This window comes from Prionailurus bengalensis, chromosome D1 (assembly GCF_016509475.1).
Source record: "Prionailurus bengalensis isolate Pbe53 chromosome D1, Fcat_Pben_1.1_paternal_pri, whole genome shotgun sequence".
Classification (NCBI taxonomy): Eukaryota; Metazoa; Chordata; class Mammalia; order Carnivora; family Felidae; genus Prionailurus; species Prionailurus bengalensis.
In genome coordinates this window covers 62433481-62505569 of record NC_057346.1, presented here as the reverse complement: position 1 = coordinate 62505569, position 72089 = coordinate 62433481, and the positions used below count along the sequence as shown (strand labels likewise).

The following is a 72089-nucleotide window of genomic DNA, read 5'->3' as shown; positions in this document are numbered from 1 at the left end:
GAAACCAATGTTTATTTCATTGTATTATTGATGTATGTCTTCCAGGAAGTTAGGGTTTGGGAAAAGGAAAAGGACAAATTAAATATGTGATTAAAAAGAACATCACACCATGATCTTGGATGAAAGACTTGATACCCTAAAGATGTTTAATCTCTTCAAATGAATCTATAAATTAGATGCAAGCCCAGTTAAAATTCCAAAAGAAATTCTGTAGAAATTGTCAAACGTTGACATTTATATTGAAAAATAAAAATGTAATAGCCAAGTTTACAGTAGCAAGCTGAGGACACTTGTCCTGCTAGATATTAAGAATTATTAAATAACAATTATAAAATAATGAAAAGCCCAGAAACAGACCCACACATTTGTTTAACATTTATTCCATTAATAATCAGAAAGGATAAGATGTACTAATCAGTAGTTAGAGTTGGCTATTAATATATTTTAAAACATAATGAATATGACCATTTCATGACCCATAGACAACAAAAATTCTAGATGGATTAAATTCTTAAAATATTGCAGGCTTATATTTTGATGACCCTGGCTATCAAGAACAATAAGACAAAAATGTATATATCATAAATGACACTGCAGGAGAGGAAGAAATTCCTTTGTCTTTCAAGATTGTGCTAGCTGAACTAAGAATCAAATCAACATGAGACAGGTTGATAGGAGAAATCAAATTTCATTTTGGGTGTATGGGAAATAGACATGAAATACCAAAGACAGTCAGGCAAAATGAGGTATATGTGTCATCCTGAACTAGAAGAGGATAGTGGTCTGGGACTTAAAAAGCAAAAGAATGCAACAGGAAGATGTTAAGAGTAAATATTTGATAAACAAATGTTTGCTAGACCATTCAGAAACAGCAGGACATAGAGAAGACTTTGATCAAACAGGCCTGGCTAGATTCCTCCCCATCTACTACACCTAGTTCATATTATTATTTAATTATAATCTACGATGATAACTCTCCCTGGAGCAGGTCCTCTACCTAAATTCTTTTAAGCAGTTGTGGGGGGAGGTCAAAGTTTCTTCTTGAGTTTTCCAGGCTTTTATCATTTTCAGTTCAACATAATCTGCATGCTGAAGTGATACATCTTGGGGGCAGACAGCCTTGGCTCCTACTAAGCAATTGAGACCCTTCTTTTCATAATTTATGTTAACACAATATGGAATAATAGAATTCAATAGGTTAGGAGAAAACTACTGAAACAGATAAAAGTGACAATATATTTATAAACTTAAAATAAAAATAACTCTAGGGAAGCCTGAGTGTCTCAGTTGATTGAGCACCTGACTCTTGATTTCAGCTCAGGTTGTGGTCTCATGGTTGTGAGATTGGGCCCTGCGTCAGGCTCTATGCTAACAGCAAGGAGCCTGCTTGAGATTCTCTTTCTCCCTCTCTTCCTGGCCCTCCCCGGCTCACTCTTTTAAAAATTTTGTTTATGTTTATTCATTTTTGAAAGACAGAGAGAGATACAGCACAAGCAGGGGTGGGGTGGAGAGAGAGGGGGACACAGAATCTGAGGCAAACTCCAGGCTCTGAGCTGTCAGCACAGAGCCCCATGCAGGGCTCGAACTCACGAAGAGCGAGATCATGACCTGAGAGGAAGTCAGATGCTTAACCGACTGAGCCACCCAGGCACCCCACCCCTGCTCATTCTTGCTTTCTCTCTCTCTCTCTCTCTCTCTTTCAAAATAAATAAATAAACTTAAAAAATAAGTATAACTCTACATCAACTTTTAGAGACTAGTAACCATTTAAGAAAATAGGAAAAATACACAAAAAGAAAGTTCATATAGTTAATAAGTTTAGAAGGAAAATGCAACTGTAAATAATAAATAGACATTATTTCATATGCATCAGATTAGCAAAAATAAGCCACACCAAGTGCTAGTAAGAATACAGGGAAATGAACACTCTCAAATGTTGTGTGTGGATGTGTAAAATAACAGAAATATTTTGGAGAAAAATTTAACAATATGTAGTAAAGGTGAAAGTATGCATACGATTGAGTAAAGCAACTCTGTTTCTTTGTACATATTATATTGTAAAATATTTCAACATTGTAATACCATAGAACTTCAAAGAAATGTTACAGCACTTTGGTTTAAACGAATGAGGCCCCTCATAATTGGAAGCAGCCCAGCCTCCATAATAGTGTTCCATTCCTACCTCTGCCCCATGCCTAACCTCCTCACTCCTACCCCCACTCTCACCCCACTCTCATTACCACCCTACTCCCACCTCTACCCAATTCCCAGCTTCCATTACGACTGAGGAGATCAATAGCTTGGGATACCTGTAACTCATTTATTATCACAAAAGGCATATTATGGCAGATCAATTAGGACACTAATGGAGAAAATCTCTTGTAAAAGGAGACATAAAATGTATGTTTTTTTTATCTGTGATAGCAAGAGTTAAAACATTCACATGAAAATGTAAGACAATTGCATTACTTTAAAAGGATGGCATACTATTTTTCAATTTTTTTTTTAATTTTTTTTTTATTCTCAAGTTAGTTAACATACAGTGTAGTATTGGCTTCAGGAGTAGAACCCAGTGATTCATCTCTTACATATGTCACCCAGTGTTCATCCTGAAAAGTGCCCTCCTTAATGCCCATCACCCATTTAACCCACCCTCCATTCCCCAACCCCCATAAACTCTGTTTGTTCTCTTTATTTAAGAGCCTTTTATGGTTTGCCTCCTTCTCTGTTTTTATCTTATTTTTCCTTCCTTTTCCCTATGTTCATCTGTTAAGTTTTTCAAATTCCATATATGAGTGAAATCATATGATACCTATCTTTTCCTGACTTATTTCAAGTAGCATAATATGCTTCAGTTCCATCCACACTGTTGCAAATGGCAAGATTTCATTCTTTTTCATCCCAGAGTAGTATTGGATGGAATGGTATGTTACAGATAGAATACAGAGCTACATTATGCAAAATACTGCATGAAAAAGGTTATACAGTAAGCCTTCTATGTTTAAACACACTTACAAAGCCAGACAATACATTGTAACAGCTCAGTTCATAATTATTAAAGAAACAAAGTGTGTGAGGAGAAAATATGCTAAAATTACATCATTAATTGAGTATCAGTTGAGAAAGAGGACTGAAAGCAGAGATGATGAAGTTCTAACAGTGAGAAACTATAAAAATCCCTTGATTATTATCTAGAACAAAATTTAAATACTAAACAAACTATATTAGCTTTAGATGTCTTTTGTCATGATAATGCCGCATAACAAAGCAACGCAAAACTCAATGGTTTATGTAGTAGGCAGAATAATGCCCCCACACCCCTAAAAATGTCCAAGTCCTAATCCCTGGAATCAGTTAGACTACATGTTAAAGGACAATTAAGGTTGTAGGTGGAGTTAAGTTTGGTCAATAGCTGACCTGGAGATGAGGAGATTATCCTGGATTATCCAGATGAGCCCAGTGTAATCAAAAGGGTCTTTGTAAATTAGAGAGAAGCCAGAGAGAGAGAGAGAGAGAGAGAGAGAGAGAACCAGAGAAATTACATGGTGAGAAGGATCTACTCTTGCTGGCTTTGAAAATGGAGGAATCAAACCTTAAAGGCAACCAACGGAATCGGAAAAGATATTTGCAAATGACGTATCGGACAAAGGGCTAGTATCCAAAATCTATAAAGAACTCACCAAACTCCACACCTGAAAAACAATCCAGTGAAGAAATGGGCAGAAGACATGAATAAACACTTCTCTAAAAAGACATCCAGATGGCCAACAGGCACATGAAAAGATGCTCAACATCACTCCTCATCAGGGAAATACAAATCAAAACCACACTTAGATACCACCTCACACCAGATAGAGTGGCTAAAATGAACAAATCAGGAGACTACAGATGCTGGAGAGGATGTGGAGAAATGGGAACCCTCTTGCACTGTTGGTGGGAATGCAAACTGTTGCAGCCATTCTGGAAAACAGTGTGGAGGTTCCTCAAAAAATTAAAAATAGATCTACCCTATGACCTACCAATAACACTGCTAGGAATTTACCCAAGGGATACAAGAGTGCTGATGCATAGGGGCACTTGTACCCCAATGTTTATAGCAGCACTTTCAACAATAGCCAAATTATGGAAGGAGACTAAATGTCCATCAACTGATGAATGGATACAGAAATTGTGGTTTATATACACAATGGAATACTACGTGGCAATGAGAAAGAATGAAATATGGCCTTTTGTAGCAACATGGATGGAACTGGGGAGTGTTATGCTAAGGGAAGTAAGTTATACAGAGAAAGACAGATACCATATGTTTTCACTCTTATGTGGATCCTGAGAAACTTAACAAAAGACTATGGGAGAGAGGAAGGAAAAAAAAAAGTTAGGGAGGGAGCCAAACCATAAGAGACTCTTAAAAACAGAATAAACTGAGAGTTGATAGCGGCGGGGGGGTGGGGGGGGAGGGGAAAGTGGGTGATGGGCATTGAGGAGCACACCTGTTGGGATGAGCACTGGCTGTTGTATGGAAACCAATTTGACAATAAATTTCATATTTAAAAAAAAGAAAGAAAATGGAGGAAGAAGACTAAAAATGAAGAAATGAGAATGCTATCTAGGACCTGGAGAAATCAAGGAAACAAACTCTTTCTTAGATCCTCCAGAACAAATATAGACCTGCTGACATCTTGAATTTCATCCAGTGAGATCCTTTCAATTCTTGACTGCTAGAATTGTAAAGTAACAGATTTGTCTTGTCCTGACTCTACATGTGTGTGATAATTTGTTACAGTAGCCACAGGAAACTAATACAGTTTATAACAACATGAATTTTATCTCAGTCTACTTCAGTTAGGCAAATTCTTAACTGGGCAGAGTTGGATGGCTCGGTACATGAGGCAGACTGTGTTAGCTTAGTTCCAGGATTTGAACTGAATCATGTCAAGTCATGACAACTCCAAGTGTTTTCATCCTAGAGCCCAGGCTAAGGAGAGAGAGGCCAACTGGGTCATGTTCTTCTCAGCATATATCGGTAGCACACAAAGAGCCAAGCCCAACAGCACAAACACATTTAGGGTCTCTGTTCATATCACATCTTCCAATATTTCAATGTTCAAAGCAAGTCACTGTCAAGTCTCATGTCAATGGCTTGGGAAAGTAAATTGCATCCAGATGGGTAAAGGAGACTTAACTGCTGGCTCATAACCCACACTGTCATGCATGTTTTAAATATTCACCAAATTAGGGATGCCTGGGTGGCTCAGTGGGTTGATCATCTGACTTCAGCTCAGGCCATGGTCTCGTGGTCGGTAAGTTCGAACCCGGCATCGGGGTCTGTGCTGACAGCTCAGAGCCTGAAGCCTGCTTCAGATTCTGTGTCTCCCTCTCTCTCTGCTCGTCCCCCACTCACGTTTGGTCTCTCCCTGTCTCTCAAAAATGAATAAACTGAAAAAAAATGTAAATATTCACCAAATTTTTCTAAGAAGTAATTAAAAATTGGTTCTACCTTAATTTATTTAGGACTTTGCCAAGAACCATAGTCACTGATGGTAATAAAGTATATTGTATTTGGGTTCATTACACTACTGACCTCTATCCATCTGTGTTTGCAACTAAAGGGGAACAGAATTTGTCATTCCAAAATATCTTTGTCTTAAGAATTATTTTAGCTAAGTACTTTTAAGAAACAGCAGACAGAAGGAAAGCTCTGAAAATTGAATAAAAATTACCCTTTTGTAAGAGACATTTACACTTGTAAGGCAAATCTCCATTTGTTCTGGTATCTCCCTCTCCCTTCTTGGAAGAGAAGGAGGAGCCTCAATCACTAGAAATTCTTATCATTGGAGAAGACAATGATTTAAATCTTCATTAAAAACTGTACCCTCCTTGTGGCACCTGGCTGGCTCAGTCAGTAGAGCATGTGACTCTTGATCTTGGGGTTGTGAGTTAGAGCACCATGTTGGGTGTAGAGTTTACTTAAAAAACAAAAATATCTTGGGGTGCCCGGGTGTCTCAGTCAGTTAAGCATCTGACTCTTAGTTTCTGCTCAGGTCACGATCTCACATTTTGTGAGTTCGAGCCCTGCATAGGGCTCTATGCTGACACCACAGAGGCTGCTTGGGATTCTCTATCTCCCTCTCTCTCTGCCCCTCCCTCTGCTTGTGCTGTCTCTCTCTCTCTCTCTCTCTCTCTCTCTCTCTCTTTACATTTATAATGTAAAAATAAACATTTTTAAACAGACAACAAACAAACAAATCTTACCTGTGTTACTGTGCTTTTCCTAATAACCTCCCATTGTGGCTTCTCCTCTTCCTCCCAACATCTTTTGTCTTTAGTTGGAGCTGTTATTTTAAGACAGTGGGTTGTTTGGGCCATTTCAGGGAGTTACTCAGTTTCCTCTGTCTTTCCCATGTAAACAGGAGATACGTATGTTATCAAACTTCTGTTTTTCTTGTGTTAGTCTTTTTATTTCAGAGGTGGCTCAACCAAGAACCAAGTAGAGTGAAGGGAAAATTATTTTTCTCTCTCACACAACTGTCCTATTTACAGAGACTAACTTCTAACTTCACAAGATTTCTATTTCTTGTTATGCTTGAATATTGCATATTAAAAGACATATTATTTATCTCCATTACATATAATGGATTATACACACATGTATGTATTATACATATACCTATCACATATATGTATGTATCACATAATATGTATACAATTGTTATACCTATTGAAAATTATTTTTAACTATTGTATTACAGTTGGGATATTATATAGATTTTAGTGCTTTTCAGTGTATTATGCAGGTAATTTAATAATTAAGAATTGCTTAAAGTAATGTTGGGTTTGAGAGGGATAGAACCACTACCTTAGAGCAAAGTACACATTAATACAAAAAGAGCAACATTTTCTCCTTACCATCTAGATTTCCCAAAGAATTAAAACCATGCCATCAACATCTCAGAATGAAAACCAATATTACTTAGCATCTTTATCTAAGAGGAAGATAGTTTAATTGAAAAAATCTAATTTTTCTAAGGGATCTAGGTTTTTAGGGTAAAAGCATCTCCAAAAGCTTTTCCTATTTTGACAGAAGTGGGAAGAAACACAACTAAACAAATGTGAAGACTTACATTTTTGAAACGTGAAATCTTGAGTTTGCAAGAGAATCTATGATTAGCTGCAACTAACCATGAACGTGTTATCAGATAAAATTCATAAATATTCCCCATGTGCAATTCCTGGAACACAACTGACCATACATTAACCCAGTGCTTCTCAAGGTGAGGTTTTCAGGACAGTAGTATCAATATTACCTGGGGACTTGCTAGACAGGCAAATTATTGGGTACCACCCTGGACCTACTAAATCAGAAATATGAGTGATGAAACTCAGCTATCTATATTTTTTAAAGCCCTTTGAAAGCTTGAGAACAATTGCTGTATTCTTTTCGATGGTAGTTATACAGAGAAATTTATTATAGAGGCATTTGAATACAAAATGACTCTCTTTGTGTCTTCCAAAGTTAGTGTCCATTTAGAGAATTCTGTTCTCTCTTTTTTAAAATTTTTTTTAAAGTTTATTTATTTTTGAGAGAGAGAGAGAGCACGTGTAAGCAGGGGAGATGAAGACAGAGAGGGAAACACAGAATCCCAAGCAGTCTCCAGGCTCTGAGCAGTCAGCACAGAGCCTGATACAGGGCTTGAACTCATGAACAGTGAGATCATGACCTGAGCTAAAGTTGGATCCTTAATCGACTGAGCCACCCAGGCACCCCTATTCTCTTTTGATAGGAAATTATCATTGGCTAAATCAGTACTTTGTGCTCCTCTTATAATGGCACAGGAGTACCTGAGTATTAATTGTTTTGCATGAGGAGTATAGACTATTATCTATTTGAAGCATGACTTTATTCAAAAGTCCCCATGACAGGATTAAAGCTATATCTATAGGCATCCACCAAACAGAGGGAAATCACATAATACCATTATTACATGAAAACTGGGAGTGATCAAAATTGTCCCTTTTCCTCTGAGAACCACTCTTTAGGTCCTGTTGTTCTTCAAGTACCAGGCCCAATGGGATCCCCTAATGAGTTACTTCTTTTTCCTTTTCCTTTTTCCTTGACTTCTGGAGAGTCATATTTGTGCCCTGAGTTTTTGGGTGATGAAATCACACAGTTGAAAACTTCCCTTATATAGTGTAAGAGTGTTGGTCCACTGCAACAAGAAAGCTTATATGTGTTTCCTGGGAATAATTTCAAGGAGAGCCAGTGGGGGCAGGGAGACCCTTCCTAGTAGCTCAGCAAAAAAGCAAAAGTAGTGTGCCATAAAACATGAAATAGGCAGATTTAATTTGTGACTTCAAATAATAAGGCTCTGGTTATCAGAAGAGAAGAGGGGTAAGAAGAATGTAGTAGAGCATTTCTAAGTAGGTTCTGATTTTAATCCTTTAAAGGTATCCCACCTCTTCTTTCAGTTGGATTCTTTTCCCTAAATGCTTTCTATCTGTAGCCCCCACTAATTCTATTTAACTGGCATTAATTTGTTAGCCACACAGCAACTTCTACCTCAGATATCTGAAAATACTGCCTCTTTTCTGCAAATTGAGCAAGTTTACAGAGGATGTAGAAGATGAGGGACTAAAGATTCAAGAATTAGATGGTTTTGAAATAATGCAGAAACATTGTCAGATATGACAAAATAGAGCTGATATACAAATCCTGGTTCATAGTGAGTACTTAATAAATGCACGTTAAATGAGAGGAATTGCTTAAGGAAAGGAAACTTAGCTGAAGTGCTATGCAATAGAACACAGACATAGGCAGATTCATGCCGTGGGCAAGAGCAGAGAAGTGAAGATAGAAGTTTTGTCAAGAAAAGAAGAAAGCAATGTGGAAAACACTTTAAGCAAAAGGAACTGTTACTCATGGGCCTGCTTCTGACATTGTCTCCAGAATTCCAAACACTTGACATAAAGGTCACACTGAATTTCCTGCTATCACTTAAATATACCTAAGCTGTCTAACTATTGGAAAATTTTAAACTCCTCAGATGTTTCTAATATGCAGCCAGGACTGTGAACTACTCTGTTGACTATGGAGTATGAAGGTATCAGGGGGAGAAAGAAAAACTGGCTGTTTCAGGTGGTGGTATGTGGTTTTGTATGATCAAAAACAGAAGCTTAAGAAGCAATTATATTTTCACAGACACACATAAAGTTAGGAAGTGGGTCATTTGAAGGTCCATGGGGAGATGGAACAGCAAGGGGAAACGCTCTAAGGCAGAAGCAAACTCAGCATGCTTAAAGAAGAGCAAAATGTCAAGAGTGATGTGAGCGAAGGGAGAGAGTGGTAGAAGCTTAAAGGTAAAGAAATGATATGAGGCTGAAGGACACTTTGTATATCATGAGTGTCATGAATAAGGCACAAGGCATGATGGGAGTACTTCGGAGTGCCTTGTACATCATGGCAAAGACTTTTGATTTTATTCTTTATATAGTAGGATGCTCTTCAGAATTGTAATATCATGTTTATATATTTTTAAAGATAATAGGTCCACTCTCTTAGGCAATTTATTAGACAATAAACAATATATAGGTGAAAGGGAAGCAGAAAGACCCTGAGTAGGTTATTTAAGTGGTCCAAAGGAAAACAGAATGTGTATTGGCTACAATGGTGGTGATGAAAATGACAATAGTCAGAAGTCTCACTAGAAAAAGGGAAAGTCCATTGCCCAAAAGAGGAGTACAATTGCAGGAACAAGTTTTTGTATGAGGGAAAGGAAGTATGATTGATTCAGTTCAGAAGCAGATGAGTAAACTCTAAATACGAATGAGGCAGACATCCGCTGTAATAGGAAGGCACAACCTACAGGTACCAATGCAGTCTATTTTGTGGTGGGAAGATGAGTAAAGTATCATTGGGTTTCTTGTTTTTCTTACAAAAAAGAAAGATCATCTTCTGAATTTTGAGGAAGGAGGTATGCATATTAGGAGATTAATAATAAAAGCAATAAAATGTCTAACGGGATGAAGTATGACTAGAAATACATTATGGCTGCCTGGCTATACTGAGAACTCATCTAAGGACTGTGTAAACCAGAATCAATGATCATGCTGTGTGTTTTTTGGAAGTCATGTTCAGCTGCTCAGGTATAGATATAAAACCAAGTTGGATTTTTTTTAAAAATTTTTTTAATGTCTATTCATTTTTGACAGAGAGAGAGAGACAGAGCATGAGTGGGGGAGGGGCAGAGAGAGAGGGAGACACAGAATCTGAAGCTCCAGGCTCCTGGCTGTCAGCACAGAACCCGATGTGGGGCTTGAACTCACAGACGGCGAGATCATGACCTGAGCCAAAGTTGGACGCTCAACCGACTGAGCCACCCAGATGCCCCCAAACCAAGTTGGATTTAACAAGGATTAGTCTTTTATTATATTAGTACAATTAGGGGAATAAGAGCAAAGATGTGGAATATAAGCACAAGGAAGTGATTATAGTGATAGAAAGTGTTTTCTAACCTGTGAGGAGGTAAGATGGCGATAAGAAAACATGGTAGCTTTGATGGATTAGAAAGCCTACTCTCAGAGGATTATAGAAGTGGAAGGCACTAGGAAGAGTCAACAGGAAAAATGTAAGCTTAGGTATAAGAGAATGGATCCTTAGAACAAGATTTTAAAGATGGGTATTCTTGGGGCAGCTGGGTGGTCAGTTGGTTAACTATCTGACTCTTGATTTTAGCTAAGGTCATGATCTCAGGGTCATGGGATCAAACCCTGTGTCAGGCTCTATTTTGAGCATGGGGCCTGCTTAGGATTCTCTCCCTCTCTCTCTCTGCCCCTCCCTGCTTGCTCTCTCTCTCTCTCTCCCTCTCAAAAAAATTAAAATATTAAAGATGGCTATTCTAGTGCTCTATTTATGATATTGTGAATGGCTGAAGTAGTGTAGACAAAACAACCATTGAGAATTGAGATCAAGAAATAAAAGACTAAGCTTTTTATCAGCTTGTCTATATGAACCAATTATAGGCAATCATTATGGCAGAAGTAGTAACAGAGGGAAAGGCAGTAAGAAAGGTACAAAACATAACTTGATAGAGGAGGCTGAAGGTAAAATAGGTAAATGCTAAGAGAGTAGGGAAAGGTAGTATGATCTGACAGCCTGAATTTCAAAGGGGCCTGTATTTTTCAAGTGGAAGGACAAAGATCTAGAAAGTACAATGAGAAATAATAGGGCTCTAACACATTCCTCATTTTCAGACTCTATAGTCTGTGAACAACACAACTTATAAAAACAGCTTCCATTTGATGTGGCTGCACAGAATGTAATGTGCTCAGAACATAGTCTGGTTTCTGTTAGAAGAAGAAACTAAAGTGAATTTTCAAAAAAAAAGGGAAGTTTTTGACAATAATCTATAAATTCCAAAAAGTACAGTGTAAAGATTTGGGAAGTGATGAGTAGGTAGGGAGCTGAATATAATTAGGAGATGTCATAACTATTTGGTAATTGAAATTCTGATCATAAAGACTGACTATGAAGGCTAAGTTGTCTTAAGATGACAATAGAAAACAGGAATGGGAACTATGATGAGATTTGTTCTGATGGTATCTGAGGGGAAAATGGATGTTCAGATAGAATTTAATTATTTTGTTCAGATCTAATTTATTGTTTTAATGTTCATTTTGAGAGAGAAAGAAAGAGAGAGTAGAAGAAGGGCAGAGAGAGAGGGAAAGAGAGAATCCCAAGCAGACTTTGTGCTGTCAGTACAGAACCTTGCACAGGGTTTGATCCCACAAACTGTGAGATCATGACCTGAGCTGAAATCAAGAGTTAGACGCTGAACCAACTGAGCCACTCAGGTGCCTCAGATTCTTCTGTCTCTTTAATGGTACCTCCCACCTCTCTCTTCATATTTCCATTCTCATTCTGCCTCTGGGTCTTATTAGCTCTGGAATACATAGACACTAGTTAATGCCCTGTTATTCTCTCTTTTGAATACTTAGAAAACCAAACCTAGTCAAGTTTCAAGAATGTGGAAGAATCTAGCAACATAAATTTTGTGGAGTCTTTTTGTAGCAAATTTAACAAATTGATTTTGAGTGTCACATTTTAATTGAACTAAGTATGACTAAGAATAATTTGTAAAGGGTGTTGTTCTCTGAGTTTTAACTGTCGGATCATAAACATTTTAACTGTAGTAGTCAGTTAGGGTCAGATACCTATATGAAAATCAAAGGAAATTTTTAATCTTTTGTATTTGTTTGTATGAACCAGTTTATAAAATTGTATAAATGTATGCAACTTGTATAAATTTGATTGTATAAAAACAATAGTGATAATATGAATGAACCAAATCCTAGGAGGAGAATTAGAATGAGGCATGCCTATAGTTTTTGAAATCATGCACAAAATTCTTAGTATAAGCAAATTTAATTGTGTTCCTACTACATTTAGGAAAGTCCTGACGGTCCTGGTGTGTGGTACAGAGCTTAAGTGCAGAGTGCATTTCAATAACACTGCAGATAACCTGAGACGTGTATTTCTGGAATCATATGTTCTAAAGGAGTACCTTAAGTATCCAGGCATTTCCCTGAATTGTGTAATAAAAATAATAACCTGTGATAGTATTAGTGACACAAATAATTCTCAGGATTTATCCTGTACAATTGACTTCTAACTAAGAAGCTCCTAGCCTTATGACTAGATAATTGTCTCTGTTTTCATCTTAATCTCTTCTCCTTGAATTGTACAGGATCTACAGACTCTCTTCAGCAAACCCCATGTGGGATGTTGCTTGATTGTATCAGAACTATCTGTTGTCAGGGTCTGCATGGGCAAGAGTGCAAAGTCCTTTTAAGTTACACCCTCTATCACTACTTTCCAAGAAGGACTATTCCATCTAGTACATTCTACAAAATGCTAGTGACAGTGTTAACTTTATTCGGGCAAAGATTCTTCACTTTGTGTTATTGGTCCTGGTTGTCTTCCCCTCCCCCCACCACACACACACCTCTATTATAAAAATTAGCTTCTGGAGAGCCTAAATGGTTCAGTCAGTTGAGCATTCAACTCTTGATTTGGGCTCAGGTCATGATCCCAGGGTCATGGGATAGAGCCCCACATCTGTGCTGAGCATGGAGGCTGCTTAATAGTGTCTTTCTCTCCCTCTGCCCCTCTCCCCAGCCTGTGCTCTCTCTATATATATCTCTCTCTCAAAATAAAATAAAATAAAACATTTTTTAAAAGTTAGCTTCCTTTTAGAAGGCTAAGTTTAAGACAAATTTCCACCATAATGCAAACATATGCATACCTACTTCTTATAGGAATCATAAATCATCTCCATGAGTGAAACTGCTATGAGGACTTTCTAAATATAGTTTACATGATAATATTAAGTTCCCTAAAATGTGGGACTATGAGTCGTGGCTATAGGCACAAATTGGATTTGCATGACCTGAAAAATACATGAAATGGAAAACATGTGGAAGATGAAAAAAAATAGGTACAGTACAGGCAGGTATTTGTGAAAGGGGTTCTTGCTTTATTGCTTAGAGTGTCTATGGAAGGTCTTTGGAAGGAAAGAGAAATTCAGCTAATTCATGATAGGAACTGAAGAATGAAAGAGGACAGTGGGCTGATTTGAAGTAAATCCCTCATGGTTAAAGGCAATTCAATCTATACATGAATGAGGGCTAGTTGAAAAGAAATAAATATGCACTATTCATACAAAAAAACTGCAAAGGACTGTCCATCAAGTGCATTGATGGGAGCTAGTGGGAAGCAACCATCTGATGGTGTTCTTATTTGAACAATCTATCTTTCACATGTCTGAAAAGCAAAGAGAACCAGAAGGAGAAACAGGATCATAACCAGAGAGTGGATTCCTGGAAGATGGACAACATATGAAAGCAAAGAAACTCAAAGGAAATTTCCCCCAACAGCTAAGCCCTCTTACAACAAGGGGTGAGTAAGTATATTTCTTCTCTAACTGGGAAGCTTCCCAATGATATGATCATGGGTCTTGTATCAAAAATGTTCATCCTTTAATCAAGAATAAAAATATTTTCTCCTTTTCTAACTCAGAAGTCCAGAAAAATTGTTTGAAGTGTAGAGTTGCTGAACTGGGACAGGTGAGAGGAAAGGTCCACTACAACATCCTCTATCCAGAAAAGAAGCCTGAGGCTCACCTCACAAAGAAATGAGTGTGAAAACAATATAGATGTTTAGAGATAGATCTGAAGCCAGAATGAAGACTCCATTTCCCCAGAGAGGTATTTTTCCATCTTTCCCATCTCAGCAAGTCATTAAAAGCCAAACTTGTAAAAACAAAACAAAACAAAACAAAACAAAACAAAACAAAACAAAAAAACAAAACAACAACCACCATGCACGTCTCATTGACAGATGTCTAAATTTCACTTAACAACCACCAACAGTATCTATGATGCTAATCTTCAACCATTCCAGCATCCTGAACTTCACTTTGATGGGCATACCAGGCTTAGAGTCACAGCACTTGTGGTTATTTATTCCTTTCTCCTCCATGTTCTTGGCTGTCCTCATTGTCAATGGTGCTATTCTCTTTCTGGTGGCCACAGAGCCCACATTTCACATCCCAATGTACCTGCTCCTGGCCTTGCTGATGGTAGCTGACCTCATATCTACTCTGGCTCTATTGCCCAAGTTCCTTTGCCTCTTCTGGTTCAATGATGGGGATATAGCTGCCAATGCCTGTTTCACCCAGATGTTTTTCATCCCTGGAACATCTGTGGTATGATCAGCCTTACTTGTCGCAATGGCCTTTGACCACTTTGTGGCTGTATGTGAGCCGTTATGCTACAACACAATTCTGAGCCATTCCTTAGTTGGATGCCTGGGACTGATGGCTCTGGCAAGGGTGTGATTCTTATCCTACCCATGCCACTTCTACTTCAAAGGTTGACATTCTGCCACATGGTCATTCCTCATACCTACTGTGACCACATGGCTTTGGTGAAAATGGCCTGTGACCATACCAGACCTAACCATATCTATGGGCTCTTTGTGATTCTGCTAGTGGTGGGACTTGATCTGCTGCTCATTGGCTTCTCTTATGGCTTCATTCTTCAGGCTCTGGTATGTCTCAACTCTCAAGATGCTACCTATAAAGCTCTCAACACCTATTCAGCTCACCTCTTTGTCATTCTTGTCACTTATGTTCCTGCACTCTTTTCGTCTCTCATGCACCGCATTGGTCACAATATCCCACCTCATGCTCGTGTTCTCCTTGCCAATCTCTACCTTCTTCTACCCTCAGTGCTCAACCCCATCATCTATGGTAGAAAAATGAAGGAAATATGGCACAAGGTGACCAAATGCCTTTGCAGAGGGCCTGCATAGACTATGAGTGCTGACAATATACCTGTGAGTAAATAAACAGTGAGAACTACTGACAGTGCTTTGCCCAACCATCCAAGACCCAGTTATATCTTTAAATGGGCTGTGGAACAAATAGATCAGAAGGAACGTTTATGTGTGGTGGTTTCCCACATTTTGGCTTGTTTGTTTATTTGTTTGCTTTGTTTTGTTTTGGCTTGCATGAAGAACCGATGTTTATCCTTTCATTGAGCTATGAACTAAAAAAGGAAGAGGCCAAGATTGCTCTTTCTATGTCTGTTTAGACAGAAGCACTCTTATGGCACAGGTCTCCTGATGACTTTCACATCTGTGTTCACGTTCATCAGCTACACACAAGATTTTTCTGTAAATGAGCCAAGATCATCTTTCCTTGTCTTGCTGGAAAGTTTATACTTACTTTGGCTTTCTATTTTCTAATTTTTAAATCTGTGTCTGTTTCCAAAGAATGTCTTACTACTGAAAGCACCTAACATACTCACTATCTTTGGATACCACTTTAACACGGAAGTTGTCTTTTCACCAGGATTATTTCTAATGCAACAGCAGTGCAACATGTTCACGATATTAATTAGATGATTGTGATGATTATAACAAAAATGGATGAATTTGAAGATGACATATAGACACAGGTTGTGGTATTATTGAAATACATATCACAGGTTTCATTGCAAGGGAAAACATGTGTCTAGATGCCTAATTGGAAAGACTTCTGTGACCAGGAAATTTACCTTAAAAAAAAAAAAAAAGATATATGTTAACAGGAAGCTACCTGTTCCTTAAGTGATATTCCAGGGTAACTCCGATCATGAACAAAGACCAACTTATGTGATGAAGCTTTGCCACTTTGAAATATTTGAGTCATTGTAGTGCTTTCTATCTAATCATTTTAAGTACATAGTCATCATAGGGTCAGTTGCATAATGTAATAAGGCAAACACAAGATTGGATATTTAAGCAGAAATGACTCCATTTCCAAAAAAAAAATTTAATGAATCCATGAAATATAAGAACTAGTAAAAAATAGGATAGTTACAGTTTTAAAGTTAAATAATTGTTATTATCGTAAACTCAGGAAAAATAATCCTAAATTTTTAAATCCTTTTTAAATTTCTATCCTGTGCTTGATATTCTTAAAAAGATAATGACACTGTGAGAAGGAGTTGTGCATGTACTTTTTATCCCTAGCCAGGACTTCTGACCAATCCTGACCTCCTCTCTACTCTGTTCAGCTAACCAGTCTATAAACCTTAAGAACATCCTCAATTCATGTGACTTTGACAGTACTAAATACTCCTTTGATTGTACTAAATACTCCTTTTCCTTCAGTTTCCACTGGTCTTGCCTAGCTTTCAGTGTAGGGGGATGCCTACAAAACGGGAGTGAATCATATTATCCACACAAGAAAAGAAAGAAACCATTATCTTTAGCCTGTTCTGTTATTTGTCTCTCTTAGTAAAGAAATACCCTAATTCATTCTTAACTATGAAAGTATTTTTTTGTAGAGAGTGTGTTGGGTAAGTTTGGACTGAGGGGAAGGAAAAAGGGGAGAGTCAGGTAACTAATCTATGAAGGCTTCCCTGGCCTTTTTGTACTTCATAACCCAGATTTCCCATCGAAGGTTGGAGCATAGAGAGAGGATTTATGCCTGATACTGACTTTCAGCCACCATCATGGTCAACATGTCAGAGTTTTAAAAAAGCAAGACAATAAAGGACTGAGTAATCTACTGTCACCAATATAATATGAGTGATGGAGAAGAATGATAACATTCAAACCTTGGATAAACATGTGAGGATACTGGGTAATAAGAAACCATAAAGTTCAGGGCAATAGCTAAGGTTGAGGTAGTTCTATCCTAGAATAAGAGTGAATGGAAGAGGCCTATCTTATGTTTCTCACATTCTATCAATTTCAGCAGAAATACCATCTGTTTAAGTGGCTCTGTGCCACTAGGCTAGTTATGCTGGGTTTTTTTTAATATATAATAGCTTAGGGAACCATTTCAACTTTAACTGGTTATGTAATAATATCCACTTTGCAGGTAAATTTACAGAAGTTCAATTTCTTTGTAATTTTCCCATAATTAAACAGGTAGTAAGTGATTGATCCTAAATTCTCTTTTTGATGATAAAATGTCTTCCCATGCTATTATGCCCATGTTGTCTCTTTAAAGATAACCAAGAAGTTGTGCAGCAAGACTAAGTGTAACATTGATCAAGAATGGTGTTAATCATAAAAACATGGCAACTATTATGTGCCTACCTCATTCCTAACACTCATAATTAAGTAAGAGTATGTACGTTGTAGAATAAACAGTTGTCACTATTTGGAAAACTGAAAATATCTTCCTTTTCTAGTTACACTGTTTTTAATGCCCCACCTCACCTCCATCCAATCTCCACTGTTATGATACACGTTGTACCCCTAGAAGTTGGCTGTGATGGGATGCATCAGCCAGTCACCATGACACCTGCCTTCTTTTTGGGTTTGCCCAAGAGAACTATGTTAGTCTGGGTCCTCAGAGAAGGAGACTCTATGACAAAATTAAACATGGAAGAATTTTATTAGTGTAAATACCTGTGTGGATGAAGCTAGGGAGACAGGGGAGACTGGGAAAATCATCAGACTACAATCCAAGTTTGACCATGAGTGAAGGAGGGAGAAAATATTGAGTGAAAGCAATCTGGATTTCTGTGCAGCAAAATCACTGGGAAGTCTTGAAGCTAAAGTCAGAAGACTTTTTTTTTCTTAACCTTCCAGGTGTGGCTCTGCCCTTAGTATCTCCAGGGTCAGTCCTAATCATTGCCTGGAAGCAATCTTTGGTAGGCATGACTTTGGCAAGCAGAGGGACCCTCATCTGGTTACTTTTTCTGTAGGATGAAGTCTGCAATCTACCTTCTCCTGGCTGCCATAATTTACCCTTTATACAGCTCAGCTCTACTCCCCATGGGTTCAAGAAGTTCCCTTCTCCCCGGAGGGGAAACTCAGAAGACAATAGTGGGATGAATTCTGCAGTTGATCTCAGGGCTGCAACTAATGCTCATCATTGCCTTCCTCCACTCTCCAATCTGGATTTCCCTCACCATTGGCTATCTCCAAGGCAGGTGTTGTGACTTACCTGTGTGGCCCCAAACTTCATTCTGAAAGTGTCTAAACACTTGAGGGTCATATCTCCTTTTTAGTTCAGGATGTTTTCACATGTTCATTTAGTCTTATGATAGGGCAAGGGAGTACCAGTATGTACCCAAGTAAATCACCTGGTTTCACATGATTCCTTCGTGCTGACTTGAGAAAGAAGCCTTACCTCTTTCTGCTAATTAGGTTCAAAGTGGAAGGAAGCCCTGAACCTTCAAAATTCTACTGGCAAGAAACAGGCTAAAAATTACTCAGCTGCAAACATATGTAATCATTCATGAAAAAGTAAGGATCACTAAGGGTGAAACCATGAACCGAGAAGATAGAACTAAGTTCCCCACAGGGTGGAGCCAAGAGTCCTAGAGAATTAGCTGTAAAACATAAAACCTAGTCAAGGAACTCCAGCTAGAGTTTGCTTGCTCAGCTTCTTCTGCCCCAATACCTGAGACTCCATTCAGATGTGTTGCCTCCCTCATAGTTTATGAGAAAATTGTTTATTTATAAGACCATTATTTATACGAACATTTGCATAGTTATCTATAATTTGTTTTGAGAGACTTAGGACATCTCAAGACAAAAATTCCTCAGTGGAGATAATGAAAATGAAGAGGACTTGGCATTAAATTAGCCTCCAAAGACTTGAAAGCCAAGCAGAGAGTGATTTAAGCTTGACCAGGATATCAATCATATGAACATTGTTCTAATTTTTGCATGGCTAGGAACAATTCTATAGGCATGAAGGGTAAACTAGTCAGTTAACATATTTGTCATTAACAGCACTGCAACCGGTTTCAAGGGTTAATTGCTGCAAGCTAATGCACACCTTGTGTGCTGACTGACATAAGTCCTTTGGTTGCAGCAGAACTCATTTGCTTTCCTTGACAATTGTAGACCACTAGCCTTGAGGAGTAAAGGGCCAGAAATTTCCCACATGATAAGGCCTAACTATACCCAAAACAGCCACCAGGGATGCCAGCAGGTCTGTTCAGGGTCATGTCTACATACAAAAAAATGCCTGGGCACCTGTTTCTCCTGCACATAGCCCCCCTACCTGCACTATGCCTTCCTGTAAATCCCTCTAGTTATACCTGGACAGGAAAGACAGTCTCTGAGACATTAGTCCACCATCTTCCAGGGTTGCTTGCTTCTGGAATAAAGCAATCTTTCCTCACCCACCATCATTTATCTCTCCAGTGTTGATTTTTCAAGCAGCATGCAGCTGAACCGGAGTTCGGAACCAGTTCGTTGTCCAGTAATATCAACTGTCACATTTTCAGCATGGCCACAGGAGAGAAGTCAAGGCCACAGGAGAGAAGTCATACTGCAGTAAACACAATCAACCATAGATTAATAACACTTGTGAAGAAGAAAAATACCAGTGAGAAAAGAAACACAGTCAGGCTTCCTTTCCATGCCTTCTCTGATTTTCAGTTTCCCAAGTTTTCACAGAACCAGGTGCTGCTGCCAATTTCCTAGTACATTTTCCCAAGGTGTGCTGTGTTCAGACCTTAATAAATCTTTAGCCCATAATTTCAGCAAAAAAAACAACAAACCCAAAAACAAAACAAAATAAGGCTACTCATGTTTATAGAATATCTCACCAAAACAAAACAAAAAAATATTTACAGCATGTGGATTCCCTTCTGTATCTCAAATCCTTTCAAAAAAGATTAAAGAAAATCACTCTCGATCTCAGCAAAAACTAAGCCTCCTGTTATCACAGCTCTTCAGGCTCAGTCCCCTTCACTACTGACATATAGGTCATTTACATCATAAGCCATTGAGCTGAATAGTTTGGCTTTGGTTTGAATTTGGTCTGTTTTGTAGAGAATTAACTATCTGACCTTGGTCCTCTAACCAGACAAGCTGGACTCTTCCTCAAACCTACTGCTCCTATTTCTTCCATTCATAGAAAAGGCACTTCCTGTTCAACCTCATTTTTTTTCCGCCTCAAGCCTGTGCCCTTTATTTCAAGTTCTGAAATGTCCTAGCCCTTGGTATTCAACGGTTCAGCATACTGGAAACATTTGTTATTATTTCTTACTGCAGGCACAACACTCTGGAGAAGGTTCATTTCTTTCCCTCCTGGTAAACTATTGTAAGAGACTCACTTAAATAGTGGTCATGTGGCTATAACCATAGGCATCATTTTTACTGAATTCTGACTCATATATTAGTTATACAATATGATGAACAACACTAGAATCTTTCTGGTTTCAGCTTCATGAAATTTACAATATTCACCATTATATCTACAATAACCTTCTAGAATGAGAAACGATATCCTCTGAATCAATGAATTCCCACACGTGGGCAAAAGACCTGAACTCCACAGCTGTCATGAATACCTGTTCAGGACGTCATCCTGGGCACCCATAGAAATTGCCTTACAGAGGTCTGCATTCAAAGGTTTCCAGTATAAAATCGATTTTTGTAGCTATAACTATTAGCAGGGCATTCTCAAACATTTTCTTTGTGAGAGAATCTTGTCAAACAGTGAATTCATTCGGAGGAGCAGAACAGTTGACTCTGGGAGGTTCTACAAGTAGGAAATTAGGTCCAATGCTTCTAAACCTTTACGGTCAGGAGCTTCTCCTTTAACCTTTTCCTCTGAGAGCTATCTGAGACTGGCAGCTCAGGTCTCCTGTGCATATTCCTTTGTTCTTCATGGAAATAACCAGTCTCTTACCCAAACGTAAGGTGAACTAGCAGAGAAAATAAAGCAGTGACTGTAAATATTAATGTACTCTTCCTTGTCCTTTCTCATTGCCCCCAATCTCCATCCCCCGTTTCCCCTGAAGCAAACAAATACAAATGCATGCTCACACCCACATAATTCTCGCTCTTACATGGTAAAGTTGTGGGCCAGTTATTTTTGCTCAATGTTGTCTCCATATGGAAACATCCTAACTTATTTTCTATGCACTCTTTGTGTGCTTTGTTGAAAGTGCTTTTAAAAACATGATCAATATAACTTTCCCAAATGGCATGTCAAGAAAGGAGAGAATATGTCATTATTCTAACTTCATAGGGAACGATTCTTCCTTTAGACCTTTAGAGTTACTGAGAGCAAGGAGGTCTCCTGTGACATAGCCTCTCTGTCCAAGAGTGGGGCAGTCAATCTGCCCAATACGACATATCTCATCACTAGTCAATACTCCCAGGAACTGCCTCCACTAAACATTTTTTCCTCATACCCACTACTGCTGGATGATCAGACAGGCTTCTGACCATGGGTTATGGTTACAGGGTCCTTCTTCCAGCACCCGTATTTGGTCAATTTGTCCCGAAACTCTTTGGTTTTCACTGCATAAATAATAGGATTGAGCATTGGAGGAACAAGGAAGTAGAGGTTCCCAAGAATGGTGTGCACATGGGGTGCAATTCCCCTACCAAAGCGGTGAGTGAGAAAAGAGAACAGTGAGGGAGTGTATGAGATAAGCATGACACAAATGTGTGTGGTGCAGGTGTTGACTGCTTTGTGGTGGGCTTCCTTAGAAGACAGTCGCAGTACAGCCCGGATGATAAGCACATATGATGAAGCAATAGCTGAGATGTCCAGCCCGATAACCAACAAGGCCACCACCAGACCATATATCCTGTTGACTGTGGTGTCCACACACACCATCTTCACCACAGCCATGTGCTCACAGTAGGTGGTGGGGATGACGTGATTTACACGAAAGGGCATCTTCTGGAGGAGGACAGGCATGGGCAGAATGAAAAGGATGGCTCTCACTAAACTCACCAGGCCAATGAGCCCAATGCGACTATTGGAAAGGATGGTGGCATAACGCAGAGGTTCACAGATGGCTACATAGCGGTCAAAGGCCATGGTCATCAGGATGGCTGACTGCAACGCTGATATGGAGTGGATGAAGAACATTTGGACCAGGCAGCCCACATAGCTGATCTCACTCTGGCCAAACCAGAAGATGCACAGCACCTTAGGAATGGTAGTAGTGGACATGCCCAGGTCTGTGAGGGCCAACATGCAGAGGAGCAGGAACATGGGCTTGTGCAGGGAGCGCTCGGTGCAGATGGTGAAGATGATGGTGCAGTTCCCAAGGATGGTGATGAAGTACATGGAAGAGAAGGGGACAGAGATCCATCTGTGCTTGTCCTCCATCCCAGGAATGCCTTGGAGAATGAAGAAAGGTGGGTGACCCAGGGATGCATTGCAAACAGTCATGGTGATTCTTTGGGGAAATACCTGAGAAGAACAATAAATAAAAAACTTCATGAGCCTCAAATTCCAAAAGAATCAATGTTTTCAAAATGGAAAATTCAAAAGGTGGAATGTGTAGACACTCAAAAATGATTCTGGAATCAAGCTAACTTATGTCATGTCGTATAGTAGAATGCTGTCATGTTAGAGTTATAATAATGTGATGTAACATCTGACAAATACATATTTCATTTTTAATGTGTTATTCATGATGAACTGAATCATTATTCACACAAGACATCATTTTCACAAAAGTTATTATGTGTAATTTTGAATGTGTATCCATTTAGAGAATGTCACTTGAAGCCTGTGCGGCAAACGTGGATAGAAATACCAACCACTGTGACAGAGTATTCAAAACCACTCTCAGTCCACTTAAGATGAAATAAGTCCACAAAAGAGCTGTTCAGTGAGGACCAAGAATGAAGCAAGTGACAGGGCTCTGGGAACCTGAGACCAGGATACCAGGATGGAAGTGCGAAGCCACCTCATCTGAACCACTTACCGGAATAGGAGGCAGGCAGAGTGTGGCAAGCTGGTCCTGGACACCTTCTTCAAATGTGTGTGTGTGAGTGTGTGTGGCTGTATGTTGCTATATCTACACATACATCCGTGTGGCTCGTGGGGAACACACTCTGTGCCCGGCATGTCTCCACTTGTCACTCTCGGCACCCACAATCCATGGTATGGCCCTTTAAGTAACCTAAGGAAAGTCCCCCTAGGTGCCCAGAATTAGCTCTTTGCTACTCCCTCCTTCCCAAAAGCATACTCTCAAGGCACCACTGCTATTTTGGATAAACTTGACTCTGGAGGTTTCCCTAAGCTCCCAGGGGATGAGGCTGGTTGACCCTAGCAGTTCTGGGCATGTTCCAGTCTTTGGCAGTCCTGGAGGAGCCTGAGAGGAGACAGTGAAATTAAAGCTAAATCTGGAAGTAGAGGAAGTCCTGGCCACTTGTATTCCAAAGGCTCTCTTTCCCAGATATGTATAAGTGTGGGAAGCCGGTAGGACCTTACTCCATGACTGGGGTAGTCATGCTCCTGAAGGCGTCAGAGGTACAGCCCCTGTTGTTGGATACCCTGGTAAAATGTTAGCAGCTCTAGCTCCATCTGTCCTTATTGTCTTCCAGGTTTTTTACTCTAACGTGTTTCCTAGGCCAATGGCTTTACCATAGACGTTCCCTCAGGGTATGTTCTGCAATCCCACTTCTCATATCCCAGCATCACCTCAGCTTCTGGGTCAAGATATAGCATATTTGTTTTTCATTAGGTCAGAGGAAGAAAATTTGCCCAAAATAATCTAACACATCCATTGCATAATGCAAAGGACAGGTCCAACTACTCTCAAAATCATACAAAGACAATTCAGAAGTAAGACTCAAATGGCTAGATTCTAAATTGTAATCTGTTGGGGCACCTGGCTGGCACAGTCAGTTAAGCATTGGATTTCAGCTTAGCTCATGATCTCATGGTTCATGAGTTTGATCCCCACATGAGGCTCAATGCTGGCAGTTCAGAGCCTAGAGACTGTTTGGATTCTGTGTCTCCCTCTCTCTCTGCCCCTCCCCTGCTCATGCAATTTTTCTCTCTCTCCCTCAAAAATAAATAAACATTAAAATAGAATTTTAAATTGAGATATCTAAATTGTAGTGCAAGTTCTGCCTTAGCCTAGCCCTGTAGGGAAACTTGGTCAAAGTCAGGTGTCAGCAGGAGTAAAGCAGGGGCTGAGGGAAGGAGTGGCAGAATGAAGAGCGTGGAACAATCAATACATCAACAGAAAGAATCATCAACAAATGTAGACAAGCACCGGGTTACCTGATCATAGTCATATCCACACAGCCTTCCCTGCAGAAGCTGTGCTCTGGTACCACGTCAGAATCCTGCATCAGTCATTCTTTCTTCTCTGTCCCAGCGAGATCCTGATGGATGACAATGACAGGTAGCAACCAGAAAGAATCCTTTCTTCCTAGCCTTGCTTTCTCACTTTTACATCCATGGTCCGGTGAATTCCCTGCATAGAACCTCTAAAGAATCTCTTCTTGTAGAGTGTCCCCAAAGTCCTATCAAGTGCTGACATAGTACTGCATCCTTGACCTCTCTTTCACAACTTTTAATCTTGTTCTTTGGATAATCACACTACCCAGGGAGAATAGCCCTGGTCTGATTTCTTCCAAAATCCTGTATCCCAGTCACTAGCATCATGCTTGGCATTAGTGGGCAGATTAGAAGAGTAAAATAAATGAATAAGTTAGTGAATAAGCAAACAAAATAATTTATTTTAAATATGAACTAATTATGTGTCATAATTTATGAGATCTTACATGGTTTTGTTTTCTAGTGTCATAAAAACCAAAAACAGAACTATATTTGAAGGCTATGCCTTCTCCTTCAAATGAATTCATAAATCAGTGCCAATCCAAACAAATTTCAATTATTCACTTTCCTTGTAATCTTGACAAAATAATTCTGAAATTCAACTGGAATAACAAATATCTGAAAATAATAATGATATAACACAGGGACTATTGTCCTACTAGATATTAAAATGTATCATAACATGGTTGTACTTTAAATAATTTATGGTACAGGCACCATATCATAAATAAGGTATGGTACAGGCACAGGCAGATTATTTGAGCAGAATAGCATCAATACAAATGCCTAAGTCCATATACCATATGTTACATAATAAAGACAGTATCTCCAAACCATGGAGAAAATATGGATTATAGATAATATAACTATATAGAAATAACTCTGTATATTTCATATAACTCATGATATTTTCAAGCCTGTCAATGATAATATGGGTTACTCTTATTTTCATCTGTTAGAAACAGAAAGGTTATACAGAATAATATAGGATGTATCCATATATTCACAATATAGATTAAGAAATGTTACATGGCAACACAAACAGACACTCAGATCAATGGAACAGAATAGAGAACCCAGAAATGGACCCACAAATGTATGGCCAACTAATCTTCGACAAAGCATGAAAGAATATCCAGTGGAAAAGGCAGTCTCTTCAGCAAGTGGTGCTGGGAAAACTGGACAGCAACATGCAGAAGAATGAACCTAGACCACTTTCTCACACCATACACAAAAATAAACTCAAAATGGATAAAAGACCTAAATGCAAGACAGGAATCCATCAAAATCCTAGAGGATAAAGCAGGTAAAAACCTCTTTGACTTTGACCACAGCAACTTCTTACTCAACATGTTTCTGGAAGCAAGGGAAACAAAGGCAAAAAGGAACTTTGAGGACCTCATCAAAATAAAGAGCTTCTGCACAGCAAAAGAAACAATCAACAAAACTAAAAGGCAACTGACAGCATGGGAGAAGATATTGCAAATGACATATCAGATAAAGGGTTAGTATCCAAAATCTATAAAGAACTTATCAAACTTATCAAACTCAACAACCAAAAAACAAATAATCCAGTGAAGAAATGGGCAAAAGAAATGAATAGACAGTTTTCCAAAGAAGACATCCAGATGGGCAACAGACACATGAAAAAATTCTCCACATCACTCATCATCAGGGAAATACAAATCAAAACCACAATGAGATACCACCTCACACCTGTCAGAATAGCTAACATTAACAACTCAGGCAACAACAGATGTTGGCAAGGATGTGGAGACAGAGGATCTCTTTTGCACTGCTGGTGGGAATGCAAACTGATGCAGCCACTCTGGAAAACAGGATGGAGTTTCCTCAAAAAATTAAAAATAGAACTACCCTACAACCCAGCAATTGCAGTACTAGGTATTTATCTAAGGGATACGATACAGGTATGCTGTTTTGAAGGGGCACATGCCTTCCAATGTTTATAGCAGCACTATCAACAAGAGCCAAAGTATGGGAAAAGTCCAACTGTCCATCGATGGAAGAATGGATAAAGATGTGATATATATATCTATATATATAATGGAGTATTACTTGGCAATCAAAAAGAATGAAATCTTGCCATTTGCAACTATGTGGATGGAACTAGAGTGAATTATGCTAAGCAAAATTAGTCAGAGAAAGACAAATACCATATTACTTTACTTATATGAGGAATTTAAGATACAAAACAGATGAACATAAAAGAAAGGAAGCAAAAATAATATAAAAACAGGGAGGGGGACAACACATGAGTCTCTCAAATATAGAGAACAAACAGAGGGTTACTGGAGGGGTTGTAGAAGGGGGGATGGGCATTAAAGAATCTACTCCCGAAATCATTGTTGCACTATATGCTAACTAACTTGGATGTAAATTAAACATTTAATTAATTAATTAAATAATTTAAAAAATAAGAAATGTTACAAAAAGAGTAAGAGCCTCGGGGCTCTTTACTTGTGGGGCAAGTAGTTTACTTGTGGAGTTTTTTTTATCTTTGGAAGATGAATTGTATCATTATAACTCCTTCAACATTTTATACTTCTTAAAAATATTTTTACCACATAAATGTGAATCCTAATTTAATGAATAACATTGTAACATATATTTTTGGAACATACATTTTTAAGCTCTTTGTAAATGGTGTTATGCCATGCCAGTTTACAAATCTTTATTTTTCTCAACGTTATATTTATGAGATACACTCATGTTTTGCATGTAGGTCTGGTGAAGTACTTATTACTTCTAAAATTGTATATTTATTATTACTCAATAGAGGTACTATGAGACATATACATTTTAATGAGTGAAGATACCACAATTAATTAAATTATTTGAATTCAGATATTATACTTTATTCATTGATTCTTCTTTGCTGAATATTTAGTTGGTTTACAATTATTTATAATTATGGTTTACAATTATTTATAATTATAATGTTGTTATTAATATTCTCATATAAAGCTGTCTTCCTGCTTTATTGATTGGCCACATCCTTTAGTTGAATTATAAAACTTAGCCATCTCAGTCTATTTTGTCTGCTTTAAATTATGACCAGTCAGGCCAAGAGTATGAAGTCTCTAAGTGAAGCGTACCATGGGAATAGAAGAAAGCCATAGATCAGGGGTTTACAAGTGAGTAAACCAGGGGAGATTTCTGGGAGTGACTGGGCCATAGATTGAGATTATGCCAATAGCAAAAGAGAAAAGAGTAAAAGAGGCATCTCTTCCTGGAGCCATCTCACCTTGAGAGATCCTTATGAGTGAGGTCAGATTCATCATTCCTAACTTACTGAAGTCCAGTCTTGAGGACTCACAGACCCTCCTTTTTATTTATTTATTTATTTTTTTAATGTTTATTTATTTTTTAATGTTTATTTATTTTTTAGAGAGAGAGACAACATGAGCAGGGAAGGAGAAGAGAGAGAGGGAGACACAGAATCCGAAGCAGGCTCCAGCCTCTGAGCTGTCAGCACAAAGCCCAATGCAGGGCTCGAACTCATGAACAATGAGACCATGAACTTAGCCAAAATCTGATGCTTTACTGACTGAGCCACACAGGTGCCCCACAGACCCTCCTTTTTAGAGGGGACGTGAAGTTCACCAAATTGTTCTCACTTCAAAAGAATTTTAGAATTCTTACCTGACATAAGATCCAAAAGTTCTGTAAAAATTCTGTAAAGATACCTAAGAATCAACCTAACTAAAGAGGTTTACTCTGAAAACTATAGAACACTTATGAAAGAAATTAAAGAGGTCACAAAAAAAAGGAAAAACATTTCATGCTCATGGATTAGAAGAACAAACATTGCTTAATGTCTATACTTCCCAAAACAATCTATACATTTAATGCAATCCCTATCAAAATACCACCAAGATCTTTCACAGAGCTAGAACAAATAATCCTAAAATTTGTATGGAACCACAAAAGATCCTGAACGCCCAAAGCAATCCTGAAAAAAAAAAGAAAACTGGAAGCATCAAGATTTCGAATTTTAAGCTATATTACAAAGATGTAATCACCAAGACAGTATAGTACTGGCATAAAAACAGGCACATAGATCAATGGAACAGAATAGAAAACCCAGAAATGGTCAACGCATCTTCAACAAAGCAGGAAAAAATATCCAATAGAGAAAAAACTGTTTCTTCAACAAATGGTATTGGGAAAACTGGATGGTGACATGGAGAAGAATGAAACTGCACCACTTTCTTACAGTGTACAGAAAAATTCAAAATGGATGAAAGACCTAAATTTAAGACAGAAAATGATCAAAATCCTACAGAACAAAAGGAGCCATCTCTTTGACCTTGGTGGTAGCAACTTCCTGTTAGACACATCAAGGAGAGCAAAAGAAACAAAAGCAAACATCAACTATAAAGACCTCATCAAGATAAAAAACTTCTGCACAGGGAGGGAAACAATTGACAAAACTAAAAGACAGTCTACAGAATGGGAGAAGATATTTTCAAATGACATATCAGATAAAGGGTTACTATCAAAAATCTATAAAGAACTTATCAAACTCAATACCCAAAAAATAACCCAGTTAAGAAATGGGCAGAAGAGATGAGGAAGATGGCGGCGTAGGAGGACGCTGGACTCACCGCGCGTCCTGCTGATCACTTAGATTCCACCTACACCTGCCTAAATAACCCAGAAAACCGCCAGAGGATTAGCAGAACAGAGTCGCCAGACCCAAGCGCAGACGAGAGTACACGGAAGAGGGTAGGAAGGGCAGCGAGGCAGTGCGCGCTCCACGGACTGGCGGGAGGGAGCCGGGGCAGAGGGGTGGCTTCCCAGCCAAGCAAAGTCCCTGAGTCTGGCTTGCAAAAGCTGAGGGGCCTGACGGACTGTGGGACTGTGTTCCGACAGCAAGCGCAACTTAGCGTCTGGGAGGTCATAAGTTAACAGCTCTGCTCAGAAAGTGGGAAGGCTGGAGGACAAAGGGAGGGAGAGCTGCTGAGCCCCCTGACAACAGAGCTCAGTTTGGTGGGGAACAAAGGCGCTCGCCATCGCCATCTCCCCCGCCCATCCCCCAGCCAAAATCCCAAAGGGAACCGGTTCCTGCCAGGGAACTTGCTCGCTCCGCGCAAACACCCAACTCTGTGCTTCTGAGGGGCCAAACCTCTGGCAGCGGATCTGACTCCCTCCCGCTGCCACAGGGCCCCTCCTGAAGTGGATCACCTAAGGAGAAGCGAGCTAAGCCTGCCCCTCCTACCCCCGTACACCCTGCCTACCCACCCCAGCTAATACGCCAGATCCCCAGCACCACAAGCCTGGCAGTGTGCAAGTAGCTCAGATGGGCCGCCACCCCACAGTGAATCCCACCCCTAGGAGAGGGGAAGAGAAGGCACACACCAGTCTGACTGTGGCCCCAGCAGTGAGCTGGGGGCAGACATCAGGTCGGACTGCGGCCCCGCCCACCAACTCCAGTTATACACCACAGCACAGGGGAAGTGCCCTGCAGGTCCTCACCACACCAGGGACTATCCAAAATGACCAAATGGAAGAATTCCCCTCAGAAGAATCTCCAGGAAATAACAACAGCTAATGAGCTGATGAAAAAGGATTTAAATAATATAACAGAAAGTGAATTCAGAATAATAGTCATAAAATTAATTGCTGGGCTTGAAAACAGTATACAGGACAGCAGAGAATCTCTTGCTACAGAGATCAAGGGACTAAGGAACAGTCACGAGGAGCTGAAAAACGCTTTAAATGAAATGCAAAACAAAATGGAAACCACCACGGCTCGGATAGAAGAGGCAGAGGAGAGAATAGGTGAACTAGAAGATAAAGTTATGGAAAAAGAGGAAGCTGAGAAAAAGAGAGATAAAAAAATCCAGGAGTATGAGGGGAAAATTAGAGAACTAAGTGATACACTGAAAAGAAATAATATACGCATAATTGGTATCCCAGAGGAGGAAGAGAGAGGGAAAGGTGCCGAAGGGGTACTTGAAGAAATCATAGCTGAGAACTTCCCTGAACTGGGGAAGGAAAAAGGCATTGAAATCCGAGAGGCACAGAGAACTCCCTTCAGACGTAACTTGAATCGATCTTCTGCACGACATATCATAGTGAAACTGGCAAAATACAAGGATAAAGAGAAAATTCTGAAAGCAGCAAGCGGTAAACGTGCCCTCACATATAAAGGGAGACCTATAAGACTCGTGACTGATCTCTCTTTTGAAACTTGGCAGGCCAGAAAGAATTGGCACGAGATTTTCAGGGTGCTAGACAGAAAAAATATGCAGCCAAGAATCCTTTATCCAGCAAGTCTGTCATTTAGAATAGAAGGAGAGATAAAGGTCTTCCCAAACAAACAAAAACTGAAGGAATTTGTCACCACTAAACCAGCCCTACAAGAGATCCTAAGGGGGACCCTGTGAGACAAAGTCCCAGAGACATCACTACAAGCATAAAACATACAGACACACAATGACTCTAAACCCGTATCTTTCTATAATAACACTGAATGTAAATGGATTAAATGCGCCAACCAAAAGACATAGGGTATCAGAATGGATAAAAAAACAAGACCCATCTATTTGCTGTCTACAAGAGACTCATTTTAGAGCTGAGGACACCTTTAGATTGAGAGTGAGGGGATGGAGAACTATTTATCATGTGACTGGAAGCCAAAAGAAAGCTGGAGTAGCCATATTTATATCAGACAAACTAGACTTTAAATTAAAGGCTGTAACAAGAGATGAAGAAGGACATTATATAATAGTTACAGGGTCTATCCATCAGGAAGAGCTAACAATTATAAATGTCTATGTGCCGAATACCGGAGCCCCCAAATATATAAAACAATTACTCATAAACATAAGCAACCTTATCGATAAGAATGTGGTAATTGCAGGGGACTTTAACACCCCACTTACAGAAATGGATAGATCATCTAGACACACGGTCAATAAAGAAACAAGGGCCCTGAATGAGACATTGGATCAGATGGACTTGACAGATATATTTAGAACTCTGCATCCCAAAGCAACAGAATATACTTTCTTCTCGAGTGCACATGGAACATTCTCCAAGATAGATCATATACTGGGTCACAAAACAGCCCTTCATAAGTTTACAAGAATTGAAATTATACCATGCATACTTTCAGACCACAATGCTATGAAGCTTGAAATCAACCACAGGAAAAAGTCTGGAAAACCTCCAAAAGCATGGAAGTTAAAGAACACTCTACTAACAAATGAGTGGGTCAACCAGGCAATTAGAGAAGAAATTAAAAAATATATGGAAACAAACGAAAATGAAAATACAACAATCCAAATGCTTTGGGACACAGCGAAGGCAGTCCTGAGAGGAAAATACATTGCAATCCAGGCCTATCTCAAGAAACAAGAAAAATCCCAGATACAAAATATAACAGCACACCTAAAGGAACTAGAAGCAGAACAGCAAAGGCAGCCTAAACCCAGCAGAAGAAGAGAAATAATAAAGATCAGAGCAGAAATAAACAATATAGAATCTAAAAAAACTGTAGAGCAGATCAACGAAACCAAGAGTTGGTTTTTTGAAAAAATAAACAAAATTGACAAACCTCTAGCCAGGCTTCTCAAAAAGAAAAGGGAGATGACCCAAATAGATAAAATCATGAATGAAAATGGAATGATTACAACCAATCCCTCAGAGATACAAACAATTATCAGGGAATACTATGAAAAATTATATGCCAACAAATTGGACAACCTGGAAGAAATGGACAAATTCCTGAACACCCACACTCTTCCAAAACTCAATCAGGAGGAAATAGAAAGCTTGAACAGACCCATAACCAGCGAAGAAATTGAATCGGTTATCAAAAATCTCCCAACAAATAAGAGTCCAGGACCAGATGGCTTCCCAGGGGAGTTCTACCAGACGTTTCAAGCAGAGATAATACCTATCCTTCTCAAGCTATTCCAAGAAATAGAAAGGGAAGGAAAACTTCCAGACTCATTCTATGAAGCCAGTATTACTTTGATTCCTAAGCCAGACAGAGACCCAGTAAACAAAGAGAACTACAGGCCAATATCCCTGATGAATACGGATGCAAAAATTCTCAATAAGATACTAGCAAATCGAATTCAACGGCATATAAAAAGAATTATTCACCATGATCAAGTGGGATTCATTCCTGGGATGCAGGGCTGGTTCAACATTCGCAAATCAATCAACGTGATACATCACATTAACAACAAAAAAGAGAAGAACCATATGATCCTGTCAATCGATGCAGAAAAGGCCTTCGACAAAATCCAGCACCCTTTCTTAATAAAAACCCTTGAGAAAGTCGGGATAGAAGGAACATACTTAAAGATCATAAAAGCCATTTATGAAAGGCCCACAGCTAACATCATCCTCAACGGGGAAAAACTGAGAGCTTTTTCCCTGAGATCAGGAACACAACAGGGATGCCCACTCTCACCGCTGCTGTTTAACATAGTGCTGGAAGTTCTAGCATCAGCAATCAGACAACAAAAGGAAATCAAAGGCATCAAAATTAGCAAAGATGAAGTCAAGCTTTCGCTTTTTGCAGATGACATGATATTATACATGGAAAATCCGATAGACTCCACCAAAAGTCTGCTAGAACTGATACAGGAATTCAGCAAAGTTGCAGGATACAAAATCAATGTACAGAAATCAGTTGCATTCTTATACACTAACAATGAAGCAACAGAAAGACATAAAGAAACTGATCCCATTCACAATTGCACCAAGAAGCATAAAATACCTAGGAATAAATCTAACCAAAGATGTAAAGGATCTGTATGCTGAAAACTATAGAAAGCTTATGATGGTAATTGAAGAAGATTTAAAGAAATGGAAAGACATTCCCTGCTCATGGATTGGAAAAATAAATATTGTCAAAATGTCAATACTACCCAAAGCTATCTACACATTCAATGCAATCCCAATCAAAATGGCACCAGCATTCTTCTCGAAACTAGAACAAGCAATCCTAAAATTCATATGGAACCACAAAAGGCCCCAAATAGCCAAAGGAATTTTGAAGAAGACCAAAGCAGGAGGCATCACAATCCCAGACTTTACCCTCTACTACAAAGCTGTCATCATCAAGACAGCATGGTATTGGCACAAAAACAGACACACAGACCAATGGAATAGAATAGAAACCCCAGAACTAGACCCACAAACGTATGGCCAACTCATCTTTGACAAAGCAGGAAAGAACATCCAATGGAAAAAAGACAGCCTCTTTAACAAATGGTGCTGGGAGAACTGGACAGCAACATGCAGAAGGTTGAAACTAGACCACTTTCTCACACCATTCACAAAAATAAACTCAAAATGGATAAAGGACCTAAATGTGAGACAGGAAACCATCAAAACCTTAGAGGAGAAAGCAGGAAAAGACCTCTCTGACCTCAGCCGTAGCAATCTCTTACTCGACACATCCCCAAAGGCAAGGGAATTAAAAGCAAAAGTGAATTACTGGGACCTTATGAAGATAAAAAGCTTCTGCACAGCAAAGGAAACAACCAACAAAACTAAAAGGCAACCAACAGAATGGGAAAAGATATTTGCAAATGACATATCGGACAAAGGGCTAGTATCTAAAATCTATAAAGAGCTCACCAAACTCCACACCCGAAAACAAATAACCCAGTGAAGAAATGGGCAGAAAACATGAATAGACACTTCTCTAAAGAAGACATCCAGATGGCCAACAGGCACATGAAATGATGTTCAGCGTCGCTCCTTATCAGGGAAATACAAATCAAAACCACACTCAGGTATCACCTCACGCCAGTCAGAGTGGGCAAAATGAACAAATCAGGAGACTATAGATGCTGGAGAGGATGTGGAGAAACGGGAACCCTCTTGCACTGTTGGTGGGAATGCAAATTGGTGCAGCCGCTCTGGAAAGCAGTGTGGAGGTTCCTCAGAAAATTAAAAATAGACCTACCCTATGACCCAGGAATAGCACTGCTTGGAATTTATCCAAGGGATACAGGAGTACTGATGCATAGGGGCACTTGTACCCCAATGTTCATAGCAGCACTCTCAACAATAGCCAAATTATGGAAAGAGCCTAAATGTCCATCAACTGATGAATGGATAAAGAAATTGTGGTTTATATACACAATGGAATATTACGTGGCAATGAGAAAAAATGAAATATGGCCTTTTGTAGCAACGTGGATGGAACTGGAGAGTGTGATGCTAAGTGAAATAAGCCATACAGAGAAAGACAGATACCATATGTTTTCACTCTTATGTGGATCCTGAGAAACTTAACAGGAACCCATGGGGGAGGGGAAGAAAAAAAAAGAGGTTAGAGTGGGAGAGAGCCAAAGCATAAGAGACTGTTAAAAACTGAGAACAAACTGAGGGTTGATGGGGGGTGGGAGGGAGGAGAGGGTGGGTGATGGGTATTGAGGAGGGCACCTTTTGGGATGAGCCCTGGGTGTTGTGTGGAAACCAATATGTCAATAAATTTCATATATTAAAAAAAAATAAATGGGCAGAAGATATGAATAGACACTTTTCCAAAGAAGACATCCAGATGGCCAACAGACACATGAAAAATGTTCAACATCACTCATCATCGGGGAAAAACAAACCGAAACCACAATGAGATACCACTTTACACCAGTCAGAATGGCTAAAATTAACAACACAAGAAACAACAGGTATTGGTGAGAATGCAGAGAAAGGGGAACCCTCTTGCACTGCTGGTGGGAATGCAAACTGGTGCAGCCACTCTGGAGAACAGTATAGAGGTTCTGCAAGAAACTAAAACTAGAACTACCCTATCATCCAGGAATTGCACTACTAAGTATTTACCCAAAGGATACAACATTACAGATTGAAAGGGGTACACGCACCCCAGTGTTTATAGTAGCATTATCAACAATAGCCAATCTCTCTCTATGGATATATATATGTATATATATACATATGCACACATATATATGCATATATATAATATTCCATTATATATAATAGAATATTACTCAGCCATCAAAAGAATGAAATCTTGCCATTCACAATGACATGGATGGAGTTAGAATGAATTATGCTAAGTGAAATAAGTCAATCAGAGAAAGACAAATTCCATATAATTTCACTCATATGTAAAATGTAAGAAACAAAATAGATGAACACATAGAAAAGGGGGAAAAGACAAGAGAGAGAAACAAACCACAAGAGACTCTTAATGATGGAGAAAAAACTATGGGTTGATGAAAGGAGGTAGGTGGGAGATGGGCTACATGGGTGATGAGTATTAAGGAAGCACTTGCGATGAGCACTGTGTTTTGTATGTAAGTGATGGCCACTGAATTCTACTCCTAAAACCAATATTGTACTGTAAAATTTAAAAATATATAAAAAGAAAAAAAAGAAAAGAAAAAATAAAATAGTCTGACAAATGAATTCAGTAAGGTCATAGGCTACACAATTAACGTTATAGAAATCTGTTGCATTTCTATACACAAATAATGAAGCAGCAGAAAAAGAATTTAAGAAAACAAACCCATTTACAGTTGCACCAAAAATAATAAAATACCTTGGAATAAACCTGACCAAGGAGATTAAAGACCTGTACTCCAAAAGTTATAAAACATTGGTGAAAGAAATTGAGGATGACACAAAAAATGGAAAGACATTCCATGTGCATGAATTGGAAGAATAATTGAGTTATTGAGTTCATAATGTTTGTGCTATTAAAATAATTTTAAAATAACCTTTTAGAATATCTAAATCCACAATTTATTGATTTTGCCCTAAATATTGGATTTAAGAAATTGGCAGACCTTTTGGCAGACCATTCAATAAAATGGGATGAAAGGAAGACTTGATACAAATTGAAATCATTTACTTGTCACATGAAAAACATTGCTTAAACTTTCTCTCACCAAATTCTAGGCAGGTAGCTCTGTAATCCAAAGTGGAACTTCCCTGGAATCAGACCACTTCTGAGACAGCTCTGCTACACATAATGGGTACCAACAGCCCACAGTTCCCATCGAAATCTACTGAGGTCGGATGCAGTTTCCTTCCATTGCAGTCAGCATGGTTTTGCATGACCTGCTTGACTGCATTTCCATTCTTATATTAACTATTTGAATAAATATTTAAATACTCAATGTCTGTCCTTTGTCCTGTACACATTTGACAAAGTATCAAATCCGTAGCTTCTTCCATAGAACGATAACATATAAGCGCTAAGAACTTCCTAATAATCCCTAAAACAGTAAAAGCACTTTTTTTTTGGCATTGAGCTTTCTTAGTTTAAATAAACATGCAAGCAGTATCTGTCAAAAGCTGAAGAACTGACAACAGGAACACAAGACCCTCAGTTGGTGGCACATATTCAAGCTATTAATGTCTCAAATTTAAACACACACACACACGTGTGTGTGTGTGTGTGTGTGTGTGTCTGTGTGCACATATATATAAATGTCTAAACCTCTTTCTCTCTCTCTCTCTCTCTCTATATATATATATATATATACAGACATCATTGCCACAGAATCGAGTATTGACATGTTTGATACAGTTACTGGCATGTAAGACTCCAAGACCCAAGAACGTGATATTTTAAAAACACTAAGGCAAAATGCAACAAAGGATAATTAGTGAATAAGTATCTTTGGTTTGCCGATGTGAATTCAATAAAGCTAAGAAGTTGTAAAGATGCTAGGTTATTCTCAGGTGTATTGGTCTATTAAAACACCCACATGACTGAAGTTTTAAGAACAGAACCTCAAAGCAGTGGTATTTTAAGTAGAGGAAGAAAAAACACTCCTGAAAACCCATTTTAAACACTGATAGTAGGTATGTTTGGAAAAAGCATTTTCAGCCTCAGAGTACCGAATTTTGTATCACACAAGCAGAAAGAAACTATTTAAAAATACAAACTAAATAAGCTCACAAAGCCACATTTGACACTACAGATAAGAAGAAAAGAATACCACCAAGTTCCCCCCAGTGTCCACTCTTGTGCACACATGCAAGACACTCGGGAGAGGTTTGTAGTGGTGCTTTCACTTCTATCAAAATGGAGCATGAGCTCAACATGGGAAGTGTTCACAACCAAAGGAAAATGTAAAAAGCACTTTAGGAAAAGGAGTCTGCAGTGAGAGAAGAAACATGGTCTTTCCCAGAACTACAAGACAGTGACTTGGGGACATAGTGAGCAAAGGGAGGGACACCACCAGCTTCATTTGTCTCTATTTTTCACTTCTCCTAGGTCTGTTTTGTTACATTTGCATTGGAGAAGACTGCCCATGGGGAAGAAAGTGTGATTTACCAAAGAAATAAAGGAGAAACATCCAGGACTGAATGAGTCAAAAAAGAAAATACGGGAAGCCTGGGTGGCTTGGTTGGTTGAGCTTCTGACTCTTGGTCTAGGCTCAGGTCATGAGTTTAAGTTGGTGGGTTCGAGCCTCACGACAGGCTCTGTGCTGAGAGCATGCAGCCTGCTTGGGATTCTGTCTCCCTCTCTCTCTCTGCCCCTCCCCTACTCATTCTCTCTCTCCCTCCCTCTCTCTCTGTCTCTTTCTCCCTGTCTATCTCTCAAAATAAATAAATAAACTTTAAAAATAGTAATAAAAACAAAAGAAAAGACAGAAAATGTCCCTTGGACCATGTCAAGGAACAGGAAAGAGAATTCATAACTGGCAACAGGGAGAAATTAAGAAAAAAAATTGTTGCAAATAAAAGATCAAAGCTAAATAAATGTCTAGGAATATGGATAGGAGAGTACAAATTGTGAGAGAGGGACTTATACCCACATGTTTGTTTATATGCACTAATATTTTAAATATATAAGACAATTATGAGTACACCTAATACATGTTTAAGGGGTTGACTTCATGGACTGGGATCACTTAGAAGTAGAAAAACGATTTTTGTATATCCTGCCACATTTGATTACTTTCCAAGTGCATGTATTATTTTAGCAGCAACAACAGAAAATACAATACCAAACATAAATAATATTCTCATTCACTTCTCTGTGAAAAAGAAAACTGAGAGAAAAATAAGGATTAAGAAGAACCATGCACATCTATAGGAGCTCTTTCTAGGAGCTCTTTTAAATATTTTAAATATTTTTATTTTTTATTTTATTCATTTTTAAGTTTTTATTTTAATTCCATTTAGTTAACATACATTTGAGAATATCTTTATTTTTTATTTTTTTTAATGCTTATTTATCTTTGAAAGAGAGAGAGAGCACGCACGAGTGAGCATGTGTGGGGGAAGGGCAGAGAGAGAGAGAGGGAAACACAGAATCTGAAGCAGGCTCCAGGCTCTGAGCTGTCAGTGCAGAGCCCTACATGGGGATCGAACTCATGACCACAAGATCATGACCTGAGCTGAAGTCAGATGCTTAACTGACTGAGCTACCCAGGCACCCTGAGAATATTTTTAGACAATATCTGCCAAGGTTACCTGAGTTAGCTATAATTGTGGACATTGAATTCTCATAATAAAGATAGAAAATTTTGTTATGAAAAGTTGGAAAATTAAAATAATAATTCTGTTGGATGGGCTCAAGGTATGAGCTCCCTGTTAATCTCAAAACAAGCCCACAGCCTACTGTGAGGCCTCTGTCATGTGGACTGTTTCAGTAGGTAATCCCATGCCACTTCCTAATGCCCTGGGTCACACTTTCAATTCAGGCACTGGTGCTGTGACCAGTTCCAGGCAGGTGTAATCAGATAGTGGACATCAGGTCATACTCAATACCTGGAGCTCCTTGCCATGGGCTTCCCCAACTTCATGGCATGGAACACCCAGGCACCAGCTATGCTGTCATGGGTACACAACCCAGAAGTAAATGGGTTGAGGACAGGCACCCCACAGGAGCCACTAGGCAGAATCTTCTCTCTCAGGGAGGACAGTTCTGAAATGCATTTTCTAAGGCTCTTCAACTGGTCCACACAGGGTGGAAACCAGTCTGTGCTAGCCCTGTACAACTGGATAGAAAATCCCTGTACTGTCTTTTCTTCTTTCTTCATTTTACTCCACCTGTTTTGTGAACCCAGTCCCTGTGATCACTTTTCTAAATAAACTCCAATATGCAAGCTTTTATCATAGGTCCTGCTTTCTGGGGACACCAGGGTTACCTTCCCCAATGCTGAAAATTCTTCTGCCCCAATATCTGAGACTCCACTCAGAGATATTGCCTCCCTCATAGTTTCGGAGATACATTTTATTTATAAAACCATTATATAATCATCCATACAAATATTTATAATTTATTTATTTGACAGGACATCTCAAACCTCATGTTCTCTAAAACTTGAGATAAGGATAGTTAAGTGAAGTGGCCTATATTCAAATTCCAAATGCCTGATAGAAAGAAGAAAATGCTTTATACTTAACTAACATATCAAACATATAAACATTTTTCTAGTTTTTCATGACTAGGTATCATTCTATAGATGTGAAAAGAAAACTAGGCAATTAACATGTGTGTCTCTGTCCCATTTACAGCATGTCCACAAGAGACAAATCAAGGTCATCCTTCAGTAAAAACAATCAACCATAAATTAATACATTTGTGAAAAAGGAAAAAAGCCCAATGAGAAAGGCAGACACATTCAGGCATCCTTCTGGTGGCTTCTCTGACTTCCAGTTCCCCAAGTTTTCCTATTTTCAGCTGCTGCTGCCAGTGTCCCCTGCACATTCTCCCAAGATGTCTTGTGTTAAGGTGTTAGTAAATTTTTAGCCTATTATTTCATTAAAGAGACCACTCAGGGAACCTGAGTGGCTAAGTTGGTTAAGCAGCCAAATCTTAATTTTGCCTCACGTCATGATCTCACAGTTCATGAGACTGAGTTCCACATCAAGCTCTGTTCTGAGAATGTGGACCCTGCTTGGGATTCTCTCTCTCTCTCTCTCTCTCTCTCTCTCTCTCTCAATAAATAAATAAACTAAAAAAAGTCTTTTCGTGTTTACAGAACATTTCACCAAAACACAAAAGGAAAAATATTACATCATGTAGACACCTTTCTATACCTCACATCCACTCAAATCAGATTGAAGAAAATCAATCTCAGAACCCAGCAAAAACGAAGCCTCCTACGACCACAGCTCCTCAGGCTAATGGGCCCATCAGACCTGTTCACTCTCTGCTACTTATTTGTCAGTTAGAATACTAATCATAAGACATTGTGCTGAGTCATTTAGTTTTCGTTTGAATTTTGTTTATGTTTTGTGGAGGATTAACTATCTGACCTTGGTCCTCTAACCAGACAGGCAGGACTCTTCCTCAAACCTACTGCTCCTATTTCTTCCATTCATAGAAAAGGCACTTCCCGTTCAATCCTCATTTTTTTTCCGCCTCAAGCCTGTGCCCTTTATTTCAAGTTCTGAAATGTCCTAGCCCTTGGTATTCAACGGTTCAGCATACTGGAAACATTTGTTATTATTTCTTACTGCAGGCACAACACTCTGGAGAAGGTTCATTTCTTTCCCTCCTGGTAAACTATTGTAAGAGACTCACTTAAATAGTGGTCATGTGGCTATAACCATAGGCATCATTTTTACTGAATTCTGACTCATATATTAGTTATACAATATGATGAACAACACTAGAATCTTTCTGGTTTCAGCCGCATGAAATTTACAATATTCACCATTATATCTACAATAACCTTCTAGAATGAGAAACGATATCCTCTGAATCAATGAATTCCCACACGTGGGCACAAGACCTGAACTCCACAGCTGCCATGAATACCTGTTCAGGACGTCATCCTGGGCACCCATAGAAATTGCCCTACAGAGGTCTGCATTCAAAGGTTTCCAGTATAAAATCGATTTTTGTAGCTATAACTATTAGCAGGGCATTCTCAGACATTTTCTTTGTGAGAGAATCTTGTCAAACAGTGAATTCATTCAGAGGAGCAGAACAGTTGACTTTGGGAGTTTCTACAAGTAGGAAATTAGGTCCAATGCTTGTAAACCTTTACGGTCAGGAGCTTCTCCTTTTTCCTTTTCCTCTGAGAGCTGTCTGAGACTGGCAGCTCAGGTCTCCTGTGCATATTCCTTTGTTCTTCATGGAAATAACCAGTCTCTTACCCAAACGTAAGGTGAACTAGCAGAGAAAATAAAACAGTGACTGTAAATGTTAATTTACTCTTCCTTGTCCTTTCTCATTGCCCCCAATCTCCATCCCCCGTTTCCCCTGAAGCAAACAAATACAAATGCATGCTCACACCCACATAATTCTTGCTCTTACATGGTAAAGTGGTGGGCCAGTTATTTTTGCTCAATGTTGTCTCCATATGGAAACATCCTAACTTATTTTCTGTGCACTCTTTGTGTGCTTTTTGAAAGTGCTTTTAAAAACATGATCAATATAACTTTCCCAATTGGCATGTCAGGAAAGGAGAGAATATGTCATTATCCTAACTTCATAGGCAACGATTCTTCCTTTAGACCTTTAGAGTTACTGAGAGCAAGGAGGTCTCCTGTGACATAGCCTCTCTGTCCAAGAGTGGGGCAGTCAATCTGCCCAATACGACATATCTCATCACTAGTCAATACTCCCAGGAACTGCCTCCACTAAACATTTTTTCCTCATACCCACTACTGCTGGATGATCAGACAGTCTTCTGACCATGGGTTATGGTTACAGGGTCCTTCTTCCAGCACCCGTATTTGGTCAATTTGTCCCGAAACTCTTTGGTTTTCACTGCATAAATAATAGGATTGAGCATTGGAGGAACAAGGAAGTAGAGGTTCCCAAGAATGGTGTGCACATGGGGTGCAATTCCCCTACCAAAGCGGTGAGTGAGAAAAGAGAACAGTGAGGGAGTGTATGAGATAAGCATGACACAAATGTGTGTGGTGCAGGTGTTGACTGCTTTGTGGTGGGCTTCCTTAGAAGACAGTCGCAGTACAGCCCGGATGATAAGCACATACGATGAAGCAATAGCTGAGATGTCCAGCCCAGCAACCAACAAGGCCACCACCAGACCATATATCCTGTTGACTGTGGTGTCCACACACACCATCTTCACCACAGCCATGTGCTCACAGTAGGTGGTGGGGATGACGTGATTTACACGAAAGGGCATCTTCTGGAGGAGGACAGGCATGGGCAGAATGAAAAGGATGGCTCTCACTAAACTCACCAGGCCAATGAGCCCAATGCGACTATTGGAAAGGATGGTGGCATAACGCAGAGGTTCACAGATGGCTACATAGCGGTCAAAGGCCATGGTCATCAGGATGGCTGACTGCAACGCTGATATGGAGTGGATGAAGAACATTTGGACCAGGCAGCCCACATAGCTGATCTCACTCTGGCCAAACCAGAAGATGCACAGCACCTTAGGAATGGTAGTAGTGGACATGCCCAGGTCTGTGAGGGCCAACATGCAGAGGAGAAGGAACATGGGCTTGTGCAGGGAGCGCTCGGTGCAGATGGTGAAGATGATGGTGCAGTTCCCAAGGATGGTGATGAAGTACATGGAAGAGAAGGGGACAGAGATCCATCTGTGCTTGTCCTCCATCCCAGGAATGCCTTGGAGAATGAAGAAAGGTGGGTGACCCAGGGACGCATTGCAAACAGTCATGGTGATTCTTTGGGGAAATACCTGAGAAGAACAATAAATAAAAAACTTCATGAGCCTCAAATTCCAAAAGAATCAATGTTTTCAAAATGGAAAACTCAAAAGGTGGAATGTGTAGACACTCAAAAATGATTCTGGAATCAAGCTAACATATGTCATGTCGTATAGTAGAATGCTGTCGTGTTAGAGTTATAATAATGTGGTGTAACATCTGACAAATACATATTTCATTTTGAATGTGTTATTCATGATGAACTGAATCATTATTCACACAAGACATCATTTTCACAAAAATTATTATGTGTAATTTTGAATGTGTATCCATTTAGAGAATGTCACTTGAAGCCTGTGCGGCAAACGTGGATAGAAATACCAACCACTGTGACAGAGTATTCAAAACCACTCTCAGTCCACTTAAGATGAAATAAGTCCACAAAAGAGCTGTTCAGTGAGGACCAAGAATGAAGCAAGTGACAGGGCTCTGGGAACCTGAGACCAGGATACCAGGATGGAAGTGCGAAGCCACCTCATCTGAACCACTTACCGGAATAGGAGGCAGGCAGAGTGTGGCAAGCTGGTCCTGGACACCTTCTTCAAATGTGTGTGTGTGAGTGTGTGTGGCTGTATGTTGCTATATCTACACATACATCCGTGTGGCTCGTGGGGAACACACTCTGTGCCCGGCATGTCTCCACTTGTCACTCTCGGCACCCACAATCCATGGTATGGCCCTTTAAGTAACCTAAGGAAAGTCCCCCTAGGTGCCCAGAATTAGCTCTTTGCTACTCCCTCCTTCCCAAAAGCATACTCTCAAGGCACCACTGCTATTTTGGATAAACTTGACTCTGGAGGTTTCCCTAAGCTCCCAGGGGATGAGGCTGGTTGACCCTAGCAGTTCTGGGCATGTTCCAGTCTTTGGCAGTCCTGGAGGAGCCTGAGAGGAGACAGTGAAATTAAAGCTAAATCTGGAAGTAGAGGAAGTCCTGGCCACTTGTATTCCAAAGGCTCTCTTTCCCAGATATGTATAAGTGTGGGAAGCCGGTAGGACCTTACTCCATGACTGGGGTAGTCATGCTCCTGAAGGCGTCAGAGGTACAACCCCTGTTGTTGGATACCCTGGTAAAATGTTAGCAGCTCTAGCTCCATCTCTCCTTATTGTCTTCCAGGTTTTTTACTCTAACGTGTTTCCTAGGCCAATGGCTTTACCCTAGATGTTCTCCCCAGGGTATTTTGTGAAATACCCTCTCATGTGTTATAGTATTCTCTCAACTTCTGGGTCCAGATATAGCATATGTCTTTCTCATTAAGTCAAAAGAAGAAAGTTTGTCCAAAACAATCTTCCACATCCATTGCAGAATGCACAAGACAGTACTAACCACTCTCAAAGTCATGAAAGACCATTCATAAGTCGACTCAGATGGCTGGATTCTAAATTGTGATGTCCAAATGGTACTGCAAGTTGTGCCTACAGGACAGGTCCTGTAGGGAGACTTGTTCAAAGTCAGGTGTCAGCAGAAGGAAAGCAGGGGCTGAGGGAAGGAGTGGCAGAATGAAGGGCCTGGCACAATCAATACATCAACAGAAAGAATCATCAACAAATGTAGACAAGCATGGGGGTACCTGCTCATAGTCATATCCACACAGCCTTCCCTGCAGAAAGCTGTGCTCTGGTACCACATCAGAATCCTGCATCAGTCATTCTTTTTTTTCTGTCCCTGCGAGATCCTGATGGATGACAATGACAGGTAGCAACCAGAAAGAATCCTTTCTTCCTAGCCTTGCTTTCTCACTTTTACATCTATGGTCCAGTGAATTCCCTGCATAGAACTTCTTTTTTTTTAATTATTATTATTTTTAATTTTTTTAAATATTTATTTATTTTTGACAGAGAGAGAGAGAGAGCATGATAGGGGCAGGAGCAGAGAGAGGGAGACACAGATCTGAACAGGCTCCAGGCTGTGAGCTGTCAGCACAGAGCCTGAAACGGGACTCAGACTCACAGACCATGAGATCATGACCTGAGCCGAAGTGGGACGCTCAACTGACTGAGCCACCCAGGCACCCTTCTGCATAGAACTTCTAAAGAATCTCTTCTTGTAGAGTGTCCCCAAAGTCCTATCAAGTGCTGCCATAGTACTGCACAGAATCCTCGACCTGTCACAACTTTTAAGCTTGTTCTTTGGATAATCACACTACTCATGGAGAATGGTGCTGGTTGGAATTCTCCACAAATACTGTATCCCGATCACTAGCACCATGTTTGGCATTAGTGGTTGGATTAGAAGAGTCAAATAAATGAATAAATTAATGATAAATGAACCAAATAAGTTCTTTCTTGGGATTCCTGGGTGCTTTGTCATTTCAGCGTCCAACTTCAGTTCAGGTCATGATCTCACGGTTCATGAGTTCAAGCCCCTGTGTTGGGCCCTGTGCTGAGAGTCCAGAGTCTAGAGCCTGCTTCAGATTCTGTGTCTCCCTCTCTCTCTCTCTCTGCCCCTCCCCTGCTCATGCTCTCTCTCTCTCTCTCTCTCTCTCTCTCAAAAAAGGAATAAACAATAAAAAAATTTTAAGTTCTTTTAAATAAGAACTAATTATGTATCCTAGCTTATGAGATCTTACATGGTTTTGTTTTCTTGCATTAATAAAAACCAATAACCAACAATATTTGAAGGCCATGCTTTTTCCATCAATGAATTCATAAAATCAAAGACAATCCAAACAAACTTCAATGATTCATTATTAGAATCTTGACAAAATAATTCTTAAATTTAAGTGGAAGAACAAATCACTGAAAATGATATAACCAGGGACCCCTGCCCTACTAGAATTTAAAATGTATTATAAAATGTTGCAAAAAATGAAGCTAATTTCAGGAAAAGACAGCTTATTTGAGCAGAATAGCATCATTACAAATGCCCAAGTATATATGCCATATATTATACAATAAAGACAATAACTTAAAACAGTGGAGAAAAGATAAATATTAAATAATATAATTATACAAAAATAAATAAATCTGTATATCTCACATCACTCAGGATGCATAATACATAACCAGAAGTCTTCAGTTCCTGGATGGTGATCTCTAGACCTCTGGAATGTCCTATCTTACAAAAGGGTCTCCAATTTGCCTGGTGGCTTTGGCCACTGGACAGTCTATCAGTGTGATTTACGATGAGGGTTTTGGGTCACATCATATCAGTTCTGACCTCAACAATAGCTGAAGACTAGAGGTATAGCTTGACTTCCTGGAGGGACAGGAGAATAAAAGCCACCACATGAGCAATATGTAATCAAGCCCCAACAACAATTCTGGACACCAAATACTCAAATGAGCATCCCTGGTTGGCAGTAACACTGTGTAGTCACATATGGTGACCAAGAGGAGCTAACACCCATCCATGACTCCACAGGGAAAGGACAACCAGAAACTTCACACTTTGAACCCTTACTGTACTCTGCTCAATGCATCTCCTACTTCTGCTATTTTAATCTGTATCTTTTTGTTATAATAAAACTTTAATTCTGAGTATAGTGCTTTTCTGAATTTTGTAAATTTGTCTAATACATCATTGAACACAATGGTGATTGTGATGACCCCCCCCCTCCCAGTTTATAGCCAGCTATAAAATGGTGGAGGTCCTGGGACCCATGAGTTCATTGGAAGCATCTGAAGTAAGGGTGGTCTCCTGGGGACTTTTCTCTCAGACCTTACAGTTTGACCAACAGAAGGTAATTCTAAGCATTGTGTAGAGATGGATTTTCTGAGTTTTATTAGATTGTTACTAATCATATAGAAAATTGTTTAAGTTAGACATTGTTCCAGCTTGATTAGGCTGTTGTATAGCAAATCACTCCAGACTTAGTAGCTTAAACCAACATTATTTTGCTCACAAATGTGGAATTTTAGTCAGTGCTCAGTAAAGACAGCTTGTTTCTCTTCTTCTAGGAGCTGGTGAGGACATCTTGACTACTGGCTCTACTTAACATCAGAGAAGGGGCTGGAATCATCTGGTACTGGTTTACTCCAGGGTGTGGGGCTGGGCCAGGAGAATTTAATAGCTAAAGGCTGGAACAGCCAGGAATCCTCATTAATCTCTCTTCATCTCTAGATGATATCATGGCAATTTCAAGAAAATTGGAATACTTACATATGAATGAAAGAAAAGAAATAACCAGAAGGAGGGGAGAAGGAGGGCAAAGGTGAAAGGGCAGTGGAAAGGAGAGAGACAAGTCTGTATTTCTTTCCACAACCTGGCTTCAGAAGTAAGTCATATTCTATCACTTCCAACATATTCTTGTTACTGGAAGTGAGTCACTAAAGCCAGCTTTATGTGAAGGGAACATAGCTTGTATCTTTCATTGGAGTGTCAATATCATTTCATAAGAAGAGCATGCAGAATGGGATACATTGGTGTAATTATGTTTTTATCATATGCCATGGACATCATTAAATTAAAATTTTTTTTCTAAGGTGAATTGGATATATAGTTATGAATATTTTTATATATATATATATATATATACACAGAGATTATGATATTCCCAATCTTGATTCAAACCATCTCCCTGATTCTTTGGTTTATTAAAGTATAATTCACATAAAAAACTGAGGGTTGATGGGGGGGCCAGGAGGGAGAAGGGAAAATGGGTGATGGGCTTTGAGGAGGTCACTTGTTGGGATTAGCAATGGGTATTATATGCAAGCGATGAATCACAGTAATCCCAAACCAAGAGCACCCTGTATACACTGTATGCTAGCCAACTTGACAATAAATTATATTTTTTTAAAAGTATAACTAACATACAATGTTATATATATTCCTTTCAGGTGTACAATATAATGATTCAACAATTCTATATATTTCTCAGTGCTCCTCAAGATAAGTGTACTCTTAATCCTCTTTAGCTGCTTCACCCTTCCCCCACCACCTCCCCTCTAGAAACCAGCAGGTTGTTCTCTGTATTGAAGAGCATGTTTTTTTTTATGTCACCTTATTCATTTATTTTTGTTTCTTAAATTCCACATATGAGTAAAACAATGTGGTGTTTGTCTTTCTCTGATTGACTTATTTCATTTAACATAATACCCTCTAGGTCCATCCATGTTGTTGCAAATGGCAAGATTTCATTCTTTTTTATGACTGAGTAATATTTCATTATATACATATCTATATATATCTATATCTATCTATCTATCTGTCTATCTATATATACACACACACACATCTTCTTTATCCATTCATCTATGGGTGGATATTTGGGTTGCTCCCATATCTTGGCTAAAGTAAATAATGTTGCAATAAACATTTTCAAATTACTGTGTCTGCTTTTTAGGGGGTAAGTATCCAATAGTAGAATTATTGAATTGTATAGTACTTCTATTTTTAATTTTTGAGGAATGTCTATACTGTATTCCACTGTGCTACACCAATTTGCATTCTCACCAATAGAGCAAGAGGGTTCTTTTTTGTCCACATCCTGGCCAAAACTTGATATTTCTTCTTTTTTTTTTTTATTTTAGCCATTCTGACAGTTGTGAGCCAATATCTCATTGTAGCTTTGATTTGCATTTCCCTGATGATGAGTGATGTTGAACATCTTTTCATGTATCTGTTTGCTATGTGGACGTCTTTGACAAAAGGCCTATTCAGGTCCTCTGCTTATTTTAATTGAATTATTTGCTTTTTTGGTATTGAGATGTTGTGAGAAATAATTCTACTGGCCCAATGAAAGAAGGGATGAAGAAACTCCGAGCACAGTGAAGCGAGGCTCTAATTAACATTCTTGCAAGAGTGGGTGTCTGATGGAAAAGCACACTCAGGAAGGTTACAGCAGGCAATTAATCTTCTAGCATGAAGTCCCTCCCCTGATTCCTCTTTGGCCGAGTACTACAGAGGTTACAGTGTTACTCAGAAGTCACCTATGCCCATGTATGGCCAAAAAGTAGTCTGATTGGAACAAATATACATTCCTTGAGGTGACACAGAGACTTCAGTTCTTTGGTGCATGCTCATTGCAAAGCCCACAAAAAGGAGAGGGGAAGAAGAATCAGGAAGTGAAGTGTCTAAAGGTTTGGGACTCCATTGTGGGAAGAGGAGGGGTTCATACATATTTCCAATAGTTTGTAAACCTATTGTTAACTAGATAGCACAGCTTTTATTTGGTATTTCTGAGAATCATCTCACTTACTTTTTACAACTCTGTAAGTTCTTTACATAATCAAGGAAGTGAAAGACCTTTCCTCTGAAAACTATAAAAAATTGATGAAAGGAATTGATAACACAAACAAATGGAAAAATATTCCATACTCATGGGTTAGAAGAATTAATATTGTTAAACTGTCCATAAGACCCCAAGCATTCTACAATTTAATGCAATCCATATCCAAACACCAACATTTTTTTCACAGAACTAGAATAAGTAATCCTAAAACTTGCATGCAACTACAAAAAACCCTAAATCACTAAAGCAATCTTTAAAAAGAACAAAAGCTGGAAGTATCACAATCCGATTTCAAGATAGATTACAAATCTGTAGTAATCAAAACAGTATGGTACTGGCACAAAAACAGACACATAGATCAATAGAACATAAGAGAGAGTCCAGAAATAAACCCATGATTATATTGTGATAGAGGTAGAGCCCCTTCCTAAGGAATGTGATGGAGGCCTTCTCAGAACAAAGAAAGGCAAAGTGGCCCAATCAACTCCTATACACATATGCATAACTCTAACACAATTCTGTAACTTGGACTGTATCCAATCAGACTATATGTGTCACCATATATGGGAGACAAAGAAGTAGAAATTGCATAAAAGCCTATACCCTGCTCTGCTCAGCGCTCAGCCTTTTGAGTTTTAGCCCACTGAATCCCTGTTAGCGTGAATAAAGCTGCTTCCTGGGAAGAAAGGCCTCAATGTCCTGTCCCTCTGTGCGAGAATCCTTCTACAATATGGCCAATCTACAACAATGGAAGCAAGAATATACAATGGGTAAAGATGGTATCTTCAACAAATGTTGCTGGGAAAACTGGATAGCTACATGCAAAAGAATGAAACTAAGACCATCCTCTTACACCATATACAAACTAAACTCAAGATGGTTTAAAGACCTAAATACGAGACTTGAAACCATAAAACTCCTAGAAGATCACATATGATGAGGTTTTGGGGTGATGGTGAGGTTCATGGGTTTTGGAACTGATGGCCAAAAAAGAATTCTTGAAGACATCTTTGGTGCAAAAAGGTGATTTTATTAAAACACAGGGACAGGACCTATGGGCAGGAAGAGCTGCACTGGGGTTGTGCAGAATGACTGGTTATATACTCTGGACTTGGAGAGAAGTTTCCAAAGAGGCTTTTATATGCTAAAGACTCACAGATTACTGAAGGCCTGACTATTAGCAAGCTAAGTTTGTTTTTCCCTCTAGCAAAGCATTAACATTAAGACAGTGGGGAGTTCCTGGAGAAATGTTAAACTGTATTTGCCTCAAGTATTTGTCAATGGGCTACAGGTTATAAGGAAATTTAATTTTACCTGCCATTTCCTTCTTGCCTTTGTTCCCCATATCACTATGGAGAGGTGATGTGGGGCTCCAGGAAATAGAGTCTATAGGTTTTTGGAGATTAGACTATTGATAAGATTTTCTTTTTCTTGTAATTTACTAAGATATTTGTAAACTGATGGAGACTCTATCAGTTTAACCATTTATTTTCTGTCCTTTCCTTTGTCCTTGGGCAGCCAGGAGTGCCTGAGGAATGTCACACATATCCCACCTGGGATGGGGGGTATGCTAGGTTGTATTTTGCCCTCAGCTTGCCTTATGGTCCCCCATCACATCAGTAATTTCTCTGACATAGAGAGTAGAAACATTTTTCTAGATAGGTTTCCTCAGTCAAGGGAAGGAAATGCAAAAAAAAAAAAAAAAAGTGGGACTTCTGTGGAGTTATTTCTAGAGAGTGTATTGTAAGCCCTGGGAAGGAGAATGGGGTAATTGCTGAAACATCAGCGATGTTCTGGTCTCAAGGCTGTCGAATGTGATAGCATTATGAGAACAGAGCTCCATGATCCCCCAGGAGCCAGTTAAGAAACAGACCTGCCTGGTAGTCTTTGAAACTGCACATCTTCCCTGCACACTTTCACGTAAACACCGGATGTGTGTCTGGTTGATATCTGGAGGCTCTTTGTGTTTTCTTTCCATGCTTTGACATTCTTTGATATCTATATCTTACAAAACATAAAATAAAGACTGGGCAGACCCCCGTTGCTGCTTCTCTCTTGCAGAGGCAGCCCTGTGTGTCCGCTTAGTCTGGTGTCTGAGAACTTTTTCTTGAGTGCATGGCAACAGACGACATCAATCCAAAATCTTCTGCACAGCAAAGGAAACCATCAACAAAACAAAAAGGCAACCTGCTGAATAGGCGAAGATATTTGCAAATGATATACCCAGTAAGGAGTTAATACCCTTGATTCTTTTAAAAAATAATGTAGCACAAGCATAATTTACAAACCCAATAAGAATTTGTGATGGTTAATTTTATATGTCAACTTGACTGGGGTAAGGGATGCCTCAATAGCTAGTAAAACATTATCTGTGGGACGTCTGCGAGAGTGTTTCAGAGGTGGGGGTGAGATTATCATTTGAACCAGTGGACTAAGTAAGGATAATAGTCACCAATGTGGGTGGGCAACATCCAATCCATTGAGGGACTGAACAGAACAAGAAGTCAGAGAAAAGGTGAATTTGCTCTCTTTGCTTGAGTTGGGACATCGGTTTTCTTCCCTTGAACACCAACATCCCTAGTTCTCGGCTCTCAGATCTCATACTGAGCCTCACACCATTGGCTCCTTGGTTTTCAAGCCTTCATTCTCAGGCTGAATTACACCACTGGCTTTCCCAGGTCTCCACTTTACAGACAGAAGATTGTGGGACTTCACAGTCTCTAAAATTGTAGGAACAAATTTTTTTTTAAGTAGACTTCATGCCCAGCATAGAACCTAACACAGGACTTGAACTTATGACCCCGAGATCAAGATCTGAACTGAGATCAAGAGTCAGATGCTCAACTGCCTGAATCACACAGGTGTCCCAATTTTTTTTAACTTAACTTCTTCTCTCCCTACAGCATGAGTTTCCTAAAGTCACACACTGTGCCTTATTCGCCTGTGAAATTCAATGCCCATTATACCTAGTACATAATTTATTCCACAATAAATCTCCTCTTTTATCATCTATGTATCTATCTATGTATCTATGTATATATCTATCTACCTCTGTTATCATCTATCATCTATCTACCTCCTATCGGTCCTATTTCCCTGGAAAACCTGACTAATACAAAATTCTGCAGAGAAGCCTTACTCAATGCTCTAATATAAGCTGCACAAAAGTTAGCCATTGGAGGAAATTTTGATGTGCACAGGATTTTTCATTTATAATGCACCTTAAAAAAAAGTAACAAACCTCAGCTCCTAGGGAAGGTAAGCCTGTGCTAGGGCATGAAGGCCAGCTATTTGGAGAAAGATACTTGTCAAGCCTGAGTAACCTGGGTTACCCTGGTGAGGATCAGCAGGAAACTCTGTGTCCTGGGAATTTGTATATTCCCAAAGCATTATTGACTAAATGAGGTTAAACAAAAGGTCAGGCTACCTCTCCATAGTAGTCCACAAAATAATTTACATAGCAGTCATCTCCATCTGTTTAAATCTGATGCCAGATACAGAGGAACCTGGGCTACCATGGCCATCTTTGGTCTCGCATTGACACTCTTATTACAAACACTCTTGGTCTAAGAAAGTGCTGACAATCAATTAATCAATCAGTGGGGTGTGTGTGTGTGTGTGTGTGATTCTCAATTTCTTGAAGCTATAAGTAAGTGGATCTTTTTTTATCACTTTTCCTCTTTCCAGCCCTGAGTTTTCTGTACATAGGGTAATTTACTGGTTCTTACTATCAAAAGTACTACAATGCCTCCTGACCTTTTCCTAGGAAGATTCAAAACCTACAGGCCAATTAATGAGCCACATAATAGCCTTACAGGAAAATAGTCTTCTGTAGATTGAGCAAGTATAAATGTGTTGTTCTAAATACTTCAGAAACTTTCAGATAATACATGATACTGGTTTGCTAGAATTAGCAGAAACAGAAACCTCTAGTCCAAGGATAAGATGTACTAGAGAAGATGAAAGATTAATTATAAAACTTTTCCCATTGGTCCTTGGGGTATATAGAGAGTCTAGCTACCTCCTTCCCATAAAAAAGCCAAATATTCTTAGGCGGATTTGTTTGGTATTGATCCCATAGACCAGGGGGTTAAGAACAGGGGGCACGAGGAGATAGAGATTTGCAAGTACAATGTGGACATGAGGAGGTACTTGGTGGCCAAAGCGGTGGGTGAAAAATGAAAAGAAGGCAGGTACATAGAAAACCAGAATCACACAAATATGGGCTCCACAAGTGCTAAATGCTCGGAATTGGGCATCCTTGGAGGGCAGGCGCAGCACTGCCCGCAGGATCAAGCCGTAGGAGGTGGTGATGAGGACCACATCCATGCCAGTGACTGAAAGTGCCACAGTGAGTCCATAAATGGTGTTGGGCTTGATGCTGGCACAGGCGAGCTTGGCAATGCCCATGTGCTCACAGTAAGTGTGGGGGATGATGTGGTGTCCACAGAAGGGTAAACGTTTGATGAGGATGACAAAGGGGAAAACAAAGAGAAGGGCACGGACCACACATGCCAGACCAATCTTCCCAATCACTGTGGCATTGAGGATGGATGTATAATGAAGTGGATGGCAGATAGCCACATAGCGGTCAAAAGCCATGGCCAGTAGAACAGCCGACTCTGTGGCAAAAATAGTGTGAACAAAAAACATCTGGGTGAGGCAGCCATGGTAGGAAATTATGTGGGACCTAAACCAAAATATTGTTAACATTTTGGGCAATGTGGTCGAACAGAGAACCAGGTCAGTGATAGAAAGCAGGCACAGGAAGAGGTACATTGGCTCATGTAGAGTTCTATTTGTCATGACGATGTAGAGGATGGTGCCATTGCCAACCAGAGCAAGGATATACATGGAGCAGAAGGGGATGGCAGCCCACACATGCTGATCTTGCATTCCAGGGATTCCAAGTAGAATAAATGTGGAAGGATGAAAGGCAGTATTATTGATGACAGATGTAGACAGCATAATGATGAAGAGAACACAAGGCTTTATCTTCCTAAAAGTGGTTAGAAAATGAAATCAAGTCATCTTCGATGTCATTTATTCCCCCCACATATCCATTCAGTTTCTTGCCTCTCTTTCATTCCTATCAGTTAGACTCCACTTCATGATTTTCTCATTTCTTTCCTGGGGTATTAAAATAGCTCTGTAACTAATATGCCTACTTCTAGAATTTGCATCTTCCAGTGAAACCTCTACATTGCTGTAGAAATATTCTATCATGTGAAAATAATCAACAATAATACAAATATAACCTTTCTTAGTGTATGCTGTTCAGAATATCTTGTATTACCTTCCTCTGGTCTACCCTCCACCACTTTCCATCATGTTCTTGGTCCTGGGACACTGGACTACATCCAGAGACTTCCCTGCTCTCTCACTTCTGGTTGGATTTGACTATAGGAAACAGCAACAAAGGATTAAAGGCAGGTCAGGACTTTTTTTTCCTTTAGCTCCCTCCCAGCAGGGTTGCTGCAAACTGGCTTTATCTCCCTCTGGATTTGGTTTCTTCTTCTAACCGTGTCCTCCTCTTAACCCTTCAGTACAAAGGACTGTAATAGTGCCCACGGTCACTAATCCAGGAACTTCACAAGACTTTGTGATTTCCCTACACTTGCCCACATCTTTGAAAATGCCCACATATTTCATTGTCTTGAGATGTCCTAATGTAGGTGTGTGCTGCATTTCCTGCTAGGATCTTGATATGATGTGCAAAGCTCTTCTTGCTTCTGTTCTTGCTCTTGCTCACCTATCTCATATTATTTACCATCACACTCCATCACGTATTTCATGTTCCAGCCATATCTGAGTGTTTCGAAATGTCCAAAAGCATGCTTAATCACATCTGCATGCTTTTTCATACACTGCTTTCTTGGGGGCACAGAATAGTTATTCCCATTGATCACCTGGAAAGCTACTAATAGTCATTCAAAACCCACATGAGGGGTCCCTAGATGGCTCAGTCAGTTAAGCGTCCAACTTCGGCTCAGGTCAGGATCTCACGGATAATGAGTTCGAGCCCCACATCGGGCTCTGTGCTGACAGCTCAGAGCCTGAAGCCTGCTTTGGATTCCATGTCTCCCTCCCTCTCTCTGTGCCTTCTCCACTTGTGCTCTGTCTCTCTGTCTCTCTCTCTCAAAAATAAATATTGAAAAATTTTTTTAAAAAACATGAATATGTTGAAGCCCTTCTAGGGTCCTTGCTGCTGTGTTAAGGGCATCATACATCTTCAGCATACCTCCCTTAGGAAATATAAACTGTTCTATAATTATGTGTATGTCTCTTGCCCCATTACGCTATGAAAATTGCATCTCATTTTTTTCTCTACAACCAGCATTAATGCTTTATATACACAAGACCAATAAATAATGTTTGATAGGCAAATAGATAAAGGATTGAACCCAGCAAATGAATTTTTTAACAGACTTTTATAAGTGACCATGTCTGAAGAATGGCATATCTTCTTGCAAGTCTTCCTTATGGATCAGACAAGATCTTCCCTCACCAGATCTATGATCCCCATCATGTTCTTTTCACTCAATATACTGCAAGACATGATCTTATTTAGCTCTTCAGTACATATGTAGTCTAACCTAATGTATCTATATAATAAATTTTTATCTCTTTTCTTGATTGGCCATGTGATTTAGTTGGATTATAAAATATACTGCCTTAGTCTGTTTTGTCTGCTTTACAGTATGAGCTCTGATATGATCAGTCAGACCAGAAGCACACAAGTATGTGTTCCCCTAAGTCTCCAAGTGAAGCATGCCATGGGAAGGGAAGTAGAAAGTCAGAGACCAGGGGTTTACAGGTGAGGTAAATCAGGGAAGGTTTCTGGCAGTGACTGGGCCATAGATTGAGATTATGCCAATAGGTAAGGAGAAAAGAGTAAAAGAGGCATCTTTCACTGGAGACATCTCACCATGAGAGATCCTTGTAGGTGAAGTCAAAGTCATCATTCTTACCTTATTGAATTCGAGTCTCAAAGACCCTCTTTTTTAGAAGGGACATTAACATTAATTTCATCCAATTGTTCTCACCTCAAAAGAATTTTAGAATGTGGAAACACCTAAGATAAGATAAAAAAGTTTTGTAATAATTAAAAAGAATATCCTTCCTTCAATCCCCTATTCACATCCACCTGTATTATTAAAAGACCAACTAATTTTGTTTGTTTTATTAATTGCAATATGCATTTCTCATATGCTACTGCAAGTTTATTACTTCGTGCTAACAATTACTACAGCTATAAATCGTATAGGTTATAATGTTATTATAAGTTTTAATTACTAATGAAATTGTTATTTTGCTTAAATTTTAAGCCATAAAAGAGAATTTACCACAATTCTATTGTAATTTTTTTTACCCTTAAAAATTCAATAATCAAATTATAATGGCAAGTGACTATAAATATTTCAAAGTCCATCTTAAAAGGTATAAATATTTTTATTTTTTTTACTTCTATCCTTGAAATACCTGTGGTTTTTAAACCATAGGAATATAATCTTATCATCTATTTGAGAAATTAGTTACAAAGCATGTGTAATTTAATAATGCTATGATGCTTGGCTCCCAAATGTAATATCCTGAAATGTGGTCACTTAGAAGTTACTTGTACAAGTCTAGTGACAGAAAGCCTATACTCTCTTGAGGAAACCATTTTCCATTTCAGACCTTCCAAGTCTGAGACTACTTATCCTTTCCTTAGGTCAATGTCTGTAAACACAATCCACATCACACAAGCATTATTCCTCTGCAGTGTCTTAGGTTTTCAATTTTATGAAGTTAATATATCTTCTAAGTCTGCTCTTTCATCTTATTATTTTCTCAAAAAATACATTACTGACTGTCTGCTATGTACCAAGCCCTCATCTGGATGTCTTATATACACCAAAGAGTAAGAACATGCATGCTCCATGATATATGAAGCTAATGAGAAGTGCTAATGAAAAGACATGATCAATCAAATAACCTCCCATATATGTATGGAAATGATATGTTGATGTATGCTATAAGGAAAAGGTATATAACCAGTTCTTACTCAGAGAGAGAGCTTTCCTAAGGAAATAAAATTTAGTTTCCAAATCTAAGTCTTCCTCAAATGCTCCAAACATCTCTTGTACAACTCACTTCCTAGGATTATCACCTTCTCTGTGTGGTCTGGAAAGTAAGACATCAGAAACTAAATTCAGACTGCCTGGGTTCAAAATCTGGCCTGATTGCAGTTACTTGCTAATTGTCTTATTCCTCTCTCCTCAGTTTCCTAATATAAGATTTGGATGATAATTCTTACTTTGTAAGGTTGTCAGAGAATTGAGAAAAATCATGCAAAGTACATAATACAGTCTCTGTAATTTAATAAGCATTGGTTACAATACTCACAGATATTTCTCATGCTTTTGCACATCTCTGAGTGCATTGAAATAACTAGGTACCTGCCTCTCAGAAGAGGAAACTTCATTTAATTCGTCAAGTTGAAAGACATATTGGCTTTTCCTGAGTCTGTAATCCAAGGCTGAAGGCACTGAATTTCATCCACTTTGAAATCAAGAATTATCTTCAGAGATATCCAAGACCACTTCTCAGTTAGCTAGGTTAGGTGGTGTCTCACGAGACCTGAGATGGAATGGCTCCTCAATGATCTCAGTCTCATCAATTTCCCCTCATTCATCTTCCTTGGGATTGAGAAACAGTTGTGATATGGGGAGTCCTTCAATACAACAGGAATGAGCTGCCACCAAGAGACAATAAAGATGAAGAAAAATGTGTATCTGATTTGAGTTAAAGGAAGAAATTTGATTAGGCTGTTCAATAAGACAGTCTCCTGATTTTTCCCCAGAAAAGATAACAAAACCTGGGGATACTGCAGCAGAGATTCATGATTTAATGGGCTTCTAAGTTCCCTGCATATAAAATTACAGGACAGAATTAGAGAATTTGATTGGGATGGTGCCAGCTGTACTAGAACCCCGGTGAGATTGGAAATTAGATGAGTTTGTTGATCTCCTAGGTTTTCTGGGGTCACTGTGAGGGTTTTAGGTATGTAAGAACAGGGCGACACTCTAATATATATATATATACATATATATATGTGTGTGTGTATATACACACACACACACACACACACACACACATGCTTATCCACACACTTCTTCATTTCTGCTTTACTGCTGTGAGTGAGAACAAGACACAGCTATTGTCAAGAAATTCTGAATTCATCATTGCTTTAAGAAGGTTTTTCCTAGAGTTCTATCTGACTGGTTTGTCTTGAGGCCATAAAGAACAGAGCAAGAGACTGAAATGTCTAACTGCAACAGAAAGGACTGAGGTGCAAAGAAAAAGACTTACTGAAAATACGTTTTTTTTAATTTTTTTAACGTTTATTTATTTTTGAGACAGAGAGAGACAGAGCATGAACGGGGGAGGGCCAGAGAGAGAGGGAGACACAGAATCTGAAGCAGGCTACAGGCTCTGAGCTGTCAGCACAGAGCCCGACGCGGGGCTGGAACTCACAGAGCGCAAGATCATGACCTGAGCGAAGTCGGATGCTTAACCGACTGAGCTACCCCGGGGCCCCTGAAAATACGTTTTGATATGCAATAAGGCTATGCAAACATCGGAGGGATTCAAGGAACTGCACCTCTCATAATGGAGAAGGGGACAATCTGATATGAACTCAAGAGTGGCCAAATAAATCAATGTCTTAGTATGATTGTCATCCCTCTGTATCTTCCCCTACTTCTGCCCCTGGCTTTATAGAACTGTCCTCAACCTTATTTTCTGTCCATCTCATCCATTTAACACTCACCCCCACTTCAGTCAGTAGTCAGCCATACTAGAGAAATCTTGATCCAGCACAAGTAGCATAACTCCTGGATCTATGATTTGGTCTCATTTATTTCCACCCTCTGAAGGCTTTTTTGACCCAGTGAGGCTATGGTGTGGCTCAGAGCACCAATGGTCACAGCTGCTAAAAGGAAAGGTGAATTTGCAAATAAGATCCCTGAGGGGACACACCAGTCATATCAGAGTCTTCTCTTAAAGCCCAAAGACTTTTTTAAAGCAGGAGAAGAGTCATCACTATCCTACAGTAAGTTACTGCCTGCTCATCTCTCAAGCCAAAAAAATAAATAAAATAAAATAAAATAAATGTAGTCAAACTGTGTCAAATAGTTAGGAAGAGAAATTCAGGGAAAAAGGTGACACGGAATGATAGACTGGGAAAAGATATACTTTGAGTTGGAATTTGCATGGCTTCCTTTGGTTGCCTAATTCAATACAACATATTACCTATTCTCAAGAAAATAATCTTTCTGCTTAATCTGAATTTCTGCTCATTGACCTTGAGCTCAAGCCTTTATAGCCCTTTAACAGTCTGTGTCTTCATTAGGGTAATTCTTTGTCTTTTTTCCTTCAACTAGTTAGACCAGACTATAAACTTCTTTTTTTTTAATTTTTTTTAATGTTTATTTTATTTTTGAAGGAGAGAGAGACAGAGTGTGAGTGGGGGAGAGGCAGAGAGAGAGGGAGACACAGAATCTGAAGCAGGCTCCAGGCTCTGAGCTGTCAGCACAGAGCCCGACCCGGGGCTGGAACTCATGACCTGAGCCGAAGTTGGACGCTTAACCGACTGAGCCACTCAGGCACCCCAGACTATAAGCTTCTGATTCAAAGAACTGCTAGTTACAGTCTGGTGTAAGATACATTCTTCTCCTATAACGCACTGAGGGAATGACAGAGTGGTCCTTTGAAATATTTCTCTTTATTCACCCATCAAAGTCTCACTCGGGCCAAGTATCTAGGTCACTTGGAATGAAGATACAAAATTATATGTTGAATTGATTGGGTCAGGAGAGAGTCCCATAAATTAAGGCAACATGGAAAGTGTGTACTTGGGAAAGATGTGAAAGGGGATGATAGCATTTGCTCCCAGAACTGGATGTCATCTGGAATTATCCAAGACTAGGGTATATCTGAGCCATGGGAAGATACCTTTCCAAGGAAGAAGAATGGACAAGGTGGATTCAGACTCATTTCAACTATACTCACCAGGCAGATCTCACAGAATTGTAAACATCTTAGTTATGTCTCTTCTTATTCCCTCACTCCAGACCTAAGCATCTGACACATTGGTATTGAACTATAAATACATACAATACATACATACAATAATATTTACAATTTGTCTATGACTTCTTTCATACAAGTTGGTGTGTAAATTGGCTCAAGATTTTTAGAAAGTGATTTTAAAGTATAAAGAGACGTAGAAAGTGATTTCCCTTAATCAAGTACTACCACACAGAGGAATCTACTTTATAGGAAATAAAGCAAAATAAAATGAAAGAGTTGTAGATTTGAATCCCAGCTCTGGCATATACTAGCTGAGAAATTCTGAATAGATTGTTTAATTTTTAGGAACTCGGTGTCTCATGTGTAAAATGGAGCTATTAATTACACCATAAGTCTTCTGGTCCCAAAACTTTATTGTACACTGGAACTTCCTGGGGCCTTTTGAAAAATTCTGATGCTTTCATCTTACCCACAATCATGCCAATTTAACTGATACAGCATGAAACCTGGGCATGACAGAAGGTGGATTATCAAGGCCCTGAGGAGGAATGTACTTAGTGTAGATGAGAAGATTCAAGAGGACAAGTATGGCGAAAAGCAAATCAGTCAGGGAAATGTAGTAGTAGATGAGACCAGAATAGATGACAATAAGTCAAGGTCATGTTGGATTCTGTAATAGATTTCTCATTCTCATATCTATCTTGTTTTTCTCTCCTTTCTATATATAAAAGTATTCCTGATGTTTTTAGACCAGGGCCATGTGGCATTTTATGGCCAACAGTGAAAATAGAAGTGGCAAATGTCATGTCAGGCTAAAATATTTAAGAACAAATGTGTAGACTCTATGTTTTTTCTTCATCTGCTGTAGTGACAAGGAGGCCATGCTGCCATTGCTGAGCGGCAAGTTATAAGCAGCCTAGGTCCCTGAGTCACTGTATGGAGAAAAACTACCCTTGAGAATTATCAACTGTTGTAAGACTTTGTGGACATAAGAAATAAAACAACTTAAGTGTCCATGGATAGATGAATGGACAAAGAAATTGTGGTGTATATATAATAGAATATTATTCAGCAATAAAAAAGAATGAAATCTTGCCATTTGCAACAACATGGATAGAACGAGAGTGCATTATGCCAAATGAAATAACTCAGAGAAAGACAAATACCATATGATCTTTCTCTCTCTTATATGTGGAATCAAAACAAAAAAAAACTCATGGACACAGAGAACAGATGATTGGTGGTGGTTGGTGAGGGGGTGAAAAATGAGTAAAGAGGGTGAAAATGTGACATAGCTAGCATTTTCGGATACTTTGTCTGAGCAACTGCTAGGCACGGTCCCTGCAGTTTTTCCTTCATCTCCATTTACAGGTAACAATTATAAGATTCAGAGGATTTCTGTCTGAGGCGACTTCAATGGTTTAAGTGTCTGGAGAACCCAGGAGGCCTCTCCTTCTAGCACCCCCACATCCTAAACCAATCTTCATGTTATATGCCCACATTTTGCAAATATTTTTTTTAATTTAGAAGTTCAGTCTGATCTATTAACTCTTGGTTAAGAATGTCTATTCCAGCCTGCCCTGCCCATTTCTCAGATGAGATACCAAAGCTCAGAAAATGAGTAGCCAGCCAGTAGGGTGGCAGAAATTTCATGACGTCACTGGTCGTTTGGCAAAGGTACCAGAGCTTTATGGAGGTGGCTGCAGGCCCTACCACACACCATCACCAGCCCCTCTCCTGTCTCGTAGGGCCCTTGGATGGGCAAAGGGTAGGGGAGCTTGCAGGAGTCCATGGCCAGAGGCATGGACACTGAGGCAGCAAGGATGCTTCATGAACTGGTAGTGTGACAGCCGCAGGGCTCTGGGTTGGTGGGGATCTGTAGGTGTGGGTGGCCATGGCCTCAGGGTGTTCAGGTGGGCGGTCCTTTGTTACTGGGAGGTGGAAAATCCCAATGGCCATGCCAAGGAAAGCTAATGAGATCCACCTTACCACACCTACACACACACACACACACACACACACACACACCAGTGGCCAGGAAATATTTTTTCCAAGAAACTAAATTTAGTAAAGGTAAGAGAATGCACATTTAAACTTAATCCACACTCCTCCCTGTGCCTTTCCCAGGCATTAAGGTGTAGTAGTTAAGAATGTGGACTTTGAGATTAGATTATGTGTGTTAAAATCCCAACTCCTCCATTTTCTAGCTTTGTGAATTTAGGCAAAGTGATACGCTCTCTGGGCCTCAGTTTCCTCATCTATAAAATGAGGATAATAATAGCCCCTCATTAATAGTTTCCTTAGGAGAATTAAATAGGAAAGTTGTGTTTGACACTGGGCCTGGGAGGCCCTGGAGCATGAGGACACCATAACTCCAGGCAGTGAAAGGTGGCAACACCAAGCAGTATACAGAGTCAGAAAACTGCCCAAGGCACTCACACAGCCCAGAGAAGCAGCTACCTGCCCCAAGGGACTGTAGAGTCTGAGGGGGAAAAAACCCAACAACCTTAAAACAAAACCAAAAAATAAAAAAACAGTATGAGAAGAAATAGAGAAATGTGATATAATTGCCATGAATTACAAAATTTAGGTGGCTATATATCCCAGCTTGCCCAAGAAAGTCTCAATTTAGGTCTGTTGTTGTCTAAGTGAAATTATGAATAGTTTCCCTGTCATTATCAAATTATTCATGGTCCCTTTATAACTAAAAACATTCTTAGTTTAGCAATGCTAAATTTAAAATATGGTGAATCAGCATATTTACAATTTTTATTCCACAGTCACAGGCATAGAGTGGACAGTTAGATTTAGAAAAAAACTTACTAGAAAAGCATAGTAAAGTGTGTGTGTGTTTGTGTGTGTGGGTGTGTACGTGTGTTACAAAGGGAAGGAGGGTGAAAGAGGAGAACTAATTTGTATTCAACAGTAATCCTAAGAATGAATCAGAAAATTAAAGCTGGTGGCAAGGAAGGAAAAATGAGGAAAATGAGAAAAAGTGAAAAGGTAATAAGATCAAGTTATGATAAACTCATTGAAGAAGTTGAAAGATTATTTTCTGGGATTCAAGAGAAAGTGAATTGGAAAAACAGAAGGTGATGGATCAGGAACCGAATGCCTAAAATTTGGATTATTAACAATTTGCATATATTTATGGAAATACAAATTCTAAGGTGTTTTAAGGAATTCAGTAGATGAGATAGGGTGGTCAAGATCTTTAGAGAAAAGTTCAGAGTACTATAAGTCTAATTGTTCCAAATACTTATTATTGTATAACAAACCACCCCCAAAAGTACTGGTTTAAAACAATTTTATTAATCCATGATTCTGTAGATCTCCAAGGATGATGTGGGCAGTTGTCATTTAAGGTCTCTCCTTCTTTCTCTTTCTCTCATGTGTCTGCCATAAGATTTTGGATGGGGTTGGGGCGCCTGGGTGGCTCAGTCGGTTAAGCGTCCGACTTTGGCTCAGGTCATGGTCTCACGGTCCGTGAGTTTGAACCCCACGTAGGGCTCTGTGTTGACAGCTCAGAGCCTGGAGCCTGCTTTGGATTCTGGGTCTCCCTCTCTCTTTTTGTCCCTCCCGTTGCTGTCTCTCTCACACAAACAAATGTTTAAAAAATTAAAATATAGGGGCGCCTGGGTGGCGCAGTCGGTTAAGCGTCTGACTTCAGCCAGGTCGCGATCTCACGGTCCATGAGTTTGAGCCCCGCGTCAGGCTCTGGGCTGATGGCTCAGAGCCTGGAGCCTGTTTCCGATTCTGTGTCTCCCTCTCTCTCTGCCCCTCCCCTGTTCATGCTCTGTCTCTCTCTGTCTCAAAAATAAATAAACGTTAAAAAAAATTAAAAAAAAAAGAAAAAAAGACTTGCCTAGTTTCGGGGAGCCTGGGTGGCTCAGTCGGTTAAGCGTCCGACTTCGTCTCAGGTCATGATCTCACGGTCCGTGAGTTTGAGCCCCGCGTCGGGCTCTGTGCTGACAGCTCGGAGCCTGGAGCCTTGCTTCGGATTCTGTGTCTCCCTCTCTCTCTGTCCCTTCCCCATTCATGCTCTGTCTCTCTCTGTCTCAAAAATAAATAAACATTAAAAAAATTTAAAAAAATAAAATAAAATAAAAGATTTTGGATGGGGTTATCTCTAAGTTTCATAAAAAGTGACAAAATTGATTCTGGCTATTAACTAGTAGTTCAGCTAGGCTGTTAACCACATGAGCTCTCCATGTGGTCTGGGATTCTCACAGTACTGTGGCTGTGTTCTACGGAGAGTGTCCAAAAATGAAAATATCTATCTAAAGACACCAATGAGGAAGAGTTAAGGGTTCTTATAATCTAGACTTGGATATCCTGAAATGTCACGTCCATTACATTATTTTTTCAGGGAAGTCACTAAGGCCACCCCAGATAAGAAAGGAGTGGAATTACACTACACCTCTTGGAAGACTGGCAAGACCATATGGCAGAAAAGTAAATGATATTGTTTTGTATATAAAGATGTTGTTTTGGTCATCTTTGGAAAATAAAACCTGCACTAATGCACCCTAGGCCATAATATCACAGATCTCCCTTTACATACCAAATACATTCACAAAATAAAATAAAACAACAAAAAAATACATTCACCTCTTCCCTAGTTCAAAGTCTAAGATCTCAGCCTCTAAATCAGGACATAATGTGAATAGAGCTCCTTCGGTTCAGTTCCTTGTATACAGATGCTTGAATGCAGTTCCTTTCAATCTGAAGTTGTGTGAAGAAATGAGAAGGAAATCTACTATTTATACAGCCAACACACTATGGTGATACAGAGATGGGTAACTGTAATAGACACTCATATGCAAAATATTGGGAGAGTCATAATACAGTCACTAGGCCATTATAGTTTCTAAAATCCAGCCAGAGATTAGTATAACCAGTTTCTTAATAAGGATAAGATCCTTCTCCCTGGGAATAATTCTCCATGGCTTTTGTCTAACCTCTAGGCAATTGTTTCTGTATTCTGTGTCATCTTTGCTTTTTATTGAGTAGTAACCTGTGTTTACATCTGAGTTCTTTTCTTCATCTGTTTCCTGCCTAATAAAGTTGGAGACCGAAAGGCCTCTTTTCATTTTGCACTAACTCTGTCCCTTTTAGTCCAAGCTGATGGTGCTTACATCTGTTCATTTCTCTTAAAAATTGTGGAGTTGTGGTTCTTGGGACACCTGGTGAATCAGTTGGTTGATCTTCTGGCTGTTGATTTTGGCTCAGGTCATGGTCCCAGGGTTGTGGGAGCAAGCCCCGCATGAGGCTCTGTGCTGAGTGTGGAGTCTGCTTAGGATTCTCCCTTTCTCTCTCTCCCCCTCTCTCTCCCCCTCTCTCTCTCCCTCTCTCTCTCCCTCTGTCCCTCTCTCCCTCTGCCTCTCTCCCCTGTTGGTGCTCTCTCTCTCTCTTTAAAATAAAAAAAAAATGTGGTTCTCTGTGAATTTTTTAGGGTTTACTCCATTAGACAAAAATCGTACCCACAAATATCTTCCAGATTTCTCTCTGTCTGATTTTGCTTGAGAGTTAATGATTCTCTGGGGAAATATCCTTGAGATTCCTAGAAGATTCTTTGCCTAATTGAAAAGATTAATTACACATACCCTTAAGTATTTCTTACTCTTAGCAAAAGATTTTATAGTCTCATCCTAGAGATAATATTACACCCTAAGGACATTTTTTTTTCCTTTGAGAGTCTTTTGTAATTTGGAGAGGCTGGAAGGAAATTTCTTTTTTGTTTGAATTCAGCCAGCCATGATTCCTTTGTATTTACTCTAAGTTATGCTTGAACACTGAATAATTTCATTTTAGCTTACATCTCTCTGTACCTTATGTGGCATAAAAATATGTGACATAAAAATAATGTTGATATTTTCAGTGTTCTGCTTAAAAAATATCCTTGGCCAAACACATCAGTTAATTAGGTATATTTTCTACTTTCTAAGTTATGGTATCTCTGAACTCTCTACAGCTGCATAGCACTTATACCTTTTTCTCCAGCCCCCAATAATAATTCTCTCACTGTCTTTCAGGCCTCCATTAACAGTTCCTTCAAGGCACTTGCAGCTTCTATGTGCTGCCTGTTCCAAAACTAATGCTACATGTTTTAGGTTTTTGCTACATCAAGAAAGACCCCACTTCCTGTTACCAATTTCTGCATCATTTATCTATTGCTGCATAACTAACCATCCCCAAGTTTATTAGCTTAAAACAGCAAATTATTACTTCTTGTGGTTCTATGACTTGGCTTCAATCAGTTGAGTAGTTCTCTCTTGAGTCTTTTATACATTATAGAGAGATGTCAGTTGAGCCTACAGATACCTAAAGTCTCAACTAGACTGGATGTTTAAGATGGCTTACTAACATGACTGGTAGTTGCTGCTGACTCAGCTGGGATCTCAACTGGGGCTGTGCACCAGAATATTTAGACATGGCTTCTCCATTTGCTTGGGATACTCGTAGCTCAGTGTTTCAGTTTGAAGAAGGAGCATACCTAGATAAAGCATTTCAAGAGACCCAGGTGGAAACTGCAAAGATTTTTGTGGCCTAACCACAGAAACCTCACAATATCACTTACTTTGAATTCCGTTGATTAAGGAACCCCTATGTTTAGCCCCAATTCAAGAGAAGTAGAATTAAACTCCAACTATAATGTGGGAATTGCAAGTTCACACTGCAGAAAAGCATGGGAGATGGAATATAGTATTGTGGCTATCTTTAGAGAATAAACCTATCACACCAAGTTATTAATGGGTCATTTCTGTGTTCATTAAGATCACCAATAATCACAAAAATTCTTTGTGCCAGAAGTGAACTCCTTAAAAGACTATAATAAGTAGAGATAATTGATAATATTTTTTGAAGATATGAGACTTAGAGTTGTGGAATTTTAAGGTGGATCAATAATACCTGAGCAAGAAGAAGTTATGGAGAATATAAAATAGAGCTATGTTACTTCCAAGCCAGGAAATTACTATAAGAATCAAGTCTATGGGTTTTTCAAAGGAGCAGGACTTTTCTGATTTGGAAGGATCCAAGATTTCTCAGGTCTCAGAATCACTTAGAGAGCTGTTAAAGAACACTGAGTCCCATTAAAGTAGGATAGAGCCTGACACTTCGCATTTTTACCAAATTGCTTAGGTGATTCTGATACTCACTAATGTTTGAGAACCCTGTTTGTAGATGACTAATTTTCCTTGGTGATTCTTAAAGGAAGGTAATCATTTGCTGTTAGCTTTGCCAACTGTCATCTGGAAAATATCCAACAGAGGTATCTTAAATTATTAGACCTTTAGTCATCTCTTTTAACCTTTTTATTAAGAATAATATCTATCCACATTATATATGATCAGTATCTTATCCCATAAGTCTTGGAAATCTATCTCAAAATAAGACAGAAATTACTCTCTGATCTATTGTCTCAGGAAGACATATCTTCTTCAACTTTTTTTGTCTTTCTTGATATCTACCTCCTTACTTTGTCTTATTGATTCCTATAACACATGGAAGACTTTTAAGATTTCATATGTATTTAAATAACCATTGTAGATATTTTAGCTGTACAAAAATAAAATGCATTCCAAAATAAACATGGTTACCTGTTTCCTTTCCCAAGCTCTCAGTCTCATGTCAATGGTTCCTTTTAGGGAAGAAGGGTAGGATGATTTTTTCCCGAATCTGCTTGGTCTTCACCCCATAGATGATTGGATTGAGTGCAGGAGGGATGGCCACGTAGAGGTTGGCAGTCAGTATGTGGAAGGAGTGAGGAATATTGTGACCAAAACGGTGGGTGAGGACAGAGAACATTGCTGGTGTGTAGAATATAAGAATGACACAAACATGGGAACCACACGTATTGAGGGCTTTCTGGCGGGCGTCTCGGGATGGAAGATTAAAGATGGCACGAAGGATGAGAGTGTAGGAGATGCCAATGAGGATCAGGTCTGATGTAACAGTCATTACAGGCACAGCAAAGCCATACCAGATGTTGATGGAGATGTCCGCACAGGCAAGCTGGGCTATGCCTATGTGCTCACAGTACGTGTGGGGGATGATGAGTGTTCGGCAAAAAGGTAGTCGTTTTAATAGGAACACACATGGGAAGATGATGCAAAAGCTCCTGCTAACAATAGCCATTACAATTTTAGTAATAATCTGACGGGTAAGAATAGTGGTATATCTTAGGGGGAAGCAAACAGCAACATAGCGATCAAATGCCATGGCTAACAGGATGGCAGAATCCATGGCAAAGCTATAGTGGAGAAAGAACATTTGAGTAAGGCATCCAGAAAAGGTGATTTCCTGAGGACCTAGCCAGAAGATGCTGAATGTTTTGGGTACACATGTATTAGATAGGATGAGATCTGTAGCAGCCAGCATGGAGAGGAAAAAGAACATGGGCTGATGAAGGCTGCGTTCCATGGAAATAAGGTAGAGAAGGGCACTGTTGCTTGCAAGGGCCACAAGGTAGATAATGAAAAAAGGAATCCCGATCCAGACATGGAACTCCTCCAGCCCTGGGATTCCCAGTAGGATGAAAGGGCCTGAATTGAAGCTGCTCAAGTTGAATGTGGTCATTATGGTCTTGGACTGGATGTGTCTCATAGACTGAAAATAAAAATTTTGTAACTGATTGTTACAATGATCTACAGACGTCCACCTCTGAGTCTTCTTCAATATTATCCCCTCACTTTCAGCTCTGTAAAGGGATAAGCTATCCTTTGCCTCTTCTCTTCACTAAAAATACTTGCCAAACTTTCAGTTACAATTTTAAGTCATAATAGAAGTGGGATCAAAATAATTTTTTCACAGAGACACAAGTCACATAACTCCAGTCATACAATTTTAGTCCTGCCTCCTTACAGGAACCCAGGAAGGTTTCTAGGAAAATATGTACACTAAACACTATTAGGCAGAGAAACAATGACTAGTTAGGAATTTGCAACAAAGTTCAATGTGAAGTTCCCACCCTAGGGAACTGGAATAATAACTGTAGGGTCCCAAGGGGCTAAACAAAGGCAGGCCCAATGTCCAACACCAAAATAGACCATGCAGTCTCTTTTCTTTTTTGCTCTTTCTCTGCAGTGGAGCATCTGCCCTCGTTCTCATCAATATTGTAGCAAAGTTCACCAACATAAAGAGGAGACAAAGAATATTCTTCCCTAGAATCTAAGGTTTAAGTGGTTTACTCTGCCTTCAGATATTACCAGGTTGGGAAAGTTTCCAAGAAAAGGTATTCTCCAATAACTCACTCTGTCACATTGGTCTCAAGGAAAGAATGGAACCCTGCTCTGAACCTTCACAGAAGACATCCCAGCAGAGGGAGCTCAGTCTCCGGGTAGAGTTATGCCATAGCATTCATGCCCCTATCTAATCTATACAATGACTCATTCTTGTGAGACTTAATTGAAACAGCTGGGCCTTTCTTCCAAAACTCTTCTGTTTGTGACAAGATATACAAATCTTTTCTCCAACTTCAGTATTCACTCATTTTTCTTTCTACCTGGTCTTAAGTAGTTAGCATTCTGTAGTGCTCTATATATGTCTGCTGCTTTACCTGGCTGATAACCCCAAATGCCATGACTTTGTGACTCCTATGTTGAAGATTCTGAATTTTTTAATTTTGAAGACAATCCTCTCTCCTTAGCTTTGGAATTAGTTACCCAATGTCTGCCATGTTAGAAATCCCATGTGCATCCAACTCAGCATGTTCAAATCTGTTTCTCCTATAATGTTTTCCAATTTAGCAAATGATAGTATAACACAGTTTCTCAATCTAGAAGCCTTGAAATTATCTTAATCATATCCTCTCACACACAATCATCTTATTCATCTTCCAAACAAGTATCATGTTACAGGTTTGTTCCCTAAGTATCTCTGTATTACATCCACTTATTGCTACCCTTGTATTGGCTGTTCCATCCCATGTGCCGTCATCTGTCAGCAAGACCTCTGCATTCGAACTCAAATGTACCAGTTTTCCTTGAGCAATTAAAGGTACATGTGATGTAGAGTCTATCCCAACCAGAGAGGGGGAAAAAAGATGGAAAGACTGTAATTCCAGATAGGAAGAAATAGCAAGTCCGGCAGTCAGCAGCAGTAAATATCTTCGGTACTCAAATCTAAGTGCAGTTCATTTCTCTAAAAATAGATTCAGTTACAGCAGAGGCTAATGCATAGACAAGACTGAGCTAGGTTTCAGGAGCTAAAATTTCAGTTCCCTATTCACTGCCACAAAATTATGTATAAGCCACCTTGCCTACATCCCACATCCCCTACCATACTGGAAACTGGAAGGACAAACTATTACAGAGAAATAATAATTAAACAGGAGGCAAAAAATTCCATGACAAATGCACTAATTCAAATGAAAAATATATAATTCCATTTAATACATTTATTTAAAGTATTCTTAGAGTCACTAAAGCAAAGCCCTTTAATCAAGTGGAAAAAGTGGCAATGGATATGAATAATCAAGTCACATGAGAAGAAACTCTAATGTTTAATAAATATGTAGAAGATTTTCAGTATCATAAGTAATTAAGTTCAATATAAAACATGAATGATGAGGTATATTATTTACCATTAATAAAGACTTAAAAAGATTGATGGTATGAGTGATAACAGCCAATTCTGTGAAGGGTCTGAGGAAATAAGAGCTGTTATAACTCTTTTAGAAGGGTTTACTGTGTAACATTCTTAGATACTAATTTGCCAATATGAATCAAAACATAAAGTGCACATATCCATTGTCCCAAAAGTTCAAAATATATGAATGCTTCCACAGATACAGTTATATAAATAAATAAGTGGCCTAACGATATTCACAGCAGCAACATTTATAATACAAAATTTGAGAGAAATTAAAATATCAAAAAATAAAAATTGAAAAGCTGGCACCATTTTAATTTTTAACGTGGGAATGATTTTAACATTTACTGTATATAACTTCTAAAAAGAATGAGGTAAAGCCCTATATATAGGAATCAAAAGACACCAAAATACTGCTGGCTTCCTTAGCACACCTACTGAAGTTGGAAAGATACAGAGAAGATCAGCTGGTAATATAATTAATGGGTAACAAAACTTCAGAATATTTTTTTAAAAAGTAAAAAATATGTGGCGGCACCTGGGTGGCTGAGTTGGTTAAGCATCTGACTCTTGATTTCGGCTCAGGTCATGAACCCAGGATCATGGGTTCAAGCTCCACATAGGGCCATAAAGCTCTTTCCCATGTCAAAAGTGAGATACCTTTAGTCCACGGAATGTGTCACCCCCCAATTTAAACTTCAGCTTTGGGGAACACTCTTGTCTGATTTCTTTTCCACCTACATTTGTTTTTGGAAGTTTTGTTAGCTTGGTCCATTTCACTCTTTCTCTAGCTAACTTTCCCTGAACAATATCCAAAGCTAGCTTTCCTGAACAATATCCAAATTAGGTAATGTTCCCAGGTACACTCCTGGCACTCCACAGTAGCCATTCGGAGCACTTCCCACACTCTTCTTCTTATTTTACTTAGCTTTCTCACTTGACAAATGGTAAACTTGAAGAGGATAGATATCATGTCTGCTTATTT

General features: G+C 39.3%; 4 protein-coding genes and 1 pseudogene across 4 annotated transcripts; 1 reads left to right on the top strand and 4 right to left on the bottom strand.

Moving 5' to 3' along the window:
* The first annotated feature begins 14432 nt into the window (after positions 1-14432).
* LOC122482608 lies at positions 14433-15367 on the top strand (annotated as a pseudogene).
* A 5953-nt stretch (positions 15368-21320) lies between these two features.
* On the bottom strand, positions 21321-22712 carry LOC122482607 (putative olfactory receptor 52P1). Its single transcript, XM_043578918.1, has one exon. It carries the CDS (start codon positions 22710-22712, stop codon positions 21735-21737), a length of 978 nt encoding a protein of 325 aa, XP_043434853.1. The 3' UTR covers positions 21321-21734.
* A 19523-nt stretch (positions 22713-42235) lies between these two features.
* LOC122482606 (putative olfactory receptor 52P1) lies at positions 42236-43296 on the bottom strand. The gene has a single exon (XM_043578917.1). The coding sequence runs from the start codon at positions 43262-43264 to the stop codon at positions 42236-42238; it is 1029 nt and encodes a 342-aa protein (XP_043434852.1). The 5' UTR covers positions 43265-43296.
* Positions 43297-53452: 10156 nt separating this feature from the next.
* On the bottom strand, positions 53453-54409 carry LOC122482605 (olfactory receptor 52D1-like). The gene has a single exon (XM_043578916.1). The coding sequence runs from the start codon at positions 54401-54403 to the stop codon at positions 53453-53455; it is 951 nt and encodes a 316-aa protein (XP_043434851.1). The 5' UTR covers positions 54404-54409.
* Positions 54410-68143: 13734 nt separating this feature from the next.
* Positions 68144-69091, bottom strand: LOC122482604 (olfactory receptor 52H1-like). The gene has a single exon (XM_043578914.1). The coding sequence runs from the start codon at positions 69089-69091 to the stop codon at positions 68144-68146; it is 948 nt and encodes a 315-aa protein (XP_043434849.1).
* Between the last annotated feature and the right edge of the window lie 2998 nt (positions 69092-72089).

Excerpts from the sequence above, each read along its gene's own strand:
- LOC122482607 (XM_043578918.1), bottom strand. The coding sequence starts at position 22,712 with ATGACTGTTTGCAATGCATCCCTGGGTCACCCACCTTTCTTCATTCTC.
- LOC122482606 (XM_043578917.1), bottom strand. The coding sequence starts at position 43,264 with ATGAAGTTTTTTATTTATTGTTCTTCTCAGGTATTTCCCCAAAGAATC.
- LOC122482605 (XM_043578916.1), bottom strand. The coding sequence starts at position 54,403 with ATGCTGTCTACATCTGTCATCAATAATACTGCCTTTCATCCTTCCACA.
- LOC122482604 (XM_043578914.1), bottom strand. The coding sequence starts at position 69,091 with ATGACCACATTCAACTTGAGCAGCTTCAATTCAGGCCCTTTCATCCTA.